Here is a 72,089-nt window from a genome sequence, read left to right on the forward strand (position 1 = left end):
AGGGAAAGGTGGAGGCAGGGCATGAGTAAACAAAGGTGCCGGCCTCCAGCCTCTGAGGTCTTAACCATTACACTAAATTTAAAAAGTATGCTATGTTCAAATTGATCTTTGAACTTGTTCTATTCAAAATCAGAACAAAACAGACAACAGGTCCGAAATGGAGTCACTTGTATAAGCCCCACATCCACAAACCGAGATTTAATACCCAACTTAATTACAGTTTCAGCCTCCCTCAGGAATGGAATCTTAAACCAGTCAATCTGGAATTACCTGGTCAGCACTAGTAAGGCTATCAGATTGATAGACTCCCTTGTGTCTTCTAAAGAAGGGTGATGACCCTCTCACAAACAATCAGTTCTTCACTAGTAACTTCTTTGTCCCACCTCCTTCTGCCTATAAAAATCTTTCATTTTGAAAAGAAAAATTAACATTTATTTATTTTTGAGAGACAGAGAGAGACAGAGCATGAATGAGGGAGGAGCAGAGAGAGAGCAAGGCACAGAATCCAAAGCAGGCTCCAGACTGAGCTGTCAGCACAGAGCCCAACGCAGGGCTCAAACCCATGAACCATGAGATCATTACCTGAGCTGAAGTCGGAACCTTAACCAACTGAACAACCCAGGCACCCCAAGAATCTTTCATTTTGTATAGCTCTTGGAGTTCCTTTCTTCCTGTAGATGGGATGCTATCCAATTCATGAATTGTTGAATAAAGCCAATAAGATCTTTCAAATTTACTCAGCTGAATTTTGTTTTTTAACAGTTCCAAGCTATAAATGTCTTAGAATTCAGAAAGACATTTCAAGAAAGAGGAGATACACTCTTTTCTGACTGCAAAAGACCACCCCAAGAAATTCAATGTAGACGTTTCTTTTTTAAACTTGAAAGAAAAATCCAGATTTATTTTAAACAGTGCATGGTAACCTCTGGAATTTACACAAATCTCTCTGTCTCTCTCTTTTAAAATGTGTTTCTGTGACTTCAAATCTCTTGCTTTGGTGTGAATTGAATCATTCTTTATATGAATAATTTGTAATTAGTAAATAGGAATTCTTTGATAATATTTACATATAATTATGATAGGGAAAAGATAAGATAAAATAGGCAGAGAGGGAAAGGTTAGGACCTGAGGATCCTGGGTGGGGAAAAACACCTATATTGGAACAATGCTGGGAGTGTCTGACCAGAGCAAACCCCTTCGGGGCGTAAGGTTTCTCTTAAGAATGTAATGGCCACCACCTACTTCCCCCTCAGATTCCCCTCAGGAATTTGACAATCAATAGACCTAGCTAAACCATAAAACTGTTGTTATATGAGGGACAGCATGACCAGAGTCTGATTCCTCATGAAATGGAGTCAGGTCAATCAGGAATGGACAACCTAGCACCTAGAGTTATCAAGCCAATAAGGGTAGGACCCGAGAAGGAATAAGGGAGAAGGGTTGGGGATGCTGATCAGAACCTTATAAAACAAGGACCCTTGTTTTGGGGGGCCGTTGTATTGTTGCAGGCATTCACTTTCCAATGTCCCCTCTCTGCAAAGAGAGCTTTCATACTATTCTTACTTTCTAATCTTATACTCTAATAATTTGCCTGCTACTCATTTTGTGTCCACCTCTTCAATCTTCCAAGCAGCGAGACAATGAATCCTGGGTATTGAGTTAAAAAAAAAATCCTGCAACAGAATTAGTTTTATTTAGAAAAAGTACAGGAGTCTGTAAAAAGTGTAGATTATACGTTTACTGAAGGCAGAAGAAAAGCCTTTTTATTTAAATTTACATCATTTAACACTTTGAAAACTTCAGGTATACTAGCAAGCTTCCGTTTCTTCTCTTTTTGCTGTCAGAAACTCAGTCCACCTTTTCCTATTGTGAAAGGGAAGGTGAGTTGATTCCCAGCTCCAGAGAGAGATCTTGCTTTGTCCACAAATGGCTCTTCCCTGGTGTTTTCTACTGACTTAGAGGCAGGCCCTTGACCTGAGTTGGCCTAATCATACTAACGGGAAAGACTTGCCTTCTGTGCTTGACGTAAAAGATTTGTCTTGCTGGCTCCTGCTGCTGGGAACAAAGCCTGTGGGGTCAGTTGACATAGGGAACCAACTTCCTCTTGCAACTACAAGAACCAAACTCAGGATGAGGCCAACACTTACGACAGCAGAGTAGAAGGTCAGAAAGAAGTAAGGTTGTTCATGAAATTATTGGATTAGAATCCACTGATCATCTTGGTTTTTAGTTTTGTGTGGTAATAAATCACCTTACTATTCAGCTTCATTACTTACAGTGAAAATCATTCTAAAGGATAAACTATAGTTTTCACATACTGTATAATTCATAAATATTCTAGAATTTTAAGTAATTCAATATATTTGTTCACTCTATTAACTCTACCTATGGGAAACCAAAGAACTCAGAGCTCATGGCTATGGCCCGGTTACCACCATCTTTCTTATGGTTAGATGTAGTCATCGTATGTAAAGGGAGACTAAACAGCCTCTGCAAAGTTAGGATACTAACTTTCAACCTTAGCCAGTGACATGAAGTTTCTCTTCGTTCAAACTGATATGCCCAGAATTGTAGCTAATATCGTTTTTCTTGGAGGCAAACATACGTATTTCAGTTAATTAGTAAGTCCCATGAAGTCAGAAATCACATTTGTAAATATTTGTCAAGTGCAGTTAATGTTTTCTCACTCCCATTCAGCTGAGATCAGAAACTAGATAAATTTTCTTAACCTTATGCAAAATAAAGGAAAAAGATATCAAACCAGAAATTATATTAATTATTATCTTTTAGTTTCATCAGTGGTTGTTACCTTTAGTAAGAACAACAGAATTATCTGAAGAGCTTTAAAAAAAAATCTATTCCTTCTCCCCATCCCCAGAAATTTATTTTCTGTTGGTCTGAGATTGGACGTAAATATAAGTAGAGGATTGAAGTTCCCAGGTCATTTTAATTGCAGCCCAGGTTATAGAGCAGCAGTATAATTATTTAAGTAGAAATCCCAAAGCTATATTGCTCTTTCTTCTTAAAATGGACCTTCAATAGAGTTTCCATGTACAGTAATACATTTCTATTCTCTATATGTATTTTTCAAAAGACTTAAATAGTTTTTGGTGTGACTGGCTCACATTCAAACAATTTGTTATAGAATCTGAGATATTGAATGTTTATTTAAACATCAAAGCTTTTTCCCCCCAATTTTGAAGGTGTAGAAGAAATTCAGAGAAGATTCCATGAAGACTTTTTTTTTTTGTCTACAACTGTGTAAATTATTAAAAGACATGCTTTGCTCATATTCCTGACAAAAATTCAGGAGAACACTATCAATGTAAATAAATGACTCAAGGAAACTGTAGTGGATCTCCTTGGCCTTTGAGATCATCTCCTTCAGTATTTCTCAAAGTGTGGTTTTCAGCCCACTTGTATCAGGTGCCCATGAACATGCAGTTTGGGGACCCCATTCCTGATCTACCGAATCAGAAACTCTGGGGCTTGAGCCCAAGAATGACAGTTCCACTCAGACCACAGGTGATTCTACTGTACACTGATGAACTCTGAACCTTGAGACTCATGAGTCCCTATTCAAGAAATTCTTAAAATCTTTCATCTTTTTTATATACTACTTTGGGGCCATTGAGACTCTTACAGTTGATTAGTTATAAAAAAAGAAGAAGAAGAAGAGATAGAAGAAGAAGAAGAAGGAGAAGAAGAAGAAGAAGAAGGAAAAGAAGCAGAAGAAAGAAGAAGGAGAAGGGACAGAGAAGAAGAAAGAAACGAATAGAAAAAAAGAAAAAAAATCCTTTAGTCTTTCATAGATTGGCAGGGATTTGGATGACCTACTCTTTGTGACATCCTCCTCTACATTTAACCACATATACTACATTATGAGAGTACTACACAAATATTTTTAGATAAGTTCCTCAGAAAACAGCCATTTCAGAAAAACACAAAAACACAAAAAAACCCCACAAATATTCAGATCATAAGGTTGACATTTGTTTCTTTGAAATGTATGATACACATACAGGCTCTCAAAAGCCTTAAAAACTTATCAAAGACCCTACCACGGTAAAATACACTCTTTCAAAATAATCATTAACATTATAACAACCCCACACTTTTCAACTTTGAAAGCACCATGTAAATCATTCCGCGACACCCAAGAAGTAAATGTTAGTTTTAGGTTGGTGACATGACTTTTCTCAAATCATGGAGCTGGTGCATAGCAGAGGTGGAGATCCGCATGTTTATGCTTCCTGATAGCTATTCTACTCAAAAGCAACTGTTTTCTCTGTAATCTATTGTCCAGCTGCCAACGGATTCATTCTGTTCCCACTATGATAGCTTGTTCCCCTCCTCAATACCATGTACGTAAACTTTCCTCCTTATGGTTTCTCAAAAGCAGGCATAATAATCACAACTCCCTGACGTTTGAACAAAAGGATTCTTACTACCTTTCTCAAAGGACACTTGTTGCAACAGGAATGCTTACTGTATAGAAAAGATAACAGTCCATCTCTGGATCCAGCACCTACTTTGCAACCCGCTAAACATTCACGGTTTTCTGTCACTGTTGCCCCATCACTAGAGACCAGCTTTTGACCCTTCTTGTCAGGAAATCCTTACCATACAATCGTGCAATTGAGTCATTGCACTCCACATAAGGCATCAGCCGAGAGGGCACCAGAGTCCCGGGAAAACTAACCCAGGGTCCTGTCAGCCAGCTTTGAGTCAACCTAAGATATAGACATCTTTATGTAATTGGTATGCCCAAATAGGGACACCTTTTCAGAATTTGTCCATATGCGGGAAGTACCTTTTCCTAAATTGCAGAAAGACATTGTATATGGCTGTGTTGTCCCTGCCTGTGTGGATACCAGAAAGGGGAGGGGCGGGGGGAGGTTAGTGCTTTATGAAATTAAGTTTTGTTTTGTTTACCAGAGATAGTTATACTATAGTTTGTGCAGAGCTGGAAGTCTACAATCAAAATCACATCCAGTTCCTTATTTGTTGCCCAGTCCAAGCTTGTGATGTAGTTGCTTCTTCATTCACTACATTTTACACTGGGGATAATGAAATCAGCCTTTACCCAACTTCAGGCAGCCATAAAACTGAGATTTGCAGATACCGCTGCAAAGTTACAAGAGCCATGGATGAGAACAGGAGTAAAGAATCTATGTAAGAATAGGAAGCTCTGGGGCTATGTGTTCCCAGATCTTAGTGCCACATGATCCACTTGGGCAGCTTATGAAAAATGCTGATTCCTGGACACCCCAGATATCCTGATTTGGATCTGGGGTAGGGCCAGCTCCATCTCCAGAATTCTGTGAAGGGTAGGGCTTAGGGGAGGCCATCTGGTTGGAAGAGGAAGCTGGGAGCTTTGCCATCAGGCTATGTTTGCAAAGCAAGCACACTCTTTTTAACTTGGTGTGTATGTTACAGAGCAATATCGATATTAAAGTTTCCTAAATACACTTTTATTCACACTTTATGTAAGGATGATTAAATTGGCCATATTAAACGTAATATTTTCACTTGAGAATGGAGGAAGCCAATGGAGCTGAGGGTGGCTACAGCCCTGGGCACTAACTCTGAACGGAGCCCAGCCATCAGCCTTTCATCCATCACCATAGAAAAGCCTTGTTTTTTGATTCATTCATTCAACAAAATATTGAGTTACCAGTATGCGCCAGGCATTGTTCAAGGTCGGTTCTTGGGACACGGTAATAATAATAATTAATAGTAATAATAATAAGGATGATTATCATAATAATAAACTGGCAAAAGTCCTTCCCTGTGGATTATATTTTAGTCAAGGAAAGCAGGCAATAAACAATAAACCCAAGATATCAAAGAGTTCACGGTGTGTTAAAAGATGTTTCTCATCTCTGAGAAACATGATCTTAGCTTCGAAGCTATACATTCCTCAGTGAGACACCCTCCTAATATATATTTAGATTGCTACTAGGGCATTCTCCCAGGAAGCCAAGTTACTAGAGTTAGAGGCAAACTAGATGTACTCCCCTAGGCTTCAAAATGAAAAAAAATGCTAAGCTTGTGTGAATTTGGAGGGGGACATGTGTGTGTACAAATATAGGTATCAGCTTAAACACCTTGTAGACAACTATTAAGTCTTACATACATCTCTTTCGAATCTAACTCATATATTTTTATACCATACAGCGCTGCCTTTCCAAGGAGTTAAGCAAGTCATGTGGAATCTACGAAGGGACCATTGTGAAATGAGATAGTTCCATGCTGAAGCATTTAGAAAGTTGCCAAACACACATATACAAATTGATATTAGGATAAAATCACTCAGTCATTCCTTTTCTTATGTAAGAAGATGTGCAATTCATTTAGAAAGCTAAGGAGAGATCAAATGACTTTATACTACTAATTCTATTAATTTAATCACACCAAATGTCAGGACAATGTCATTTAAAACCCTTTAATGATTTTAAAACAAATGGTCCCTGTAGCGGGAAAATAGTTGAACTAACATTGCTAAAATTAATTTAATTTCTTTGGAATTGAAATATTAAACGAGCCCATTCTATCCCATTTACTTTTCAAATAGTGTTAGAAAATACCTGAGGACCTCTGAGCAAAATCTAACAGGATCCTTCAGTCTGTTCATTAATTCAGTGAAACTATAATTGTATGTGAATTTAGTCTTCAGTCAGTTCTATTTGATACATAGAAAAGAGTCTATTATCACTATGTATGTCTCTCTACAACCTTCCTTTGTGAAGATTCCAGACTCGATTTATCAACACCAGAAACTTACTTAGCATGGTTGTGTATTCTATATATATTTTTTCCAACGTTAATGTGAGTCATCATAGCATATCTCCTTAACCATATGTGCTAGAGCTAAGGACAGACAGTTATTTTAATATTCCTGGCCTAGAATCCTTCCCACAACAAACACATTTGATGCTCATACATGGTCCCTTTCTTGCCGACACTCACGCCTGTCAAAATGGCATGGTGCCTACTCAACATATGGACTGCTAGCTTTTCTCACTGGGGCACGGTTGCCAAAGAAAGATGGGTTAAGCTGGGCACCCTGCGTAGCAAAGCAGGTGACAGCTCTCCCATCCTCCATCATGTGGCTACAGCCCCTCTAGCCACATGCCACTTTCTAACCTCTCTTTACAGGAAAAGGAGAGAGATCTTTAACAGTATACCTTTTACTTTCAGACAGTTTCTACTTACTGCCTTTGATCTCACTACCTTTTACTCGAAGTGAGGAAAGCTTTCCTCTGCCAAAAACACACTAAAATTTAAAAATCATTTGGAAGCACAAAGTTGCAAGAAAAGTTGATAGCCAGCAAAGGCACTAAGTATATGTGTGTGCATGCATGCAAGCACACATACGTACACACACATGAGCGAGTGCGCATGCACACACACACACACACACACACACGGAATTTTTGTGCTTTCCTCCCCCAGCTTCTCATTTGCCACCTACAATAGACCAGAGCAGGGCAGCAGCAGCAGCACTAAGTATTGCAGAAAGAACTTAGTGATTGTTTAAGTCTTGCACAAATAGAGCTATCTCATTACGTTAATCCAGTGAATCATTTCCTCCCTAACCAGGCTGCATCCTGTTTGGTTTGCAGTTTTTATTTTAAAATTTCCAAATCAATTTTTATTTGTCCAAATGAGTTTGTTTTGGCAATAACAGAAAGTATCAAGTTGCCCCAAACAAAGGCTTTCACTTCATGTCCTTGTGTCTTCGTCATTCTACAGGAAACCCAAATAAGGTGTTTGGGTTTGAATCTGACTTCTGAGTCCAGAGACCACAGGGACTTTGGCCAAACAATTTCACTAAACGAGTCCATGAACTCAAAGGTACCAGATTTAAACTGTAGCCTGGGGTTGTGGGCTATGGATTAGCCAGTTAATAATTGTTAATGCCTGCCCTGTGCCAGACACATTTTATAGAAATTATTTCATTTGAGGCCTCTGGGTGGCTCAGTCAGTTAAGCCTCCATGGCTCTTGATTTCAGCGCAGATCATGATCTCATGGGTTTATGAATTTGAGCCCTGCGTCAGGTTCTGAGCTGACGGTGTGGAGCCTGCTTGGGATTCTCTCCCTCCCTCTCTCTCTGTCCCTTCTCTGCTCTCTCTCTCTCTCTCTCTCACACACACACAGAATAAATAAATAAACTTTAGAAAACAAAACAAACAACTGAACATACAAAAATTATTTCATTTGATCATGGCTACACCTCTGCAATATCCGAGACATCATGTTTCCATTTTAGAGCTGTATAGACACCTGAACAATAATCTCTGCATGGCAGCTATTTGGCACTGTTCTCTGATAATAAAAATAGTTAGCAGTCCTGAAACTCTTACAGTGCACCGTTCTAAACACCTCACGTGTCTTAGTTCATCTACAAAATCACGAGGTAATTCCTGTCAATATCCATAATGTATGGATGAGGAAAAAGCAACATTAAAAAGTTAACTGGTTTATCTAAGGTCCAGGTAGTTTAAGAGGTGATGTCAGAATTGAAACCCAGCTAGTATTACTACAGAACTATAATTCTTGACCACTGCTCTGATTCCTATTAGATGATCTTAATATACATTCTGATGAATTCCTTAGCATTGTGCCTTGTTAATACCTTAAGGAGTAAGACCCGTGTTTCCTTTCTTTAAAGCACTGATTTCATCTTGCTTCTCCTCTGATGAGATTCCCCTACAGCTCTGCCTTTCCAAAAGAATAAAACACAGATTGACACTTTGGCATTCAATAGACTCCAAACCCTCCAATAGCCGCTATCAAACCCTCCAAACCGTATCTTCCAATTTGACCATTTTACACAATTTGCTCGTGTGTTCTGTTTCGTTTCCTAATCCAAGATATCTTTGCTCTTTCCCTCTATACATGCAAAGCCTACCATTCAAACACTTCTCGGGTTCTTCTTCTTTTTTTTTTTTAATTTTTTTTTTAACGTTTATTTATTTTTGAGACAGAGAGAGACAGAGCATGAATGGGGGAGGGGCAGAGAGAGGGAGACACAGAATCTGAAACAGGCTCCAGGCTCTGAGCCATCAGCCCAGAGCCCGACGCGGGGCTTGAACTCACGGACCGCGAGATCGTGACCTGAGCTGAAGTCGGACGCTTAACCGACTGAGCCACCCAGGCGCCCCTCGGGTTCTTCTTCTACCCTGCGTATCTCCTCTGTCTAGTTCAACCCGTGGCAGTTTCTTTAACTACTAAATATCTGGAGTACTTGTCAATATACCCCTTGTTCATAATGCTCAGCAACACTGTCATCACAGGCTTGCTCAGAATATTCAGAAGCTGCTATGTACTATTTTCAGGTGTGTATGTGCAATCTCCCCAGTTGGCATAGGAATTCTTTGAGGAGAGGATTGTGTCTTGTATTTTCATGGTATACTATAATAATAATATTTGCCTGCCACATTTGTTGAGTGATATTTGTCTTGATCAGTCTCCAATGATTCTTTTTTTTTTTTTGACAATACTATACTCTGTACTCCTTGTGAGGGACTCTTCTTAAGAGTGTAGACTGTGTAAAGCCCCAATTACAGAGTTGGATGTGATTACTTCATAAAATTTACTTTCTTTTTTTTTTTTAATATTTATTTATTTTTGAGAGAGAGAGAGAGATAGAGTATGAGTGGGGGAGGGACAGAGAGAGAGGGAGACACAGAATCAGAAGCACGCTCCAGCCTCTGAGCTGTCAGCACAGAACACGACACAAGGTTCAAACTCATCAACTGTGAGATCATGACCTGAGAGCCAAGTCGGACGCTCAACTAACTGAGCTACCCAGGTACCTCTAAAAGGTGACTTTCTAACCAGTACCAACTATTTGTGTCACTCTGAAAGGTCAGTATCAATGTGAAGGTAAAATTATTCCATCTCAATAATAGACCTCTCAAAGATGAATTCCTCCCAAACATGTTTTACAAAAGAGCAAAAGTTGTTTTCATTTCTTAATAGTTTGGTTAGCTATGCCAGGAAATGGAAGACCGTTATTAAACATTTCATTTTTTTAACATCATAGTACCTGTCATTGGCATGAATAAATACATTACCAAAACTGGAAACTTGCATTATCCTAAGCACTCAGATTTTTGCCATCAATTTCCAATTTTTAATAGTCAGTTGTTACTTAGAATTACAAATACAAAGTTCATTTAGTCAAATGTGAACAAAATGTTAACTGGTACTCCTGGACTGGGTTTTCTGCAATTCTGCCAAGAGTCCAGAAAATTGACTAGTTGACTTCTCAAGTCTATTTCAACTCATTGTTTCTGAGAATCTAAGATTCTTTGCCTGTCTACCCGCTTCTGGTTAAAGGCAACCACTTTGGTCTCATTCTCTCTCACACATTTTGGAAGGTCTCCAAGTGTAAAACGGTACAACATATGTAGCCCGCAAGCAGGGCGGGCATAAGAAACACCATAAGGAAACACTAAAGCAAACTTCAAGCTGTGGAATGCTGGGAAACAATCACAGGCACCACACCAAGTTGGCATAAAACAATCAGAGAATGAGGTGGCTCTTTTTGAGCAAAAGCATAATACTGGCTAGGAGGCAAAGAAGGCCATAAGATAGAAATCGTGTACTCAGCAGTTCATGCCGCTAGCCGAGGTGATCTTCAGAGGTACTCAGTGTGAAAGAACTGAGGGTCATTCTTTCTTTCCATTTGCATTCACATGCCTGAAAACGCTACCCCAACCACACCCCTTTGACTCTAATGACCTATCCACGCACAGTAAATAAAACTTGTTCTCCCTTTCTAGCCCTTCTCTCCAAGGTGAATTCCTACTCATTCGAAGGTCACCTTTTCAGCAACCCCTGACTATTCCAGAAAGAGTTAACAGCTCTTCCTTCTGGAATCGCTCAGCATTTTATGGCATTTATATCATTATGCTATATTTATTTACTTATGGGGCTGTCTTCCTGGATATACGATAAACTTCTTCGGAGCAGAGACCCTGAAAATTTTCACTATCAGATCCCAAGGGACCACTACAGTGACCCACACATAGAAAGCACTGCATAAATATTTGTTGGAAGGATAAATAAAATTACTTGTTTTTCCATCATTCATTTATTAATTTAATAAATGTTCATCAATGCTTCACTTATTCATTTAATAAATATCTATCAGTGCCTCTTATGTGCATTTTTCCAGTCACTCAAGGCAGAGCAGTGAACAAGAAACACACACTCTTCCATCATGGAGGTCATATTATATTGAAAGGAGACAGAAAATGGACATAAAACAGAAAAAAGATCAGATGGTAACTACACTCATTGCAGTAAGCATTTCATGATGTATAGAATTACCGAATCACTCTCTTGTACACCTGAAACATATATTATTGTGTGTCAACTGTACTTCAATAAAAAAATAAGAAAGACACTGCCAATGTTACATCATGATAAATAATGAGAAAAATAACATAAAGCAAGGCAAAGGATATGGAATCTTAGACTCAATAAAGACGCCAGGAATTCTGAGATTGTCACTGAGTTTTTAAGATAATGTCATTCTCAAGCATTTTCTATTTATCAACTCAAGGAAATCTAAATTCTGTATTGCCCTGGTAAGTGCTACAACCTTTGTCAGGGCTGGTATATTTATTCATAAATAGGGAGGAACCCTATAGACTCAGTCACACCAAGAGGGACATCTTAGTTTTTCTTCCCAAACAGACCCACTTCAGGACAAGACTTCAGCACAGTTTGGCAAGTAGGACTTTTTCCAGTTCGCAGGTTTTTCCTAGTTCCTGATTCACACAGGATTCCCTTCCCCTTTCTAAATGTACTAATTCTTTGACCTCCAATCTCATATTTCCTGTTTCTGACCTCAGCTCCCAAATCTTGTGGCCCACCTATCTCTTTACCATCACGGCAAATGCTCTGGACAGACCACCCAAGATTCCTGAGACTTACCGCCCAGACTCTGTCCATCAATTCTGAAATCAACCCCATGATTTTGATAATTCTCTTGCCACTCTCACTGACTCAGCCGACCTCAAAGGCTGAAACAGTCAATCATAGTAGGGGAAAGTTGTCCCTTATTTTGCCTCCCTCCTTACTGTTTCCTTGTCCGGATCTGTGAAACTGCTATCTCTGAGGCACATCTATAATTTCATATACAGAGTTCAGAGGAAAATAATACATTTTACTTTGTATATAACTTTATTTATTTAAAAACATTTTGCGGGGCGCCTGGGTGGCTTGGTCGGTTAAGTGTCCGACTTCAGCTCTGGTCATGATCTCAAGGTCTGTGAGTTCAAGCCCCGCGTTGGGCTCTGTGCTGACAGCTCAGAGCCTGGAGCCTGTTTCAGATTCTGTGTCTCCCTCTCTCTCTGCCCCTCCCCTGTTCATGCTCTGTCTCTCTCTGTCTCAAAAATAAATAAAAATTTTTAAAACAAAATTTTAAAAATAAAAAAAATATTTTGCTCTGATCTTATGGGTATGAAATAATTTTTTTTGTACTATTATAACAAAGGTCTTAAGCTTGCATCATTTGGTAAATATGTACATTTTCCAGGGGGAAAGAGCCTATAGTCTTCATCAAATTCCCAATGTGTTAATTACACATTCTTTTAAATATAAAAAAAACAGTAAATGTTTTTTTTAAATATCAGTTTCCACAAAGAAAAAAAGACTTTTGAAATGAAATTTAAGCATGGAGGGCAACATATATGTGTCCAAGGTATAGGTAATGTTAAAAGAGGTCATGAATCAACATTAACTTACACGTTGGTCAATGATCTATGTCAATTAAAATATCTAAAAATGCCATCTGGAGAAGCAAATATACATTCCCATTCTTAACTATGTATTTCTTTGTGAAAGTTGACATAAAGGAGAAGAATCTTGGATATATGTTATTTATGTGGAAGGCTACAACTAATAACTTTGATTGATAGCAAACTTATCATATTAAAAATATGTTTACATACACACATAGGGATGTAGTGTATCCTTTAATTGTAGAAAATGTAAATATTAAAAACACCAACATAATTGTTTTAGAACCCTGGGCTTGTGGGCTTACTTTCTGTTCTAACTTTTGCCTGAGGCTTACCCCATGAATCTTAGGAAAATGACTCAGTCCTTATATCTCCATTTTTTCCCCATACAGTCACAATCAGCCACTTGTAAATTATTTACTTTTAAATCTATTCAGAACAAATTTTTAATCTCAGGCCATTTTTCCATTACTACTCAAGATATTCCATTCATTACCTCACAAGAACCCCATCAGGAGATGCAGATTACTTTCAATATTATCTTAAGAACTGCTAAGTGAAGTCAAAGAATCAATCAGTAAGACACATAACATACGTCCTATAGACAGATATAAAATAATTTTAAATTATGTTTTTGTTGTAGTCACAGTTCCATTAATGTTCTCTGCCAGGATAAGGCAGCATTCAGCGAAGGATGTGTGAACCCCAGGGTGTTGTACAAGACAGTCAATTAAGTTTGAGAGGAAAACAATCAGCCTTGTATTTATATTTATATTTGCTCTCTTATATTATGCTCTTTGTTTTCTATATAGTGTATATATGGTACAATGTCAAGTAAAGTATGCTATTCTATAATATACTAGATACTAGTTTGCACTAGTTTATATGTGTGTGTATGTGTGTGTGTATATATATATATATATATATATACTTGTGTTTAATATACTATGTTAACAATACTATTGTATTATTACTGAATTGTTAATATAGTATGAAATATATAGTATAGGGCTGTAAGGTGATGATTAAGGATTCACTCAGCACACAAGTAAAAATCTTAATGTAGAGAAGCACCTTGGATACGGCTAATGTTTGTTGCAACCATTGTTAATACCCATGAAGTGGAATTCTAACATAGCACATTGTAGGGTGGTTAAAAGAGAGGATTATGCTGGTTAGCAGATGGGTGGAGGATGTTTATTTTTTTATTTTTATTTTTAATTCTTATTTATTCATTTTGAGAGAGAGAGAGAGAGAGAGCAGTGGAGGGGCAGAGAGAGAGGGAGAGAGAGAATCCCATGCAGGCTCTGGGCTGTCAAGATGGAGCTTGATGCTGGGGCTCCCAAGACCCACAAGATCATGACCTGAACTGAGATTAAGAGTGAGATGCTTAACAGACTGAGCCGACCTGGCACCATGAGGATGTTTCTTTAAAAAGAGCATGGAACACTTGAAAGTGTCCAGTTGAGAAAAGAGAAATAGTAGGTGTCTGTTCCCCTCTCTTAAGTAGCTTGCTGACTTGCTTCTCTTGGACAGTCTGTAATTAAGAGCCACAAATTTCCACTGAACAAGGTACACTGGATTTTGGCTGTGACTGGGATAAAGAGATTATACGTATTAAATAAAGTTCATTGGGGCACCTGGGTGGCTCAGTCAGTTGAGTGTCTGACTTCAGCTCAGATCATGATCTCACGGTTCATGAGTTCGAGCCCCACATTGGGCTCTGTGTGGACAGTTCAGAGCCTGGAGCCTGCTTTAGGTTCTGTGTCTCCCTCTCTCTCTGCTCTCCCCTGCTTGCACTCTGTCTGTCTCTCTCAAAAATAAAGATTAAAAAGATAATAATAAAGTTCATAGGTTGCAGTGCCTATAGTTCCTAGGAATGAGGAGCAACAAAAACCTACTTTGGCACACCAAGACCCTGACCATTAAAATTGAGAATTGAGAGGCATTGTACCTTGCTCCCATTTTAATAGTTTTTAGAAAATAAATTAGAGCAATTATTTTTTTTAAATGTTGATTCAGTTATTCTTGAAATTATGAAATTCAGTTATTCTTGAGCTGAAATAGAATGAAAATACCAGGTTCTGCCTTGAGAGGGCTAGGAAGTAAGGTTAGGTTAGACAAGTTTCAGTTGCAGACGGTAAACCATATTGTTCACATCTGAGGAAACAACCCAATGACTAATACTTTCACAGTCACCCTAGACTCCAACAGAACACAACAGAGGAAAAAAGGATCTGGAAAGGACTAGGTGTTCATGACTGATAGGTACTGCTTGAATCTTAGTACTTCCTACAGGACCCATGTTCGTGTTACTGTAGTAAAATTCTTAATATTTATTTATTTTTGAGACAGAGACAGAGCATGAGCAGGGGAGGTGCAGAGAGAGACGGAGACAGAGAATCTAAATCAGGCTCCAGGCTCTGAGCTGTCAGCACAGAGCTTGATGCGGGGCTCGAGCTCATGAACCATGAGATCATGACCCAAGCCGAAGTCAGACGCTTAATGTAACCAGCTGAGCCACCCAGGCACCCCTCGTGTTACTATAGTAATATTAAAAAAATTATGGCATTCCAAAAGGGGACAGGAACAGTAATGCCCAAGAACTACCTGAAATATAAATATGGCTCAGATTTTAGAACATAAGTCTGGAAATTAAGAGTGTATTAGCTTTCCCCAACTTCATGGAATTTTTAAAACTCAGTGGTTGTTGGTGAGTCAGTCCACACACCTGTTCTCATCTCCCCACCCCCACATTTCCAGGAATGTGTTGGGACACTCTCTGATGCACGCTGACACCCCAGTAGATGGTTCGTGCTCGCCCCCGTGTTTTTCCTCTCTCCTTCAGCTGTCATTCCTTCTCAGTTTATCATCATCATCGATAAAGCCTAGAGGTAGCTTGTCTGCCATAAATACTTATCTGATAAAGAAGGGAAAAAGCCTTTTGGAACATGACTAGGTGGCCTGTCTTGTCCTTTATTTGCCTGGGGAAATGTGAGAATTTGTAATCCCTGTTGCTGGAGATTTCTGGTCATTTTGAAGCACCATTAAAATGATTATCAAAGCTTTAAATTCAGCAATGAAACACATGATTCTCTTAATGACAAGGTCAACTGAATTGGGTGTCTGTCCTAAGTGAAATATTGCTCATAGCTTGCATCCCCCAATGCAGTTTAACATAAAAAAATATGTATAAGTTGGAAGTTTTAAAATGGCAGTGTATAGAAAATGAAACTGAAAAATATATCTCCTGGTTTGAGTTTTCTAGCAGAAAGCACAAGAAAACATAACTCAACAACGTGTATCAATTAAACATATTTTAATTCATTTGTGCTAGTAGGCAAATCTTATTTATATCATTTCCAGCCCCATCTTTTAAGAAAACCTTGTTTAAAATATGTTAACTTGATTTCTCATTTATTTTCATTACTCGCAAGGTGCTATGACCTTGCACTTCTTAAGTCTCGTGATTGTGTTTACTGATAGAAATGTTACTATGCTACCAAATTCTCAGTCCAATCGATGCACTTAACCTCAATTTACAGATTTGTCATACATTTGTACCTAGCCCTAATTATTTTCCAATATTCACTGGGCCAGGAATTTTTAAAACTGCCTAATGTGAAACCACATTTTCGCCTACTCTTTTTCTAAAAATTGTAAATACCCGGCACAGCAGAAGCCCTCCCTCCCTGACCTCAGGGAGACTGAATTAAATAGCACTTGGCACCAAGTGTTCAACGTGTATAATCATTATGGTAGGCCCCGTGCCAATCCCAGTTATGCACAACCCTCGGTATGCAGTATTAAGTAACAACAAGGATGGCAAGCATCCCGTTGAAGAATTAATTAGCGGACCGCCTGGACTCATCAGAATGGTAAATAATTATCCTCTGACAAACTTAGTCAGATGTTAGAAGAAATTGCAGTTTGAATTGCTGTCAGTGGTCACAATTCATTATATAAAAGCTACCAAGGGCTGCATTTTTACATAGGACTTGAAAGGTGCTCCAGTCAGATGGTGAGCCATCCATGTTATGCTCTCCTGCCAGCAGACATCCCCAACTATCCTGCCTTCCCCCTCTCTCCCCCAGATTCCTGAGCCAGTTTTTCCTTTTCTTTGACCTGAATCCTGGGACCACACTTAGATATGCCTAAACATTGGATTCATTCAAGATACTGACCTACTTTGCTCAGCATGGTTTTAGTCCTGTCTGTGGTTTTGAAACCCAAGGACACCTTCTTTTTTTTTTTTTTTTCAACGTTTATTTATTTTTGGGACAGAGAGAGACAGAGCATGAACAGGGGAGGGGCAGAGAGAGAGGGAGACACAGAATCGGAAACAGGCTCCAGGCTCTGAGCCATCAGCCCAGAGCCTGACGCGGGGCTCGAACTCACGGACCGCGAGATCGTGACCTGGCTGAAGTCGGACGCTTAACCGACTACGCCACCCAGGCGCCCCCCAAGGACACCTTCTTATCTATTCCCATCCTGGGCAAGAGAAGAGATTTCACAGGTGTCAGTTATCCTGTTCCTTTGGTACTATTATTAATTTTGATCAGGTGATAATACTTGAGAACTACATGACTGATCACTGGGTGATCTACTGAAGTTAGAGATGCATGGGAACGACTCCTGGAAATGTTACCTCTTTCATGCTCTAAGTTGGACAAATGTATGTCTTCCCAGATAGTAGGCATCCTTAAATTATGCCAACTGTGAACTGGGCCACCTGAAGTAACTTGAGGGTCAAAAGAAAAACACAACTATAGTTACGATACAGACTTTGTGCACACGGACTACCATACTCAGAATCACTCTCTCACCCTCATATCAAAACACCTCATATGCGTCTAATAAGACTGTAGGATACTTTCCCACGGAAAATAATGTGACATCCACAAAAATATATTTTATAGCATGGCAGATATCCCATCACAATTTTAACAGGACAATAGACTTGGAAGACCTGGAAAAGAAAAGTCATCTGAATTATTTTTACGTCAGCAGTGTGTGCCAAATAGTCCTTTGTCCCCTCAAGCAACTAGACACGGAAGCTGACATGTTGCTCTCAGTAGTTCATGAGCTTTAACATTACTAACCCAAGATGGATGCAGATGATGTCAAGTTTCCTTTCCCAACTTTCCCCCGAAAGATCCCTTTTGCCCAAACTGACTGTTCAATCTTCTCTTAGGAGTGAAGAATTCAAGAAATAATGTCACTCAAGATAGTGGTAATAACAGAGGAGCCTGGGTGGCTCAATCGGCCAAGCATTCGACCCTTCATTTCAGCTCAGGTCATGATCTCACAGCCATGTCGGACTCTGTGCTGGCAACACGGAACCTGCTTGGGATTCTCTTTCTCCCTCTCTCTCTGACCCTCCCCTTCTCTCTCCCTCTGTCTCTCTCTCTCTCTCTCAAAATTAATAAACATTTAAAAAAAGTTTTTTTAAAGATAGTGGTATTCACAGCAAGGTAACACAATTCTTGAGTCAGGAATTGTAACTGTGACTTCTCCTCCATGTTTAGATCACTAAGAATTTTTTTGGCACTACATAGGAATGAGGTGGTTTGATAGAAGTTCAACACACAGCAACAGAAAAACGTGTCTCAATTCTTCACCCTTGGGAACAGGAAAATCAGTTGCTTGGTAGAGGCCATCTTTAACAAAAGGTCAGAGCAAATTGTTTTGGAGACTTTGGGAGACTTTAGCTGCTTAAGACAGGGAACCTCTTACAGAGGTGAGTCTTTTATACAGGTGTCTCCTTGTTAATTCCATGTAAATTAGGTAAGCCCACATCCTCTCCCTTCCCCTTCCCTCTGCTTTCCTCCCCTTCAAACTACAACCACATCCACACACAAAGGCTCAAAAGAAGTCGAGATATGCAAGAATTTGCCAATTTGGTGAATACTTTTATTTAAAAATATTAAATAATGATTACTGAGTGGGAAAAAAAAAGGCTGTGCTTCACAGAGACAACCTTCATTCTTGTGCACTGCTCTTGGGATCAGGCAAAAGTCCAGCAGGTAGAAAAAGAAAAATCTCATCAGTTTGAGATTGAAATTTGAAGTTAGATGAAAGCATGGTCCTAGGTGAAAACTCTGAATTTATTTTATAATTTTTCCTTAAAGCTTCGTGAAAAAAGTTGGGATGCAATATCTCCAAAAACTCTACCAGGCAGGTAAATGATTTGCTTTAGTGGTTTACATTTTAAAGGGTAAGATATAACAAAACCATGAGATATTTGAATCTTCAAGAAACTCTCTTAAGGCAGGAAAATCTAAACAAGGTTAGCAGAATTAAAAAAGAAAAAAATGAACAGAGCATTTGACAAAAAGGGGAGAAAGAGCCATCACAGAAAGGTTCTTATTGATGGGACAACAATGGGACAATCAAGAGATGATACACAAACAATGCCTTCTTTGGCTAAGAAGTTGTTGAATGAAAGGTATTTACAGGCTCTTCAACTCTCAGATTAAAAAAGCCCATGACTGTCTTGTGGGAGGAATAAACTCAGGCTGGTATGGGCCAAGAAGTCCTGCTAGGGAAAAAAATAATAATAAAATAAGAAGAATGAAACAATGGCATATATGAAAAAGAAAGCAAGGTTTTTGGACAGAAAGCACAAGATGTCCATTTTTTAGAGGATTCTTTCTACCTTCTCACTTTTGGACTTGACTACCTTGACAGAACCACATACTGTGACTAGTATTTCACAAGCTCTAGTTTTGACATCTTAATAAATGGGTCTATGGTATGTTAGGGATTATACAGTAATATACTTGGAGGGACTTTCCTCGGTTATGAACAGAAATAACAAACACACTCTGAGAGTCACAACCCTGCTTAAAAAGAGAGCAAATGAATTGTCCCAAAGGATTAAAAAAATGCTTTTCATTTTCACCTTCATATTAACATTTCTTACCCAAGGGTGTAGTGAGGACTACACCCTTGTTATTTGGAAATAACAAGCGCTTTGAACTCTAATGATTCTTATAAAATTAAAGTCTTTTGTCAACCATTTTAAAGATCTTTTTACTTTCTCAAAGGAAATACAGAGTGCAAAAGCACCATCTTGTGGCTAAAAAGAAAAAAAAATATTTCAACATAAGCCAATCTGAGTCACAAATAACTTTTTCACACATATTTTTTATGAAATATTTGTCAAGTTTAATTTTAAGCACTTGGTAACTTTCTCTGTAACAGATGGCTAACTGACTTAATACAATTTAGAAATGAGTATACCTTTAATACATTTGTATACAGATAGGGTTCACGATTACAAATCTCACTACATAATGACCATATGAGACTTAAATCCCATGGGCAAATTTGAAACAAAAATAGAGTTTAATAATAATAAACAAAATTTTAGTCTTTGTACTTCATTAATAAACAGTTTACAATTGATCATTTTAAATTAGAAATATAATCAGTAATTTGTCCAGTAGGAAGCAACAATTTTTCTCACAGAATTAATGCAAATAAAATAAATTTTTAAAAATATTAGCATCACTATGTGGCAAATTTCATTCACAGGGAAAAGAGAAGGATTGAGATAAGAATGATTCAACAGCAAAAGATCTGCTGACAGAATTTGGTAGACTATGGGCACATAACCACAGGGTATTTTTCTCTTTTACCAATACTGAATATCATCTGTCTTCTTATACATTGCAACTTTACTACTATTTTATATCCTTGCTTCCACTTTATAGTTGGAAAAAACAAAGTATGGAGAGATCAAGTAACTTGCCCAAGTTCACAACACTGGGAGAAAGCAGAAGCAAAATTTGAATCCAGAACTCAGGGTCTCCTTCCTTATTTTCTAGTGGTTTCCAGACCCTGTCCTCCTGTGTAGCTGGACTGGCTCTCTCAGGATTACCAGGGATGTGTACCCAATCCCTGGAGATTCCGATTAGTAGGTTGGCTCTGAAGTCCAAGAATCTATGTTTAAAAAACTCCCCTGTGGTTCTAGTAAAATGAACCAGCCTATTTAAGCTGAAAATTATAGGCAAGCTATTTAAACAAAGAATGATGAAATTGAACATCAGTGAATTCACTTCATTTTAGCTATCAGTCCTAGGCTATCTCAATTCATAATTCTTGTTCTTCAAACTCTACCACAAAGCATTCTTACTCTAAGAACTTTCCCTGATGAAACCATTTTCTCAATTTCTCCTTCACTACATTAAAAGTAACGACTTAAAGGTAACATCAATGACCATTATCTACATAGCAGATACCATGAGACAGGTTGTAGGTATTTCATCGTGCTTAAGTAATAACAACATATAAAATAATTTTTATCGTAAGTTCTTTATAACCGTCTGATTCTCACAGATGCTTTCATTGATTTTTATCCATCTCTTTATCTGTATGTATATGGTTGTGACCGAGAAACCAGTGTAGTTTTGACACGCATGTAATTGATATTTTATTTAGGTTAATGTGTAAGATAAAAATGAAAAAAGGCACATGTCAGATTTCATTCATTCACCAATCACAAGCAACTATTTTGCTGAAGTGGATAATTGTTTTCAAAGACTAGAAGAATATTCCTCAGTTTTTTGGGGCTATTCACCATGTAGCAGGTACAAGTACAATACACTTCTAGATATAATCCACAATATTAACACTCACCATCGCTTTCTTAATTCTAGAAATCAAAAGGAATGATAAATTAAAACCTGATTTATATGATTGTCAATTTTTATACAGTATATACTATTATGTATTACCTATCCTATAGGTATCATTGACATAAATAATTTCAAAAGCATATGTAATACTAAAATGTAGCAAAATTAGGAAGTCTCGAGCTTTGAACATCTGTTAGAGTTTAATATAATGTACTTAATTAAAATTTATCTAATTGAATTTTAATAATGACAATTTTAAAAACTATATTTCCAAATTCCTAAAAATTTAACAATTGGCTTTTTCAAGCCAATGTGAGTAGACTTCAACACACCTGATTATTAATGTATACTGAGTGATCCAGGTTGATTTATCCTGTCTCAAAGAAAATAAAATGCTGTCATAATTCAAACCCAATTTCAGTTGTTACCCTTGCCCAACCTCTGTACTTCCTACCTACCCCTCTCATCTGTAGTAACGATATCTTAACTTTATATATTGCTTTAACTATTTTTCAACCATATTCATATATGAAGTTTCATTCTTGTACTTTGAATTTCATGTCCTTTTTCTTCTAGAATCTCCTTTAACATCTGTGTTCTTTGTTTTTTAGGGTGTTTTTAACATAAGTAAATTGTCAAAAAAATTACCTGACAAAAAGAAATTAAATTAACTTAAAACCAGCTTGTATCTAACTTCAAGCTAGCCTTTTGAAATTAACTTAAAGTTAGCTTTTGGTCTACCACAGAAATAATGTTTTCTTTTGAGATGCATTCTAATTCTCTTTTGGAGTTACATATTACCTATTTTACGAAAGGAGCAGAAAGCTTATGTAATCTAGAACAAAAGTCATTTAACAAAACAACATGTCCTGTCATCACAAAATTCATCCAAGCAATAGAAGAGGAAAATAAATACTGAGAAAGAGAAATGAAAACAAAAACAAACAAAAAAACAAGTGATGTGAAAGAGAATTCAATTTTTTTCTCAATTGAAGATAATTTAATTCATATTTTTCTAAAGTTCTTGTAAATTTAAAAAGTAACCAAAAAGCATTTAAGCATTTATATAACTTTGCTTCTTCCTTTCTCACTTATGTGAAATGAAAAATAAAAACTTTATGAATGGTAACGTTAAATGGAAAAATTTATTTTCACTTTCACTGGTTGTGGAAAGTTATTTTGGTAAATATATTATACACTTGAATTAAAAAATGAATGGGAGATATTTTGGCAGCTACTTTGAAGGAAACTAACCAAGAGTTGTTCTTACCAGTGTTTGATGGATAGCAAAAGGAACTAAATTACAGCATACCAATATAATCATGATGCATTTGAACCATAATTTGATTATTTATGCCCCTTAAAGTTAGAAAAATGATAGACAATATGGATGGACCTAGAAGGTATCATAAGCCAGACTGAAAAAGACAAATACCACATAATTCTATTCATAAATGGAATCTTAAAAAAAGTGAATAAGCAAACAAATAGCAGACTCAGAATTATAAATACGAAGAACAAACTAATGGTCGCCAGAGGGAAGAGGGATGGGAGGGTTAGACAAAAATGGGTAAAAGAGAGAAGGAGATACAGGCTTCCAGTGATGGAATGAGTAAGACAAGAATAAAAAGCAGAGCATAAGAAACATTGTTAATGGTATCATGATGATGTAATGAGACAAATGATAGCTATACTTGTGGTGAACATAGTATAATGCGTAAAGTTGTCAAATCATTAAGTTGTACACTTGAAACTAACATAACATTGTATGTCAACTATAGTCAAATAAAATTAATAAATATATTTTTAAAAAATACTGAACAATAGCTAAATATTGAAATGAATGAGATTAAGAATGACCGTAAATATTAGAAGGTTACATGCTGTATGTAATATTATGTAAGAAACACTAAAAGTTTCCCATCCATCATTTAAAAATCTTCCTAGTTAGGGCACCTGAGTGGCTCAGTTGGTTAAGCGTCCAACTGTTGATTTTGGCTCAGGTCATGATCTCACAGTTTGTAAGATCGAACCCCACATCAGGCTTTGTGCTTCTAGCGCAGAGCCTGCTTGGGATTCTCTGTCTCCTTCTCTCCCTGGCCCATCCCCAACCCCCAATAAATAAACCTTTAGAAAAATAAAAACATTAAAATATCCCTGGTTATCACCAGTCTACCACAGTTGCCTAAATTCCTGTCTTACTCTTTCAGATATTTCAAAATGATGGCACACCCACATCCAATAAATTATCCATTAACATCTCAACAGAAATTACTTTATCATATTAGCTAGTCACTTTCAAGAAACTGTTTAGAAAACTCAAATTATGAAGAAATTGGAATAAAGTTAGATGTGTGAAAAATTGCCAGCATTAATAAGAAACCACAGTGAGGGGATATGGGAACCTACCAACATGATAAATGGCCCAAATATAATCAGAGCAACACTGGAATGGTACTAACATGTTAAGATACATACTTTTTGTAGAAATTTTGTTTCCCTGGAAAGAAAAAGCTAATAAAAGGAAAGAAAGTTTACCTCTTTTATAGTTTGCATTTCATTCAATTTAAGTAAAATGCCATTAGTTCATAACCCAATTGATTCAAAGTTTGTCATTATTCAGTTAGAGATTTTTATTTTTCCAAATTTTTGTTTTGTTAAGCAAATCAATGCAGTTAAGATTATGAATATTTAAACTGTTCTATTTTTTAAGTACTGGAATAAAAATCAGCAATTAATTTTAGTTTCAGTTTGGCTATTACTTGTACTTGATATCAATGAATAAGAGCCTCTCTGAATTTGTCCCTTTACCAACAAAATGAAGATTTTCTTTACTAAATAAACTCTATGACACTTTCCTATTCTTCTTTCCTACCTTTATGGATTATGACCAGCAAATGAGGTATAATTTCACTGTAGTAATAAACACTTCAACATATGCCTCTAAAAAACAAAGTTGTTTTTTTTTCACAGCTAATTGCAGTACAATATCACAATAAAGTCTCAACACTGTCTAATATTCAGTTAACATCCAAATTTCCCTTATTGTCTCATGATTTATTGTTTACAGTTGATTTTTTTTTCAAATTGACATCCAATCAAAACCATAGATTGCAAAAGCTATTAGGTCTTTTCTGAATCTATATATCCCCCCCCACCCCCCGCCACACACACACACTTTATTTTCTTTCTTTTTTCCCCCGATGCACTTGCTTAAGAAGCAGAGTATTTTTCCATAGAATTTTTCATACTCTGGTTTTAGCTGATGGTGTCCCCTTTGGTGTCACCTAGCAAGTCTTTCTATCTCCTCTCCTATGAGCTAATAATAAGACCTTGAAGCTTGATAACAATAATCAATATTTTGGCAAGATTACCTCACAAGTAATAATGTTTACTTTCTATTGTGCATACTGTTTTGGTTGTTATGATTGATCAGGGTGTTATCCTGAACTATCCATTTAAAAACTCCTATCAGCTTTTCACCTGTTTTTACAATTATTGATGATCATTCCCTAGATACATTATTTTATTAGGGATAGTAAAATGATCATATCCTGATTTTATCATTTTCCCACACTTAATAGTTGAAATCCTTCCTTAAAGAAAAACCTCCCAACTTCCAATTTCTGGTCCAACATGTAGGGAGCTTAGAAGTCAGCACTCCGACCTATCAACAAGTAAAAAACTAAACAGACCAAAAATCAACAACCTCTCTTGAATCTAGTGGAGAAGTGAGGTGGCAGGACAAACTTCTGTCATTAAAATTGGAGAGGTAGACAGATGGATTCAGAGAACCACTACTTATGAAAGCAGAAACCCACAAGCAGAAAACTGTGAGATCCTGTGTCAGGGTAGGCAAATATTGGATGCTAAGCAAGGACAACACTGAGAGTTAAAAACTCCGAAAGATTCCACTTTTGGGGGAGGGAGGGGACCATAGTTTTGCGAGTTTTACTCCAGGAGCTGTAGCAGAGAAAAATCCCCTCATGTTCTGGCAAGAAGAGAACAACCATTTTGAAATACATCAGAGTATCCCCTTTTTGTTAAAACGTCTGCCCACAGGAGACACTATTTTATGAGAGCTGAACTGCTAGGATTTTACCACAACCTAACCAACCTGGGAGAATAGAAATCCCCAACTCCAGCCCATTCTAGGCCGTTAGTTCTAAGGGGAGCTGGTGGTGAGATGCACTGGTGATGTTCACAGTCCAAGGGCACAGGCTCACTAAAAGGCTGAGACTTAATCATAGGACTACAAAACACTTCTCTGTGCTCATACCTTACCGTTACATTAGGCCTATTTACCAGTTTCTTTTACCCAGTACATTATGTCCACTTTTCTATCAGAACAACAAATCACAAGGCAAACTTAAAGGCAAAAAACCAACAAATAAGCCAAAACAAAAAGCAATTTAAAGAGATTGCATCAGAAGCATCAGAACAGAGTCAGATATAGCAGAAATGCTGGAATTATTAAACCAGGAATTTTTTTTAATTTAATTTTTTATTTTTTAAAATTTACATACAAATTAGTTGGCATATAGTGCAACAATGATTTCAGGAGTAGATTCCTTAGTGCCCCTTACCCATTTAGCCCATCTCTCCCTCCCACAACCCCTTCAGTAACCCTCAGTTTGTTCTCCATATTTATGAGTCTCTTTTGTTTTGTCCCCCTCCCTGTTTTTATATTATTTTTGTTTCCCTTCCCTTATGTTCATCTGTTTTGTCTCTTAAAGTCCTCATATGAGTGAAATCATATGATTTTTGTCTTTCCCTGACTAATTTCACTTAGCATAATACCCTCCAGTTCCATCCATGTAGTTGTAAATGGCAAGATTTCATTCTTTTTGATTGCTGAGTAATACTGCATGGTATATATATACCACATCTTCTTTATCCACTCATCCATCAATGGACATTTGGGCTCTTTCCATACTTTGGCTATTGTTGATAGTGCTCTTAAAAAACATGGGGGTGCATGTGTCCCTTTGAAACAGCACACCTGTATCCCATGGATAAATGCCTGGTAGTGCAATTGCTGGGTCATACGGCAGTTCTATTTTTAGTTTTTTGAGGAACCTCCATACTGTTTTCCAGAGTGGCTGCACCAGCTTGCGTTCCCAAGGCAGGAATTTTTTAAAACTGTAATTAGTATGCTATGGGCTTTAATAATAATTAAAAAAAAATAGACGACCTGCAAAAGCAAATGGATAATGTAAACAGAGAAATGGAATTTCTAAGAAAGAATCAAAAAAATTTTCTGGGGAAAAAACCCACTGTTAGAGAAATGGAGAATGCCTTTGATGGGCTCATTAGTAGACTGGACACATAAGAAAAGAATCTGAGTTTCGGGATATGACAACAGAAAATTCAGAAAGTGAAAAAAAAAAAAGAACTAAAGGCTAAAAATAAATAGAACATAATATTGAGAACTGTTGGACAATTAATCAATCTAATAGATAAAAGTTTGTTCAAAATAATAACAACAACCTATTTGAATATGCATGCACACACACACACACACATATATATATGCACATATAAGCATGTACTTTTACACATATACTCATAAATGCTTACATATTCCTGTGTATAAGTGAAATAAATGACAGCAATGATGCTGTCATGAGGCAGTACAGGCATTATTTGAAAGTGCACTTGGATTAGTGGTAAATATATATTGTAAACTATAGTCCAGCCACCAACAATGTGGAAGGAAAAAGACGTATAACTGATATGCTTAAGAAGGGAGAGAAAATGGAATTGTGTAAAATGTTCAATTAAAACCACAAAAGGCAGGAGAAAAAAAGTAGAAGGCAAAAATAGGACCAAAGAATCAGCAACAAATAGAATAACAAATAGAAAACAGTAACAAATATGGTAGATATGGTAGTTAATCCAACTATATCAATAATCTAACCTAACATCACAGGATTAAAATATGTGAGACAAAATGGATAGAGAGGAGAGGAGAAATAGATGACTCTATTATCATATTTGGAAACTTTTACACCCCTGAATCAGAAATGAGCAGAGCTCACAGGCAGAAAATCAGTAAGATATGGTTTAATCCAACAATATCATCAACTGAATATAATTGATATATATAGACTACTTCATCCAGCATCAACAAATTGTTCTTCTCAAGGTCACATAGAATATACACCAAGATAGAACACATTCTGGGTCATAAAACACATCTTAACAAATTTTAAAAATAGAAATCATACCACGTCTGTTCTCAGAACTAAACTGGAAATCAATAACAGAAATACAGCTGGCAATTCCCCCAAATATTTGCAGATTAAACAAAATACATCTAAATAATACATAAGTAAAAGAAGAAATTTCAAGATAAGTTGTAAAATACTTGGAACTAAATGAAAATGAAAATATAATATCAAAATTTGTAGGATGCAGAAAAAAGAGTACTTAGAGGGGAATTTTTTTAGGATTGAATGCATTTATGAGAAAAGAATAAAGATCTAAAATCTGTAATCTATGATTCCACCTGAGGAAACTAGAAAAATAAGGGCAGATTAAGTTCAAAATAAGCAGGGGAAAGAAAAGAAATAATATTAGAGCAGAATTCAATAAAATTGAAAGCAGAAATCAATAGAGAAAAATTAACAAAGCCAAAATCTGGTGCTTTCAAAAGATTGATAAAATTGATAAACTTTTAGCCAGGCTAAGAAAAAAGAGAGATGAAACAAATTACTAATATCAGAAATTAAAGAGGGAACATCAGTAAAAATAATATGGTCACTAAAAGGATAGTAAGAGAATACTATAAACATCTTTCTGCCCAGAAATTTGTAAACTAATTTAAATGAATTAGCTCCTTGAAAGACAAAATCTGCCAAAAGTCACACAGGAAGGAATAGACAGTCTGGCAATCTACATCTATTAAAGAAATTGAATCAATCATTAATAGCCTTCTAAAACAGAAATCAACCAGGGAAGCCAGCATTACCCTAATTCCAAAATTGGACAAAGACATTACAAAAAAACTATAGGCCAAATATCTCTTATAAACATTGATGCAAAGTCCTCAACAAAATATTAGCAAATAAATCCAACAATGTCTAAAAAGAATATACCACAACCAAATGGAATTTATTCCAGGTATGAAAGTCCGGCTCAACATTTTAAAAACAATTAATATAATCACATCTATAGGCTCAAGAAGAAAAAACTACATGATCATATCAGTAAAGGTAGAAAATGCATTTGACAAAATCCAACATTCATGATTAAAAAACAAAACAAAACAAACAAAAAACAAAAAACAAAAAAAACTCTCACCAAACCAGGAATAGAAGGGAAATTCCTCAACTTGATAAAGAACATCTATAAAAAAAAAAATCTACAGTTAATAACATCATATCAGTGGTGAGAAACTTGAAACTTTTTAACTGTTTTTCAACATTGTACTGGAAGTCCTAGCTAATGCAATAAGACAAGAAAATCAAGTAAAAAGTTTAGAGATTGGGAAGGAAGAAATCAAACTCTTTTTGTTTACAGATTACAAAACTGTCTTTTTAGGAACTCTGAAAGAATTGATGAAAACAGAACTAATAAGCAATAATAGCAAGATTGCAAGATACAAGTTAACATACCAAAATCTATCACTTTCCTATATACCAGCAGTAAACAATTGGAATTTGAAATTCAAAACACTTTGCTACTTACATTAGCAGTCTTCCCCACCTCAAAAAAAAAAAAGAATATATATATATATATATATATACACATATACACACACTTAAGTATATGTACATAAGTATATAAGTATATATAAATATATATATATACATATATATGATCAATGTGAGGAAAATTTTAAAACTGTGATGCAAGTTTTCAAATAATCACTAAAAAAATGAAGCAATATTCCATGTTCATGAGTAGACGGGCTGAATAATGTCATGTCAGTTTCTCCAAACTAAACCATAGATTCAATGCAATCCTAATGAAAATATCTGCAAATTATTTTGTGGATATTAACAACCTTATCTAAAGTTTATATGGAGAGGCAAAAGGCCCAGAAGAGCCATCTCGATATTGAAGGAGAGGAATAAAGTCAGAGGACTGACAGTACCTAATTTTAAGACTTACTATGAAGCTATAATACCTAAGAATGCATGATTCTGATTAAAGAACAGATGAATAGATCAACGGAATAGAAACAAGAATCCAGAAATAGACCCACATAAATATAGTCAACATCACTTTGACAAACCAACAAAGGCAATACAATGAAGCAAAGATAGTCCTTTCAACAAATGGTGATGGAACAACTAGACAGCTATATGCTAAAAGAAAAAAAAAAAGAATCTAAACACAAACCTTACACCCTTAACAAAAATTCACTCAAAGTAGATCACAGATCTAAATATAAAATGCAAACCTATGAAAATCTTAGAAGATAACATAGAAGAAAGCCTAACTGGTTGGGTATGGCAGTGAGGTTTTGGATATAACACCAAAGCACAATCCATGAAAGAAATAGTTGATAAGCTGGACTCTATTAAAATTAAGAACTTCTGCTCCGTAAGAGACAATGTCAAGAGAATGAGGAAACAACCCGCAGATTGGGAGAAAATATTTGCAAAATACACAGCTGATAAAGAACTGTTATCCAAAATATACAAATAACTTTTTTTTTTTTAACGTTTATTTATTTTTGGGACAGAGAGAGACAGAGCATGAACGGGGGAGGGGCAGAGAGAGAGGGAGACACAGAATCAGAAGCAGGCTCCAGGCTCTGAGCCATCAGCCTAAAGCCTGACGCGGGGCTCGAACTCACAGACCGCGAGATCGTGACCTGAGCTGAAGTCGGACGCTTTACCGAATGAGCCACCCAGGCGCCCCTACAAAGAACTTTTAAAACTCAAGAACAAAAAAATGAAATGAATGACCCAATTTAAAAATGGGCAAGAGACCTGAACAGATACCTCACCAAAGATGCCAAGAAAGTATGTGGAAAGATACTCAACATCAGGGGCTCCTGGGTGGCTCAGTCAGTTCAGTGTCTGACTTCAGCTCAGGTCACGATCTCGCAGTTCACGAGTTCAAGCCCCACATCAGGCTCTGTGCTGACCGCTCAGAGCCTGGAGCCTGCTTCAGATCCTGTGTCACCCTCTCTCTCTGCCCCTCCCACACTCTCACTCTGTCTCTCTCTCTCTCTCTCTCAAAAATAAAATAAAAAAAATGTTAGATACTCAACATCATATATCATTACCGAAATGCAAATTAAAATGACAGTGAGATAACACAACACACCTACTAGACTGGCCAAAACCAGAACAGTGACAACACCAGAGGCTGAGGAGGGTGTGGGGCAACATGAGCTCCCGTTTACCACTGCTTGGAATGCAAAAGGGTACAGTCACTTCGGAAGACAGGTTGGTAGTTTCTTACAAAACTCAACATACTCCTCCCATATGATCCCACAATTGTGCTTCTTGATATTTATCCAAAATAACTGAAAACTTGTGTCCACATGAAAACCTGCACACAGATGTTTATAGCAGCTTTAACATAATTGCCAAAACTTGGAAGCAGCCAGGATATCCTTCAGTAGGTAAATGGATAAATGCAGTACATCCAGACAATGGAATCTTATTCGGCACTAAAAGGAAATGACCTCTTAAGCCATGAAAAGATATGGAAGAATCTTAAATTCATATTATTAAATGAAAGAAGCCAATATGAAAAGACTATATACTGTATGACTCCAACTATATGGTATTCTGGAAAAGGCAAAACTACAGAAACAATAAAAAAAAAAAAAGTAGTTGCCAGGGGTTACAGGAGAGAGAGGGAGACTAAAGCAGAGAACAGGATTTTTAGGGCACTGAAACTATTCTGTATGATACAGCAATGTTGGCTATATATCATAATCATACTTGTCAAAACCCATAGATAATAAGTACCATACGAAGAGGGAACCTTGATGTAAACTGAGAACTTCCCATGACAATGCATCAATGTAGGTCCATCGATTGAAGTAAATGTACCACTGTGGTGTGGAATGCTGAGAGTGGGGCAAATTTAACAGGGTGGCAAGGGTGAGGGTGGTGATGGAAACTACTTTCTGCTCAATTTTGCTGTGAACCTAAAACCTCCCTAAAAAATGAAGTTTATTAATTTAAAAAAGTTACATACCAAAAAAAAAAAAAGAAAAAAAGAAAACTTCTCTTCATGAACCATTCAGTTCCCCTGAAATAGGATTCATACAAATAGTCAAGGTAAACAAAAAATGTGTTCTTTTCCATTATTTTGCTAGTTAGAATAATGAAATATTCTCTTGCGTTTTCCAGAGATTCACTAATCTTGAAATAGTAACTTGAGGGGCACCTGGGTGGCTGAGTCAGTTAAGCATCTGACTTCTGCTCAGGTTCGTGGGTTCAAGCCCAACATCAGGCGCTGTGATGACAGCTCAGATCCTGGAGCCTGCTTGGAATTCTGTGTGTTTCTCTCTCTCTTCCCAATCCCCTGCTCACTCTCTGTCTCTCTCTGTCTCTCAAAAATAAATAAACATTAAAAAAAATTAAAAGATAAAATAAATAGTAACTTGAAAAATGGGAGCAAGAATATATAATAGATACGGTCCATGTCCTTACTTTGCAACCAGGCACATAAAACTTTTTACAACTCATAATTGTCTTTTACAATTATAGTTTTAGAAAAATTTGTCATATGTATGCAAAGCAGTTGATAGAAGGATGCAGTGAGATAGAATATGTTAGGAGTCAAAACACTTGCATTCAAAATGCTAGTGGCACTACCTGGCCCGGTAACCTTGAGATTTTTGTCTTAAGCTCTCTTGCTTCACTTCCCTTCAGTTTCTCCACATGTAAATGCACACAATAATACCTATTTTATTATGATAAAGACCAGACACAATGTATCTAAAATGCTGGTGCTTGACAAAAAACTATGTATTATCAAATAAGACTTCCATATCATAATACAAAATCATGGGACATTCTACTTCATTTTCTCTGCCTCTGGAGAAACAACTTTGGAACAACCTAAAGGGAGGTTATCTAGCTCATGTTTATAGATGGTCCAGATGCCAGCAGCAAACCTCCCTACACAGTTGTGACAACCAAAAACATCCTCTGAACACTGCCAAATACCCTGAGGTGAGGGGAGGAGGGCAAAATCACTCCTGCCACAAAAGAGTAGTGAGGGTGACCTTCAAAAGGTAAAAAACTGAAATCTCTTGACCTTTTTTCCAGAAAAACTGCCCTCATATTTTTCACTTTTCCTAAGAGCCTTTTTTGAACAGAACTGTCTTTGGGGTCCAATGAAACTTCCCCCTTGTTTCCATTTATCTGAAAATGCAAGTGATAAAAGCCTAAGTATTAAGTTCTTTTGAACCTTTATAATCACATTTACATATCCCATTGTTCTATTACCAATTTGTTACAGTTGTAAGGATACTTACTAACTATGCAGGCTAATTATATTCAAATTTCATTCTTTCTCTAAACATTGAATACAATCATTAAAATAAGATAATGATGTAAAATCTTTCAAACAATCCCTTTAAATAGCAAATCATAAAATTTTCATGTTCTATTTTGACAGATTTTCAAGGGATAGACTGAAGATCACAAAAATCAGTTCCCCCTAAGACCTCAGTAAACATGCAGTCTTCAATCAAGGACCTTCTAGGAGCAATAGAAATAATACTATTTTTACTTTTATAAAATTTATATTTGTAAACATGACACTATTCATTCCCATTAGCTTCCCTTGGCATGTTTATCAAAATCCAATTGATCATGTATGTATTGATCTATGTATAGACTCAGTTCTGTTGCATTACTTAATTTATCAATCTTTCCGTCAATACTACACTGTTTCATTTAGTATAACTTTCTGGTAAGTTTTGAAATCAAGTAATCTGAAGCCTCCAAAGTTTGGGGTATTTTAGTCTAGACTCACCTCCAAGACCCCATGAAGGCCTCTACCTATTGTCCACTTTAGGTACCGGGAACGACAAGGTAGGTCTGAATAAAAACTTATTTTGACTAAACTTGCAGCAAGCTGTTCACCAGAATTTCTAACAAATAAGCCCTTCTGTTCACTTATTGGAGTCATAATCAACAAGGAACCAAAACAAAAATACTGTTAATCTATTAGGTTCTTTAATCATTGAAGAAAAAAACAAAAGATTGGGTCACTGATCTGGCAAAGTTCACCGATGGCTTAAAAATGGGGAGTATAGGGGTGCCTGGGTGGCTCAGTTGGTTAAGCCTCTGACTTCAGCTCAGGTCATGATCTCATGGTTTGTGAGTTCCAGCCCCATATTGGGCTCTGCGCTGACAGCTCAGAACCTGGAACCTGCCTCAGATTCTGTGTCTCTTCCTCTGACCCTCCCCCACTCGCGTGCTGTTTCTCTCTCTTTCAAAAATAAATAAAACATTGAAAAATAACAATAAAAAATCAAATGGGGTGTATAAAAAAAGCAAAAATTTGTTTTTGTCTGAAAGTCAATTTCTAATATCATTCTATGTAGTTATACATTTTACTTTTCATGTCAAAGATAAGCCTATATCCTGTTTTCCATCGGTTTGCCATAACAAGAAAATGACTTCTAGTAGGAAAAATTTAAATTAGTATTTCACATAAATTTGTCTGTTAGACTTATTAACTATTAGTATTTATTCAATATAAATCTATCCTCATAGATCAACTACAAGGAGGCATCAAAGTAATGTAAATCCATCCATTTGATAGATTTGAGAAAGTCAAGGAGAGGGAAGAAAAGAGATTGGAAGAAATGGATTTAAAATTCACTGTAATTCATTTTCTAGTGACTCTGCCCCACAAAATGATTATACATAAGAAGGAAGAAAAAATTTAATTTCTAGGATAAATTTTCTTTCTGATCTTTGCAAGAACTGTTTAGATACCTGTAAACATTTCCTATTGAAAAGATAAGCCTTTGCAAGCAAGAAAGTTCTTGAATTTTTTTTTTTTTAACGTTTATCCAGTTTTGAGAGACAGAGAGAAAGCGTGACTGAAGGAGGGGCAGAGAGTGAGGGGAGACACAGAATCTGAATCAGGCTCTGCAGGGCTCCAACTCACAAACTGTGAGATCATGACCTGAGCCAAAGTCAGCCACTCAACCAACTGAGCCACCCAGACACCCTGAGAACCATCTGTTTTAGATGTCACTGTTAATATTACTGCTAACAAAAATAGTAATTACAAATAGATACCACTAATTTGAGCAGCTACTATATGCTTTACATACTTAGTCTTCACTATATACGAATGAAAGTAGGATTGTTATCTCTGTCTATGGATAAGAAAAATGAGAGCCATATTAAGCAAATAACATTTTCAAAGTCATATAGCCAGTATGCTAAATTTGTTTTGCATTCATGATTCATGTTTTGCCTAGGAAATCCCTTCCAAACATGAGGTAGATTTTTCTCTATGTTTTCTTATGGTAATTATTTTAGTTTTAGATCTTACAGTTTAGATCTATAATCCATTTTCAGCCAATTTTTTATATATTCTGAGACAGGTGTTGAATTCCATTATTTTGCATCTATATCCAAATTTTTTTCAATCTCACATGTTGAAAAGACTATTCATTCCCGTTAGCTTACCTTGGAGCTTTTGTCAAAATCCAATTGATCATGTATGTATTGATCTATTTATAGACTCAGTTCTATCCCATTAATTTATCTATCTTGGAGTCAATACTACACTGTTTCATTTACTATAGGTTTATGGTAAATTCTGAAATCATGTAGTGTGAATCCTCCAAATTTTTGGATACTTCAAATTGTTTTGGGGAATCTAAGTCTCCTTTGATTTCCACATAAATTTTGGAATCAGTTTGTCAATTTCTACAGCAATAACAACAAAAAAGCCTTCTTGGATGTCAATGAGAATTGACGTTTTATCAATATTGAGTCTTCTAATCTAAAAATACAGTATTGCTCTCCAGTTATTTATGTCTTCATTAATTTCTCTCAATAATGTTTTGTGTTTTTTTTTACTGTAATGGCCTTGCATATATTTTTTAAGAGTTTATTCCTAAGGATTTGATGTATTTTATGCTATATAAATGGTATTTTTTTACTTCAATTTCCAGTTGTTTGCTGCTTATATATAGAAATACAATTAATTCTTATATGTTGACTTTGTATCTTTTTCCATATTCATTAACATAATGTTATGACTATTTTTAATCCTTTAACACAGTAAAGTACATTAACTGCTGTTTAAATTGTTCAAGCAACCTTGCAGTCCCAGGATAAATCCAGGTTTGTAATTATATTCTATTATTTTTCTATATTGCTAGATTTGATTTGCTAATATTTGTTGATCACTTTTCTGTCTATAATTAGGAGAAATATTGGTCTGTATTTTCTTATCTTGTAGTCTCTTTCTATAATTTTGTATCAAGATATCAAGGTAATATTGACTTGATAAAATGAGTTTAGAAGTCTATCTTCTTATTTTTCTGGAAGAATTTATAAAATTTTGCTGTGATTACTTCATTAAATATTTAATAGAATTTACCAGTGAAGTCAAGTAATCTTAGAACTTTCTTCGTTGAAATATTTTTAACTACAAATACTACAAATTCAATGTCTTTAATAAAGAACGCTTTTCGGATTACATATTTCTTCTTGCATGCCATTTGCCAGTTTCTATCTTCTAAGAATTTTTTCCCTTTACCTAAGTTGTCAAATTTAAAACCATAAAATTCCTCATAATATTTCCTTATTATATTTTTAAATGTCTTTTTAGGGTCTGTAGTAATGTAAATTTTCATTCCTGGTATTTTTAACTTCTACATCCTCTTCTTTTCCTTTGTCTGGCTAACTATTATTCATTTCATCAATCTTTTCAAAGAGCCAGCTTTTGGTTTCCCTTTCATTATTAGCTTTATTTTTTCTATTTTATCGATTTTTCTCTTAAATGTGTTATTTCCTTTCTTCTTTACTTTATGTTTAATTTTCTTTTGTTTTTAGGGAGTCTTAAGTGGACGCTTAGATTATTTGGTTTAGCCCGTTGCTTTTCTTCCCTTTTTTTTTAAATCCAGCTTTATTGAGATATAATTGAATATTTCATGATATAATTCTAAGGTATACAATGTGATGACTTGATACACATATATATTATGAAATATTTACCACAATAAAGCTCATTAACACATCTTGTACATTTCACATCTCATGTGAGAATATGAAATGAAAGCTCTACTTTTAACAACTTTCAAATATACGACACAGTATTGTTAACTATAGTCACCATACTGTATATCATATCCCCAGAAATTATTCATCTTTTAACTGAAAGTTTATATCTTTTGATCACCAGTTTTCTATTTCTCCCACCCCTCAGTCCCTGGCAACCACCATTCTACTGTTTCTATAAATTTGAAATTTCTAGGTTCTTCATATGAGATCATATAGTATTTGTCTTTGCCTGTCTGTCTTATTTCACTTAGCACGATGCTCATTCAAGGTCCATCCATGTTGTTGCAAATGGCAAGATTTCTTTCTTTTATATTGCTGAAAAATATTCCATTGTGTGTGTATATATACATATACATATACGTATGTATACTATATGTACACATATGTATATGTATACATATACATATACATATACATATGTATACTATACATATATATACATATACATATACATATGCATATGCATATACAGTTTCTTTATTAATTCATTCATCAATAGATACTTAGGTTATTTCCATGTCTTGGCTGTTATAAATAATGCCACAATTAACATAGTTATTGAGATGTCTCTTGACAATAGTGATTTCATCTTCTTTAGATATCTACTCAGAAATGTGAGTGCTAGATCATATGACAGTTCAATTTTTAAGTTTTTGAGGAAACTCTATACTGTTTTCCACACTGGCTATACCAATTTACATTTCTAAGGATTCTTTTTTTTTTTCTGGGTTTTTTTGTTTGTTTGTTTGTTTGTTTGTTTGTTTGTTTTTTGAGAGAGAGAGAGAGACAGAGCACAAGCAGAGTAGGGGCACAGAGAGAGAGAGAGAATCCAAAGCAGTCTCCAGCCTCTGAGCCAGTCAGCTCAGACCCTGATGTGGGGCTCAAACCCACAAACTGTGAGATCATGACCGGAGCCAAAGTCGGACACTTAACTGGCTGAGCCACCCAGGCATCCCTACCAGTTTACGTTTCTACCTACAGTGCACAAGGGTTCTCTTTTTTCCACATCGCTGCCAGCATGTGTTAGTTCTTGTCTTTTTGATAATATCCATTGTAGCAGATGTGCAACGATATCTTATTGTGGTTTTGATTGGTGTTTTTTTGGATGGTTAGTGATATTGAGCACCCTTTCATGTACCAACTGGCCATTTTGATGTCTTCTTTGGAAAAAAAAATGTCCATTTAGTTCTGTCCATTTTTTGAAGGCCTATTTATTTATTTATTTGAGAAAGAGAGAGAGAGAAAGAGAGAGAGTAGGGGTGAGGGGTAGAGGGGGAGAGAGAGAGAGAGAGAGAGAGAGAGAGAGAGAGAGAGAGAGAGAGAGACTCCTAAGCAGGCTCCACGTTCAGCACAGAGTCTGATGCAAAGCTCGATCCCGTAACACTGGGATCATGACCTGAGCTGAAATCAAGAGTGGGTCACCTAAGTGACTGAGCCATCCAGGCGCCCCAGTTGTGTCCATTTTTTAGTTTGTTTGGGTTTTCTGCTATTGAGCTGTATGGATTCTTTATACATTTTTTTTATTTTTTAATATATTTTGGACATTAGCCCCTTGTCAAATACATGGTTTGTAAATATTTCATGTAGTTTGACTTTTCATTTTGTTGATTTTTCCTTTTGCTGTGCAGAAGATTTTTAGTTTGACGTAGTCCCACTTGTTAATTTTTGCTTTTGTTGCTTGTGATTTTGTTGTTTCATTGCCTTTTTTTTCTTTACTAATATAACCATTTGATGCTATACATTTGCAATTTAGCAGCTCTTTGGCTGCATCCCTTCAAATTTAATTTGTCATATTTTTATTATCATTCAGCTCAAGGTATTTTCTAATATACTTGTGATTTATTTTTTGGCCTATGGGATATTTGGAAGTTTAATTTCCAAATACTTAGAGATTTTTCCAAGTATCTTTCTGATATTAAATTCTGATTTGATTTTATTTTGGTCTAAACATAAATTGTATAGTTTCATTTCTTTAGCATTTGGGGCATTTTGAGTGGCCGATAGAATGTTATTCATTAATGTTCTATATCTATTTAAAAAGGATATGCATTTTGCTAGTATTTGTTGAAATAATCTATAAACGTCAGCGTCATAAAGATGGTTAATAGTATTGTGCGAATCTTCTTACTGACTTTGTTTTGTCTACATGAACCATTTAAAAAGAGAAAAATATTGAAGTCTCCGATTACAATTGTGGATGTCTCTTTATTCTTTCAATTCTATCAGTTTTTTTTTCTCATACATTATGAAGCTCTAATTTTGAAGAATGCATATTTAAGAGTGTTAAAGTTCCTGGATTAAAGGACCTCTTCATCATTATGTAATGTCCCTTTATATCTCTTGTAACGTCTCTTGTTTTAATGTCTACTTTGTCTAACGCTAATATATATGCTTCAATTTCATTTGATTAGTGTTTATATACTTTTTCCATCATTTGACTTTGAATCTATCTATATCTTTATATTTAAAGTGAGTTTTTTTGTAGACAGACTATAGATGGATCTTGCTGTTGTTAATCCAATTTAATAATATTTAGCTTTTATTTTTTTTAATTTTTTTTTCAATGTTTATTTATTTTTGGGACAGAGAGAGACAGAGCATGAACGGGGGAGGGGCAGAGAGAGAGGGAGACACAGAATCGGAAACAGGCTCCAGGCTCTGAGCCATCAGCCCAGAGCCCGACGCGGGGCTCGAACTCACGGACCGCGAGATCGTGACCTGGCTGAAGTTGGACGCTTAACCGACTGCGCCACCCAGGCGCCCCAATATTTAGCTTTTAAATGACATGTTTACACCATTTATATTTGATATAGTCATCAATAGGGTTGTATTTAAATCTATCATTTTACTATTTGCCTTCTAAGTATGCCATATATTCTTTGTTCTTTTTCTTTTTTCCTGCCGTCTTTTGGTAAATGAGTGTTTTTCTGACTCAGTTTTGTCTCCAACATTGGCATATTAGTTACAGCTTTTTGTTTTGCTTTTTAGTGTTTTCTAGAGGGTTTACAATATGCATGTTTAACTTCTCACCACGTATTTTCCAAAAATGTATTACTTCAATATAAGAGCCACACAATATTATTTCCTTCCACTAATTCCTCACTATTATTTTTGTATGTTTTACTCCTATGTCATAAATCCCACAATACATTGTTACTATTTTTGCTTAGACACTCAATTATCTTCTTAAAGTGATTTAAAAACAGAAAAAAAATGTTTTGTATTCTCACATTTTTATCATTCACAGCATTCAGTCTCATAGATCCAAAGATTCATCTTGTATCATATTTCTTCTACCAAAATACTTCCTTTAACATTTCTTACAGTGCAAATTTACCATTGATGAATTTTCTCATTATTGTGCTTACTGAACGAGTCCTCTATTTTACTTTCATCTTTCGAAACCATTTTGCATGGTATAAAATTACCGATTAACGCTTCCTTTTTTTTTTTCCTTTCAGCACCTTAAAGATACATGTCCATTACCATCTGCCTTGTTTAGTCTCTAATAAGAAGCCTATTGCCATTCTTATCTTTTGTCTTCTGTGTATGAGGTTTGTTTTTCCTCCTCTGGATGCTTTCCAGATTTTTTTTTCATATTTTGTTTGAAGAAATTTGGCTATGATGTGTCTAAGTGTATTTTTTTCTTTTAATTTATTGTGCTTGAGAGTCTCTAGCTTCTTTGTTCTTCGTTGTTGTTGTTTATTTTATTTATTTTGAGAGAGAGAGGTGGGGGTGCATGTGCAAGTTGGGGAGGAACAGAGAGAGAGGGAGAGAATCCCAAGCAGGCTCCATGCTGTAAGCACAAAGCCCGACCCCTAGAACTGTGCGATCATGACCTGAGCCAAAGTCAAGAGGCCAATGCTTAACCGGCTGCGCCACCCAGGCACCCCATCTTTAGCTCCTTTGGTCTGCCGTTTGCGGTCTTTTATTTATGTGGGGAAAAAATTGGCCATAATCTCTTTGAATATTAATTCTATGGTATAGTCTCTATCTTCTCATGAAACTATAATCACATACATGTTAAATATGTTATATTACCCTGTAGCTACTGGATACCCTATTCTGTTGTTTCTTATTTTTAGTTTGTTATTTTTTGTTTTAGTTTCGATAATTTCTACTGGTTTAATTTTAAGTTCACCAGTTTTTTCCACTGCTATATCCAGACTGCTAAGCCCAACAGTTGAAATTTTCTTCTCTGTTAGCATGTTTTTCACTGCCACCATTTTCATTATATTTTTTTAATCTCCATATGCCTGTTGAAATTTCCCACCTGTTCATTCATGTATTGTTCCTTTCTTCTACATGATTTCAGATGTTTAATATAGTCATCTCAAAGGACTTCATCTAATATTTCATAATCAGGGTCATATCTTGCTTTGAGTCTGTTGACAGTTTATCTCCTGCTAATTGGTTATTGTTGTTGCCGCTGCTTTTTTTGTGTATTGTATGAGAAACAGTCAAATGCAGATCAAATGCTGCTTTTTTGTGTGTTTTGTATAATAAATGAGCAAATGCAGCTTATAAAAGAATGACAGCAAAGTAAATTTAAAACAGGAAATGGGTACATTTCTTCTTCTGTCAGTCCATTAATGTGAAGGTTCGGTAAATCTAAGCAGTAGTTGAACTCAGGTGCATTTGGTTATTGCTTTAATTACCTTTCGTTCACAGCAGACTTCAAGCTCCTCCAATGGTTGACTGCTACCATCTTGTATGCAGTGTGAGACGTAGAGTGCTGGAGGAGTTTTATCAGTATTTCTGCTCCATCGTCACCTTTTAGCACACTCTGCGTGCCTGTGCCACAGAGAGGATCTCTCTCCAGAATCTCTCTCCTCCCGCTGAGACAGACTATCTGCTTTAGCTTCTTACTAAGTGCAAGGCTTATGTGGGTGCCTGAGAATTTTCAGTCTCTTGTTTTAGCTTTCTTAGCATTACTTCGCCTTTCATGATGGTAGTGAAAGTCTGCCTTGTAGTGGTTGAGTGGCTTGTGAAAAATTGAGTCATGTGGTCCTATCCTGTAACAGAACCCTGATATTATCAGTACAAGATCTTGTAAATTTCCTCTTGTAAATTACAAGATCTTGTAAATTTCCAAGCTCAAGTAAATTTCTTATTCCATTCCTTAGTGGCAAAGTTTTTTTTCTGCTACTCCTACCCCAATAATAACCAAGTTTTGTCTGATATCAGGGGTGAGAGGCTATAGATTTACCTACCCCTTGCCCAGTGGCAGATACCTTTTTTTTTTTAATTTATGTAATAAAATTATTCAGAACAGGACCAGACATTTACACCTTTTCCTCAGTAGCAGCCTGTCACCAGCCACATGCCTGCACCATTAAAGAGTTTCTCAGGTCTCCTACCATGACTCTCATTCAGAAGCATCCAGCTAGGGCCCATGAGCAAGCATTGGTGAGTGCCTGCAGATTCTTCTTTGTCTTGGGCTTTCAAGTTTTCTAAACTGTCATACAGGTGCATATTTAATTTTTAAGAATTTATTAAATATTTAGTTTCTATTGGTCAGAGTTCTCCAAAGAAATAGGGCCAATAGGATGTGTGTGTGTTTGTATGTGTGTATAAAGAAATTTATTATAAGGAAATAGCTCATGTAATTTTAAAGGCTGAGAAGTCCAGACCCAGGAAAGTTGATGGCATACTTTTAGTTTGAGTCTGAAGGTCTGAGAAGCAGGAGAGCCAATAGTATACATTTCAGTCCAAGTTCAAGTCTAAAGGCAGAAAGAAGACCAATGTCCCAGCTCAAAGACAGGCAAAGAGAAAGAATACTTTCTTACTCAACCTTTTATTCTATTCAGGCCATTAGGGATCAGATGAGACCCACCCACAATGGGAAGGTCAATTTGCTTTACTCAGTCTATTTATTCGAATATTAATCTCATTTAGAAACCATCCTCACGGACACATGGAATAATAATTTTAATAATAAGAAAACTCATTTAACCAACTCTCTGGGCATCTCATGGCCCAGTTAAGTTGACACACAAAATAAAGACTGCACAATTGTTCTCTTATCTGCTTTTATGGCTGCCTCCTTATTTTGCTGTGCTCTACCAAAGGTAACTGTTTGGTGGCCCTCATCTCTTTAGAGGGACTTGTCGTCCTTTGGAATTCAGTGATCCTAGTTGCTCTGCAACCTCGGTTCTTTGATGACAACAAATAAATCATGATTTTATAGATTATCCCATATTTTTGTTGTTAGATTAGGAATGATCTATATCCAAAGAATAGGCAGTTTTCCCAAGTACTCCCAACATTCAGAGTAAAAAACTTGAATCAAGACATGTTTATTAAACGCCTGTCAGCTTTGTTTTTATTTTTTTCACAGTAACTAGAAAGACAAGTAATGATGCGATGTCTCTACTCTTAAGGCATTATAAATGTAGTGCATGAGAATGCTGGGTGTGCAACAATAATTCTAATAGTCCAGTGGGAATAATGAAAATGATATTGTTTAAGCTAGGACCCAGGATCAGACACTGTCTAAACTACAAAAATAGCTTTGTCACTCAAATTTTGCATAAGGCCAGTCCTGTGTTGCTCAATATTAAAATAATACTATCATTGGCCCGAAAAGATAATTTATGGTATGCTTCTATCTCTAAATATTTCACATGCAGAATATTTGTAATAGCTTTGTCTTATATTTGTCATCCTTTGTAAGGATAAAATTAAGGTTCTTTATTTTTTGATAATCATTCTAGGCTCCCTACATTAAAAAAATTTTTTTTTTTAATCTTTATTTATTTTTGAGAGAGAGACAGAGTGCGAGTGGAGGAGGAACAGAGAGAGAGGGAGACACAGAATCCGAAACAGGCTCCAGGCTCTGAGCTAATAGCTCAGAGCCTGACACAGGGCTCGAACTCACAAACTGTGAGATCTTGACATGAGCTGAAGTTGGCCGCTTAACCAACTGAGCCACTCAGGCGTCCCTAGGCTCCCTATATTTTATTCTTAAATTCCAACAAGCATCATGCTTAGCATCTTCTTGTCTTTTATGAAGAGTATTAGATTTAGCAGCTAAAATGTGATGGCCTTCATCAAGAGGCAAAGATGCACCTTGTTTTCTTTGCTGAATAAAAGCATGGAAAGAGGAAGGTAGCTTGATAGAGATTGGCTTCATTTTATATTAAAGTTTTTCTCATAACCAACATAAAAAAATGCACCCCGCAATAAAGATTATTTACATACTACTGCTGAAGAATTTAGTAAAATAGCAATTGATTATGTTTTTGAATTACATGTTGTAAATAAGTAAAAAAAATAAAACTTGTCAGTTCCAACTTCGGTATCAAATTATAAGAATCAGGTTTTAAAAGTTTAGGAGGCAAACATTCTCTGGAACCTTAACAAATTCAAAGGTTCTTGGCACAATGCCTCTAAGCGTATCATAAATAAAATAATCTCACCCTTACCTTCTTTCCCAAGTCCAAGGGTGGTAATAAAGGCAGGGAAGATGTCAAAGGCCAAACCACCAGTAGCAGCAGCTCTATAGTCCCCAAAGCAAACGATTTATAAACTAACACTAGCAGAAAGAAACATACTTTAAATCTTAAAAGGGGAAAGGGGAGATGTGTCCTTAATGAGTGATACACTTTTATGGTTATTCAGATTCATACCCCTGAACACATGAAAAAAGAGAAGTTTCTATTTTCTTTTCTTTTCTTTTCTTTTCTTTTCTTTTCTTTTAATGTTAATTCATTTTTGAGACAGAGGCCGAGCATGACTGAAGGAGGGGCAGAGAGAGAGGGCTAGACACAGAAACTGAAGCCGGCTCCAAGCTCCAAGCCTAGCTGTCAGCAGAGAGTACAATGCGGGATTCAAACTCACAAAACCATGAGATCATGACCTGAGCCTAAGTCAGATGCTTAACTAAGACACCCCGGTGCCCCGCAAGTGTTTCTTTAGAAGAAAATATAGACCAACATTCCCTTGGGAAGAGATAATAAATTGTTTCAAAATTACATAAATCTCAGCAGGTATAAACCATGTAATATTCTCCCCAAATTCGGAGAATTCCATGAAACTCGGATCATATTTTCTCCAATATATGAATCATGTTTCCAGCAAAATCTCCACCGTCTTCAACTAATTGTTGCTCACGCTACGCGTGCCGGTGCCAAATTCAAACCTACAAGAATTAACCAAAGATTTAAGTACCTGGAAAAATTATGCTTCCCTCTCATCCCCAGTAATATAGCCAAGAATGGGCTGAGCATGAAAATTCTTACAATTTTGACGCCTTAGGATTTTCTGGAGTCTAACTGACAATGAAAACGTTCTCTAAAATTTTTATTTCAAAAATCTATTTCAGCCTCTCTAGGAATTGTTCAAGAATTGTTCATTAAGAAGTAACAGCATCAAGGACATTTTGTGGGCAGTGGCCAACTTCCACTTGCTCTTCTCCCTCTGTTTTCCCTGTTAACAGGCAGTGAAGAGATGGCAATGCAATTGGTCTTCCCCCATGGGAAAATTTCTCACTCTTTCTAACCTGTTCAGCGGACTCACTACAGAGCAAAGTAACGGTCATGGGTCAGCGCCCACCGCTCTTTGCCGTCTGTCTGGTTATCTTTACAGCTATGCTATATGATGATGGTCCTCTGATTTTCAATGTTCTGACGACAAGATCACAAATCTATTTCAACTATTCTGATGTAGAAAGCTAATTAAGTAAACTAGCTCAGCAACTGATCGCGTTTCACTAATTTCAACCATCTGCCTCGACATTTGTTCCTATGTGCACCAGCTTTCGTAGCTTCGTTCCTCTAATAGCAATTAATGAAACTGTTAATAAGCTACATATATCATACAGTGTTGTAACAATTTACCAAAGGATAACATTATGAGATAAATTATATTTAACAATTGTAGAAAAATGACTCTGATTATCAAATGTACAGCGTCTACTGGTTTTCGCTTTAACTCATGCTTCCCAATTAATTCTCTAATTAATTTAACACATATTTTATGTATAATTTGTAATTTTAAACTCTTGGTCAGCTATGCCATCTATTTTTACATGCTGTCTGCTTATATGAGACACATATTAATGAAACACAACCACTGCACAAATTACTAAGGCTTAATTTTATTTTCATTTACAATCTGAAGTTCACTGTGTGTTTTCATAAGAATTACTTTCAAAATTGTGGAATGCATAAAGAGGCAAACTATACTATTACCCACTTTTTTTGCTACATTCCAAAAAATAGTACGCGCACAAGCACACATTTATATCATGATTCTCATTTTTAAAATGAGATTAATTTGTAAATACTCTGAATCAAACAGTACACTGAAAAACAAAACATAAGTGGCCCTGAAAAAATAGTCTTATCAAACTAAATTAATATTTTATAATAGTGTGATGGCTCTGGTAACACTTATACAACTAAAACACTTAAAATCTCATTTGACTTTGCCAAAGATTTGGAGTTTATTTTCATGGTGATTCAGAAAAAAAAATCAAGCAAAACATATTAACCTGTCTTTAATATGTTTTCATGAAATATACAGTAAATACTAAAGTTTACTTCATCAATACTAAGCAGCTCTCTGTTTAACCACTACTCTTCATTCAAATATACACCCATACGCATGTATTCACCCATACTCACGACTGTACTCTTCTCGATGGTGACCACCACCTTCTGTTTCCATATGCACAATTAAAATGTTGTTATAGAGGAAAAAATCCTCGATGTATGTCATAACCTATCCAAGACATTTTCACAAAGCTGCAAAATATAGAAGGCCTTACACATTTCTCCTCCAATAAGTTGTTTGGATAACATAGACCAAAGCCAAGAATTTTCAAGCTTACTGATTTATAGTGGATGATATGAAGAAGTAAATATATCTGAAATCATAATGGTAAAAATATATAGCAAGTTTCCAAGTGAATTGAGTAGATAGACAATTTGGAATCTTAATGAATCATAAAATAATTACAATTATAGAATTATTCCCATCCTACACTAAGCTGTGCTCACCCTATGACTCAGGTACATCAAGACTGGACACGACCGAAGGACCAATTAAGTGCACTTACCAAAAGTCTGTTTACAAGATGGATGTAAAAGCCTTTGATAAGTAACTCATTCTACCACCACTCAGATTATCTCTAGCTATATACCATTTAGGCAATCTTTAGCTCAGTTCCATGAATGTGTGTTTTATCTTATTTAACCCATGAGGAGATTGAAATTTAAAGAATGTTTGGTTCACGTGATAAAAGTCAAAGTATGACCATTAGCCACTTGACTAAACACATAACTAGTATTGTCTGAACACAGCTCATCAGCCGTTCATTAGTCCTTCCCTGCTCTTCACTTAACTTGCAGATTATGTTTGTCCTTCCCTGCCCCACACTTAAATCTACTGAGAACACCTTTACATACATCTCGTGAAAAGTTATTCTTAGATTTTGTTTGATGTTATCATTTATAGAGATAAACGAGTACATATTGATATAATTGAGTTTGGAGTAAAGGACTATAGGTTGAAGGACTGTAATGTGATGCTAAGCAGTCTTGGTTCTCCTGCAATTTGCATATTTTGATATAATTTAGCAATTCTTATGGTAACTATTGCTATTTTACTGTTGGTATAGAGAGAGAATTTAAATAACCCAGAGAAGAGTAATAAAGAGAACTCAAAAATGGGAACTAGATTCTTGAAAAGAATGATGAAACAGAATTGGGAACCATACTAGAAAGATTAAGCTCAAAATGATAGTATAAACTAGTCTGGCCTCCCTTAAACCTGAGCATTTTTATTATATAAATATCTTTCATTGTACAATGGATATTCAATGGCTTGCGTAATTAAACGATTGGGCTAAAAATCTCCTAAAAGAGGCAGTGGAACTGAAAAGCACTAGCCTTTCAATTCAAAGGAGAATAATTCCACCCTAGTCTAGCATTCACTTAAATCACTTCATCAGTAAATTATTTCATTAGTTGTGTTCAAATTAATTTCAGTCTTTAAAATAAAAAGGCACATCATCCATATCTTGTATTTCATCCTAAGCAACACTCACTCTTAAATTTTACATCTACAACTCCAAAAGCAAGGCATACAAATCACAACCCTGCCATTTCTCAATAACTCAATAACAGAGTTATTGTATGGCCCATTCACAGAAAGAACCTGTGAATGGGCCATACATAGGGAAAGACAAATTCTCTCACTTATGTCAGAAGAAAGAAAAGGAAGGAATGAGGGAGGAAAAGAGGGAGGAAAAAAATCATGATTATGTATTATGTAAATCTCACACCTAAACTCATAAAATCCAATCAATCTGCACTGCACTAGGGACCATGTCAATGATGGACGGATGAATGAATGAATGAATGAATGAGAGAAAAAAGTGTGCCCAGTTCAAGGCAATATCACCACATACAAACCACAATGCCTCTAATAGATTGAATATTATGACCCAGGGCAACTTGTGCTTCAAAAGGTATAGTTCAAGTGCCTTTGATATTTATTAAACATGTATAAGAGCTTCCAAGCTTTATTTGCCATTTTCTAACGTTGTTCATAATCACAGTCCCTCCATTGTTTGAAATATTCCAACCTTTTTTCTTTCCTTTCTCTTTTGGAATTTTTCTCCCTTATTTCTTTCTATTCAAAGAAGCCTATGGAGTGCTTCAAGTTAATTTCCCATCAAAACTTACTATAAAAGACATACATTAGAAGACAAAGAACCAACCCATTAACACCACAATAAAGGGAAAAAACAAGCACTTTAGCATAACCTGAAATAGTTGTAATTTATTTATTTATTTATTTTTTTTTTTTTACGTAGCAAAAGGTGGCTGCCATATTTAAACACTGATTTTAGCTGTGAGCTCTCTTTCAGCCAGGGCAAAAAGAAGATACTGGTTTCTATGGTTCTCACTATTCAGAGTCTTATGAGGGCACCTCTCATGATGAGGAGAATACAAGGAGTCTTGACAATCATAATAGAGGGTCCCTAAATTAGCTGGTTCTCTAGGTATAACTGAGTCCTAAGATGATTCTGGCTCTATTCCTCTTTCCTAAACTAATCCCTTACTCTTGAACTCCATAACCTGGGAAGGGGATAAAAATGGAGACACATACCACAAAATCCAGCGAATACCACTCATGGACTGGCAATGAGAAATCTGGTTCTAAAGATTTCATAGATTGAGATCTAACTCTGCAGGTACTGCAGCAGTAAGTGAAAACCTTGGACCCTGCCCCTTCCCTTAACTGCCATTTCAAACACAGCTACTCAGCAGTATTATTCCTTTATGTTGGTGAGACAGTAGAATTCCTAATTAATGGCTTTCCTTAATAGTAATATGCCAGTCAGTTTCCAACCAAGCCTTCAAAGATTCAAATGCATCATCCCTAATACAAGCAGCAAAATCTAATATGCCTAGCATTATCAGGAAGACCAATTATTAAAAAAAAATTAATGTTTATTTTTTGAGAGAGAGAAAGAGAATGAGCAGGAGAGGGGCAGAGAGAGAGAGGGAGACACAGAATCCGAAGCAGGCTTCAGGCTCTGAGCTATCAGCACAGAGCCAGTGCAGGGCTCGAACTCTTGAACCCTTGAACCACAAGATCTGACCTGAGCCGAAGTCGGATGCTTAACTAACAGGGCCACCCAGGCTCCCCCAAACCCACTTTTTAAAGAAAATTATTTAAACGTCTGTAATGATAACCTTAGGGTTATCCTTCTGATTATTAATTATTGAACGTAGGAACTCATGAGACAGGTTGGGTGCCTTATCTGTGTAAACTGTCCCTAATATGTTTCTCTTTTGCACAAGGAGCTCTCTATCCTTCTTTGAAATCAGCTCTTATTTCTCACGGCTGTCATTGTGTTACTGCTTTTCATCTGCTCCCCGTCTATAACAATTGTGTAGGTAAGATTTTCAAAGTGTGCCAGCCTCTTTTCTGGAATAAGCTCTGGACTGTCACCTATCACTTAGAGGGGATATTCATTTACTCCCTGTTTCATAATTTGATTTCACATTGTGGACTAAAATCTACCTTCTGGACCCACCAAGGTTCACTGCATTGTATATGTTATTGTTGCTTTCCCAGAGCGCATATGTTTAAAATAGATTGGCTTGTGTTACCATAAATAAGAAATAAGAACTTGCCAGGAACTTAGCGTGGCAAGGCTATAGCCTATTAGCCTTAGAGATATTTAAGGAACTTTTAAGTGTCATTCTCATAGGCATCTTGGGTGTTCACCCAAAAAATCCACTTAAAGAAGAAAAACGTATTTATTTCCATCATGGTTAGCTCTGGCTTTTTAAACCAGGCCAACTCAAATATGTGCGTATTACGCAAACCCTTAAGGCAAACCTTAAATATCTACAAAGGTTTACAGCTTTTCTCATTAGCGTCCTCTTAATTATTCCTAATCAATTCCCTCATTTTATCTTTATTAACCCCCAGTCTTCTGGATCTGTGACTCTTGACTTTACTACTACTTCTGATATTTGAGCTTCAGCTTTTCCAGTGAACTTGGATGTTCTTCTGGCTTTTGACTCGATGGGTTACCTCTGACAGAAAGCCCTTGCTATCATTCCAGCAAAGAAAAGGAAGAAGAAACTAGTGCAAACCTAGTCACAGGAGCCCAGCCAGTCACCTTTACACTCTACATAGAGAGGTTTAGACTCCCAGTTTCAAGGCCATTGTGCATTAGACCAAATTCATCTCCAATTGATATGTTGTATCAGTAGGAGGCAAGCCATGTTATATATTCTGGCAAAGTGAAAGACTTATGGAATGGATAAATGGAAAAAAATATTTCATGATTTCTTTTAATATGTATTCAATCACATCACAAGATTAAGTTTGCAGAAATTTAGTCAGAAACATGTGAATAGAAAGTTAGTAATGGCTAACTAGGAATACTTAACTCTTCTCAAAACCAAGAAAATTGCCAACCTGCTGACTACTCCATAAGGTAATGCAGCAGGATGTTGAGGGAACTTTTCCTATTGTGGAAATTCTGCCTACGCCCCAATAATGAAAGTCCTAAGCAAGAAGCATATTCACCTTCTGAAGAAACAATGTTTAAATACACCTATGCTAGACTTAAGATGGCAGAAATGATGTAACAATTTTATCAATCACAACAACCCACCTCCTGCCTATAGAGAGTAGAAAGTAAATTGGAAAAGCGATTTGTGATGGATCATCAAATGGAGAATGCTGTGTCATTCATTTCCTTTCTCTAACAAGTAAAGAAAGGAACTGCTCCCCACCCTTGAGCAAAGAAAGGTTGAGGTGCCTGAAATTCAGACAGGCATTTAACTTCCCAGCTAAATATTTGCTAAATTAAGGAGATTTTAGGGGACCAGAAGTTAGTGACATGATGAGGTAATTGGAGAGTTTGTAAAGTGTCCCATGGAGACCAGGAACATGGATGAACAAAAAGATGGGCATCTGCTTCTTGCTTGGAAAATTTTGAAGGCAAGGATCTGGGGGATTGTAAGAGGAGACAGTTCAGCTGTGAGATCAATCTGTCCTTTCAGCATCTGGTACGCTTAGAAAGCCTAACTCTCCGTAGGCCAAATGATCACTACTTAAAGTAGATGGGTTCAAATCAAGTCCATGAGATTTTGTCCGAGATGTTACCCTCTGGACTGAGGAGCCCCAGTAGAAGTGGCTAAGTGAAGTGTTCCCCTGGGGTCAGGAAGTAAAGCAGGTCAGGCGGAGTCATTGCTGAGTCAGCGAAAGGGAGCAGGCTCTGAACAAAGTGAGAGCCTGCTGTACTATGACCCTAATCCGGTGAAATCATCATGAGTTGTGGACAAGCGGGCAGATGACCATTTGCCAAAGGAGATGAAGAATTTAGTATATTTAAGTGTGGATTTCAGGTGGTAGATCATAATCAACTCTAAAATACAAGTCTTTTTATTTTAATTTTTTTTTAATGTTTTTATTTATTTTTGAGACAGAGAGAGACGGAGCATGAACGGGGGAGGGTCAGAGAGAGAGGGAGACACAGAATCTGAAACAGGCTCCAGGCTCTGAGCAGTCAGCACAGAGCCCGACGCTGGGCTCGAACTCACAGACAGGGAGATCATGACCTGGGCCGAAGTCAGACGCTTAACCGACTGAGCCACCCAGGTGCCCCCTAAAATACAAGTCTTAAGAAATCCACGATGGACTGTGCTGCAGAAACAGGTTTATGCTTAAAATAACACCAAAAATCATGTGTTGGAGCATTCTGGCACATTTTGCACTATCGATATTCTATGCCTGATACGGCTCTGAAGTCTGTGCAGTGAAAAGAAAGAGGGAAATGTGAGTAAGAAAGCCCTAAGCCATTGGAAACACAATGAAATAGGGCCTTGATTTCATGTCAACAAATAGAGATATTTCAAGTAATGACTTGGCCTTTTGGAAACAGATATTGAGGAGGACTCCAAGGAAACAGTATGGTAGTCTCGGCAATACTCCCAAATTGGTAGACTGTCACAAGTAAAAGGCAAGGACACAGCAGAAGTGGCCGTCCTCCCTCGTTCGGTGACAGACCGAAAGCTTGGGAGTGAAAAGTTTGGGATTTATTCCGCGATCAAAGTACTAAACGTGAACCTTTCTCTTCTTTCTAAAAATACCCCTTTGCTTTAATACAGCAAACCCACTGACGACATGAGAAGATAATCCAACTCCGACAGTTGTCAGCAAAACTTGAAAACAGTACTTCGGTTGCTAAAGTGGTATTCAGTTCCGAATCAGAAACCGGGATGATAGGCATCAACACGCACCTTCTTTGGAAGAAAGGGAAAGAATTTAAATTTGAACAAGTGATCTGATCTGTGGTGCACTCTTGCATTACAAACCACATGCCTTCCAATACTTTCAAAACCTACTATTTCTTTTCTAGACATTATTCTGCCAACCTTAGACCTTCGTCAAATGTCACCACTCTGATTTCTAAAATGATCTTGTTCAGATATAACAAGCCACATCTTCTTGTTTTCAGGCGTCCAAGATTATTTAAACTGTATGAATGGTTGTTTGCAGTAGTACCTGGAAAATCTGAAAAAAAGTGTTCACATCATTTAGAAATTCACCTTGGATTCAACGTTTTGGAAAAAAAGAAGAGGTAATGACATAGGTTCCATATTTGGAGGGTTTTTTTGGTTTACCTCGGGGTTTAATTGAACAGAGGATCTTTCTAAATCCTAATATTGGGAGTTTCCTATTCTTCTTCTGGTACTAGAAAAGCGTTTTTTTTTTTTAAAAACAGAATTTTTTTTATTAAAATCATATTCTCATTTTCTTCTCACACATTTCTCATTTTTCTGCCAAACTGATTGGAGGTTGCTGGGTTTGAAAAACATGTTTATATTTTCTGACTCCTGGAAGCCACTTTAAAAATGTGTCGATGTTAGAGGCAAATAATATCAACCACCCTTTTTTTTTTAATGTTTATTTATTTTTGAGAGAGAGAGAGAGAGAGAGAGAGAGAGAGAGAGACAGAGGGCGAATGGGGGGGAGGAACAGAGAGAGAGGGAGACACAGAATCTGAAGCAGGCTCCAGGTTCTGAGCTGCCAGCAAAGAGCCCGACACAGGGCTTGAACTCCCGTTGGTGAGATCATGACCTGAGCCGAAGTCAGACGCTTAACCGACTGAGCCACCCAGGTGCCCCAATATCAACCACATTTTTAAAATTAATGTGGGGCACCTGGGTGGCTCAGTCGGTTAAGCGTCCGACTTCGGCTCAGGTCACGATCTCTCAGTCCGTGAGTTCGAGCCCTGCGTCGCGCTCTGGCTGATGGCTCAAAGCCTGGAGCCTGCTTCCGATTCTGTCTCCCTCTCTCTGCCCCTCCCCCGTTCATGCTCTGTCTCTCTCTGTCTCAAAATAAATAAACGTTAAAAAAAAATTTTTTTAATTAATTTAAGAGTGGAGGTAAATGCTGTGTTTATAGGCCCAGATTCTGTTCGGACACATCTTGCCTTCCTGCCCTGCTTACCAGTTAGATGTGCGGTAGATTAGTGTAGTCCAGCTGTAGAAATACAGTCACGCATGAGAGGGATGAAAATGAACTGCAGAATGTGAGACTGATACGGTGTTTTACCTCTCCAAAGATCAAGTAGGGTACATCAGGCAGGTGAGGGTTGGGAGGTGACCCCAATAGCCAGCTCTCTCCCCGAATCCTTTATAACTAAGGAATGATTGTTTTCTCCTGCATTACGCGCAAATGATAAAAGAAAAATTCAAAAATATAAAAAAAATTTTCCATGTGTCAGGTGCCACCTACCTCTGCCTACGGATCTTCATGACGCACATTGAGAACAGCCCGCATATGTCACTAGACAGAGGGGGTTGGAGTTCATAGCACGAATCCCATTGGCAAGGATGTGCTTTAGTGGGTGGAATTCTACCCATCTGATAAACAACATTTGGGTTCACCACAGGGAAGGCTTGGAAAGAGAGAGCCTGTTCAAGAAGAGATGCTGACACCTGAGAAGAAGCAGTGAGGAAGCGTGGCAGAACAAAACCCCATTTAACGCTCCGTGATGGCTTCTCCAGCATGAGACCTGGCTGTCCGTTGCCATCTTGGAAGAAGTTGTGCGCAGATACTGATATGCCCGGATAAAAGAAAAATAGGCTCATTCTTCAAATAGCTTACTTCACTTAAAGTTATCCTTCAAATAACTTACCATACCCATAGGATTCTGCTGCGGAAAGCCTATAAAAAAAACAAAACAAAACAAAACAAAACAAAAAACTTCAGAGAATGTTAACGTCATTTGGGATAGACTCTTTCCACAGATGCAACTGGATTAAAATTAATTCCACTTCTGAGTCTGCCTAAAATTTCGCATTCGGCTCAGTGGCGTAGCTAACACTTTGAAGTTCATTTCAGCTCCTACAAGTGTATCAGATATATATGAAAGCAAGCAATATTTTTCTCAATTGACCTCTTATACAGCAATCTTGCTAAATTAACTTATAAAGGCTAATAATTTAGCTATAGATGCTTCTAAATATTTTAGTTTAGGCAGTCATATCACCTAAAATATGATGACCATTGCATTTCTTCCTTCCAATTGTCATACCTCTTTTTTCTTGACTGACTACATTGGTTAGGCTCTGCAGGGCAGCACCGAAAAGAAGCAAATATTCAGCTAACTTTTCCATTCCTTCAAATCAAAAGGAGAGCTTCAGGGGCGACTAGGTGGCTCAGTCAGTTAAGTGCCTGACTTCAGCTCGGCTCATGATCTCACGGCTCTTGAGTTTGAGCCCCAGGTCAGGGTCTGTGCTGACAGCTCTGAGCCTGGAGACTGCTTCGGATTCTGAGTCTCTCTCTGTGTCTCTTTCTTTCTCTGCCCCTCCCCCACTTGCACTCTCTTTCCAAATAAATCAATCACTTAAAAAAAAAAAAAGGAAAGCCTCAGCATTTCCCATTAAAGGTGATATTTCTAGATTTATTTTGTAGATACCATTTATTAAATTAAGAATCTTCTATTACTAGCTTATGAAAACTTTTGATCATAATAAGAACTGAATTCTATCATAAGTTTCCTCCATTTATTGATGTGGGCACATGATTATTCTCCTTTATTTATGAAATGTACTCTTTGTTTTTTAATGATAAATCAACTTTGCATTCCTAGAATAAATTGAACTTAATCATGGTGAACCTTTTTTTGGGTATTACTATATTGGGTTTGCTAATATTTTGTTTAGGGCTTTTAATATCTATGCTCATGAGTAAGCTTGGCCTATAAATTTCCTTACTTATAATGCCCTTATGAGTTTTCAGTGTCAGGATTATACACTGGCCACATAAAACAAGTTGGGGGGGTTGTCCCTTTATTCTCTGGTAGAATTTATCTAAATTGATGTATTTCTTTTTAATTTATGTGATAGGATTCATCAAAGATGACAAATGAATTGGGAGTAGTCTTTGTGGCAAATTGAATTTTGTTTGTTGATTTGTTTATTTTTTTAATTTCGAACTCAATACCTTTGGGGCACCTGGGTGGCTCAGTTGGTTAAGCGTCCGATTTCAGCTCAGGTCATGATCTCACAATCCGTGAGTTCGAGCCCCACATTTTCCTCTGTGCTGACAGCTTAGAGCTTGGAGCCTGCTTCAGATTCTATGCCTCCCTCTCTCTCTTCCCTCCCCTGTTTGCTCTCTCTCTTAAAAATAAATAAACATTTTAAAAGTTAAAAAAAAAAAAGCTCAATATCTTTAACAGTCAAAGAACCATTCCTGGTTTTTTTCTTGTATCAGTTTTGGTAAGTTTTGTATTTTTCGGAATTTATCAATATTCAAATTTATTATTATAGAGTTGTTCATAATATCCTCTTTTGGTTTTTTTAATTTCTGAAGGATCTATTACAATGTCATTTGTTTTTCCATTTTTTATGTTGGCTATTTGTGCCTTCTTACTGTTTTTCTTGATCATTCTTACTATTTATCTATGTTTTAATCTTTTCAAAAAACTAATTTTTGGCTTTGTTGATTTGTATTTTATGATTGCTTTTAGTTACATTGTTATCTGCTTTTTAAAAATTATTTACTGCGTTTCTACTTTTATGGGGTTTAACTTACTGTTTTTAATTTTTTGAGATTGAAGTCTGCCTCACTGATTTTCAACCATTCTTCGTTTCTAATACATGTATCATAAGATTTGATGTATAGTGTTTTTACCATCTTAATTTATACATTTTCCATTTTTTATTGTAATTTTTTTTCTTAGAACCATAGTTTACCTAGAAATATGCATTTTGATTTCCAAATACATAAAGATTTTGTAGTTATCTTCCTGACTGATTTCTATTAGCCCAACTGCATTGTAGTTCAATAACGTACTCTGTTTTCATTCCTTTGAAATATTTGAGAGTTGATTTGCAGTCTAATATAATGTGCCTCTTGAATTATCATATTGTTGAAACGTTTGTCATCTGAAAATATTTTTAATGAAAACATTAATCCCTTTACATTGAACACAGCTACTGATACTCATGGTTTAAATATATTATTTTGCCTTTTTCTTTTCTATTTTTTTACCTGTTCTTTCTTTTTTCTTTCACATTTTATCTTCATTTCTCACACTTTACCTTCATTTAGATTGATTTTAAATTCTTCCATTTTCCCCCCTATATTAGTTTGCAAGTTTTACTTATTTCTACCATTCTTTGTGCACTTAGCCTAGAAATTACAGTGTGCATTCTTTTTTTTAAAAAAAATTTTTTTCTTCAACGTTTATTTTTGGGACACAGAGACACAGAGCATGAATGGGGGAGGGGCAGAGAGAGAGGGAGACACAGAATCGGAAACAGGCTCCAGGCTCTGAGCCATCAGCCCAGAGCCCGACGCGGGGCTCGAACTCCCGGACCGCGAGATCGTGACCTGGCTGAAGTCGGACGCTTAACCGACTGCGCCACCCAGGCGCCCCACACTGTGCATTCTTAACATATCAAAGTCTAACATGGTACTTTTACCACTTTCTGAACAATATAAGCACCTTGGATTATTTTAAGTCACTACCCCCATATTATATGCCATTGTTTTATATTTTAATTCTCTGTGTATTTTAAGTTTTATATCATTATGATTACTATTGGATTATACAGTCAATTTCCACTTAGATTTATATATATTTTATAATTTTATTATTCTCATTGCTCCTTGTTCTTTTCTGAATCTCCAAGAATTTCTCTGAATTCTATGTAGAATTATTTTTTTTTCCCTTTCCTCTGAAAAATATCGCTTAGTATGTCCTTTGGTATGTGAGTCTGCTGGTCATACATCTCTTGGGTTGTTTCTTTGGTTTTTTTCCTAAAGATTTTTATCAGCTATGGATAAATCATCTGTCAGCAATTATTTTGCTAATAATACTTTAAAGAAATTATTGTGTTGGTTTTGGTTTCTTTTTTTTTCTTGGTTTTGGTTGTATTTATCTGTTTTGGTTTGTTTACTTTTTGAGAAATCACTTATCAGCTAATTGTTACTCCTTTGACGGTAACCAGTGTCTTTTCTTTAGTGACATTTAAGTTTTTCTTCTCAGCTTTAGTGTTCTGATTTTTAACCATGATTTTCTTAGGTTTCCTCTTCATCATAGCTTGGGGTTTTAGTATCTTACATATTTGGCTTAATGTCTTTTAGCAGTTTTGGATAATTATCATCAATTAACTCTGCAATTATTGCTTCTGCCTCATACTTTTTCTTCTTTCGTATTAGACTTTGGTTAAACATATGTTAACTCTTCTCACTGTATCCCCCCATCTCTTACCCTCTCTTCTATATATTCCATTCTTTCCTCTCTCTGAGCATCACTATCTAAAGTGGTGCTCAGCCTCTAATCCTCTCTGTGTCCTCCCTCTGCAATTACCTAATCCCACCCCCCCGCCCGGGGAAAATCATCCCTAAACCCTGTCTCTCTGCCCTCCCCACCTCCAGCCCCACTTTTATTTGTCTCTCATACTGTCCATATTTCTCTCTATTTTGTTAAAGTTCTAAAGAGTTCAAGTGAATGTTTAATTTTTATATTTTGTTTAAATTTTCTAGTTTTTCTCAGCAGGAGGATAGGTCTCATATACCTCATCCACCGACACCTCTGCCTAAATATATATGTATATATTTTAAAAAACTGATGCACTTACATTCCCATTGGCTGAATCATCCTCAAAATTTGAGAAGACATCCATATTATGGAACTAGAAAGGTATCTAAACAGTATTTTGGGGGGTTGATACCCTTGGTTTCTTGGGTTATATCTGATACCTACAATGTGAAGAAGCAGAGACAAAGATATCCATATTTCCATAACACTGAAATAAGTGAAATTTGCCTTTAGTGAGTGTCTTTTTGGATTCTCTTTGCCAAGGCCCGTAACTTTTCTCAATGATGTCAGAATAGGGTGGAAAGGATGTCTTGGGGCCTCAAATCAATCATCTTTCTCTGTGCATATAAGGATGTTAATGGTTTAGAGTACGAAATGTGGAAAAAGCTTTAGAGTTCAAAAGTACTCGGAGCACAGTTAACAGAGCTTCAAGATATTACAGACTTGTAGGATAATATTTTGACACATTTTTTAAAATTGTCCCTCAAATTAAAACACACAAATAACCCCCTAAGTCCATCCCTGAGCAGAAGGGTTGTCCATCAGCCGCAGGAGCAGGTTTGTGATAATGCTAATCAGGAAATTACAGCAGCCCCCACTTACTGAACACTTACTATAGAAGTAGGAATGTGCTGTATTCTCTACCTACATTATCTTACTTTTTCTTCACTAACACCCAATGACAACTTGCCCAAAACTATTCAATTGCAAAGTGTCACAGCCAGGATTCAAACCAAAACCACATCATCTCACCTCAGGGTTCATGCTCTACGAATGGGAATGGGACGTAAGGAGTGAAAATGACTATTTCTCCCAACATACATTTTTTTTTCCAGAACTTTGACTCTTTATTAGTATTCTTTCTTTTTGTTTATAATTTAACTCATAAATTCAGTAGGCTCAATATTTGTTTAATTGGGTCTTGGTTAAGCAAATAATAACTAGGCCACTACATTCCATGGGCTAATGACTGGCTAATCTTTGGGCAATAAATGATAAGAATGATGTATTGGAAATCAGGATTTATAATGCTAAGGCAGAACTCTTGGGAAAAGAGTGCAGATAAGTCTGTGGAGAATTCACAATCAGACAATAAAGAAGCCCTTGGTCAAAGAGTAAGCAGGAAAGTAAAGTCAAATATTCACAGTCCACGTCTCCTTTCTCAGTGGTTCCACTGACTCATTGATGCCCCATTTCCTTGGTATTTATTTAGGTATTTTTTGATGTCTGCATCCCCCCATTATTAGGGAACTTCTGGGTAGCTGGAATAAAAATGTATCCCACATTCCCTCTTCACACCATGTCAGGCACATGGATACAGTGAATAAGTGAGAAAAGAAAATAAGGAGGGTTCTCCAGATACTTGAGGATCATGAAATGGTTCCTATAATAAAATTCTTCTCCTCTCGAGTGGGAGGGGGACTACAGGTTTAAAGCTGGGTTCAATACAGTACCTGGTGGAATACCCTGACATTAAATAAGGTAGCTATTTCTATATTAAAATTAAATAAGAAGCTGTCTTTAATAAGAAAGGAAAGAATAAAATGCACATTTCTGCCAATTATAAAGTTCTCTAAATTAAATTTCCAGTAGCAATTTGTTACTCTACCACTGTATTTTCATTTAAAAAATTATTGTGTTCGAAAAGATGGAGGAAGTTTCTAGAGAAAATGAAGTCTATTATTTGACACAGCTCAGATGGATAGCTGATCATCCACCAAAGTATAGATAACCTTCTATACTTTTTAAAACTTATTTTTATTTTTTAGAGACAGGGGAGAAGAGGGGCAGAGGGAGAGAGAGAGAGAGAGAGAGAGAGAGAATCTTAAGCAGTCTCCATGTTCAGCACAAAGTCTGACTCAGGGCTCCATTCCTCGGGATGGACCCTGGGATCATGACCCGAGCCAAAATCAAGAGTTGGATGCTCAACTGATTGAGCCACCCAGGTGCCCCAACCCTCTATACTTTTCAACTTTGTGCTCTTGACCTGAACTCTGAAAAATATTTCTATTAGCCTGGCCAAACATTCCCACTGCAAGTATTATAGACAGAGTTTCTCCACAAATACAACACATATTCCTGTCTATTTGAACAGCACTTCCTCCCTTGAGAAAACAGTCATCTTTGTATGGATAAATTGATTAGTTAAGCCCATACTGGTCCAATTTTAAAATAGCATGAAGAGCTATGTTTCAACACTCAAAGATGAGGAGTTTCTTACTTAAGTAATGAGATACTCTTCAAAGTAGTGACAATAGCAGAACAAGATAAATATTCTGTGTGAAGTAGAAAGCTACTTCAGCTAATGATTAAAAGGAAATAAAAAATGAGGACCCAATATTATATAAGGTAAAGGAAACAACAAAAAGGGAAACCAAGTGTCTGGATTTGAGGGGTTTATGATCTTTGGTGGTTATGCTGATAAATAATCCATATAAATGTCTATATATAAACTCCCTGACTGCAAAGTAGGCCACTGTGTTCAAAATATTTAAAAAGTATTGTGGGTAATTTTTAATCTACATGTAAAATTTACATTTGAATTTAATTTCAATTTAATTTAATTTAATCTACATGTGAATTTCCATTCACGTGGAAGCATGTAATAAGGACAAAATTATCAGAGAACAAATAATCATGGCACTTTCCACCCACTCCACCGGACCCCCTAAGACTCAGTGCTGAGACTAGTCGTAAGTCAAGAACAAGAAGATCCCATTTTATTTTAATTAATATGGGCAATGTTATTGTAGTTTGTCAGATAGAACACTGTGCTGAATCAGGTGTATGAAAAGATAGTGAAAAGCACAGGTTAAGGAAGAATTGACTAACAGTCAAGCCGAAAGCAGATAAATATTGTGTAATTACAGACCACACAAAGCTACAGTATCGCACAACTCCAAGGGCACCACTTTCGAAGAACAAAGTGGTGGTGCTTGCCAGAATCATGCAATGGCATTTCCTCTAAGAACTTTCCTGGTGAGTATATATGATATGATCAAGGCTGTAAGTGTTGCATCTGATAAGAGAAAGGATTTGATTAGTGAAAAAGTCAAGAGTTTAATAATTATACGTTCTGTTCAAGACAGACTGGAATATTGTCAGACTGCAATAAAGATTGCTGGTTTGTCCAGTGCAATTGTGGGTCTTGTAATTCTTTTAAGTAGACCACTAAAATTTGTAGCAAACTCTGAAATCGAAAAGAATGAGAACCACTGAATTTAGCAAGGAAATTCCTCAGTGCAGCAAAATCAGTGACCTCTTTGGGTTGAGTGACTTAAGGAAAAGCCAAAGACCCCTCTTCTCAGAATGTCCCCCAGGTCAGTCTACTATGATGCCAGTCCACTCATGGAGGCCTATTTTCAGTTTCAACATTAAAGGATTTGGGGGTAGTACAGGTATTTCTTTCTCTCCATTCTTTATTTATCTCAGTGGTCTTTTTTCAAAAAGAAGGAAAGAAAGAAAGAAAGAAAGAAAGAAAGAAAGAAAGAAAGAAAGAAGTTTGAGAATGACTTACATTTACACAAGAACCTGCACATAGATGTTTACAGCAGCTTTATTCATAATTGCCAAAACTTGGAAACAGCCAAGATGTCATTCAGTAGGTGAGTAGATAATAAACTGTGACAGATCCAGACAGTGGAATATTATTCAGCACTAAAAACATGAGCTATCAAACCATAAGGCGACATGAAAGAGGTTTAACTGGCATTACTACTAAGTGAAAGAAGCCAATCTGAAAGGGCTACATGCTCTCTTATCCAAACCATTTGACATTCCGGAAAAGGCAAAACTGTGGAGACCGTAAAAAGATCAGTGATTGCCAGGAGGTAGATAGGAGGAAGGATGAATAGGTAGAGCACAGACGACTTTTAGGACAGTGAAAATATGGTACTGTGGTACCGTAAGTCTGTATTCTATAACGATGGATGCATGTCATTATCCATCTGTCCAAATCCTCAGAATAAATAACCCCAAGAATGAACTGTAATGTGAACTATGGACTTGGAGCGATGACAATGTGTCGATGTAGGTTCATCATATACACATTTCAGGCACCTAGGGTAGTATTTATATACCTTGTCCCTAAGGTCTATGGCCAATGTGGTCTGGGAACCGTGGGCTTCTGCTTTCTTACGATATAGCGAGTTCTTGGGTTTAGTTTCCAACCTTTTTGTTGTTGTTATTACTGCTGAAGGCACTACTCTATAGTGTCATAACTGAAAAAAAAATGACAATATTTAACAAAACCATTTATCAAAAAAATGTACATGCAGAGAATCATGGCAACTGCCATTAATTGCCACCTTAGCATTTGACAAGCATCTACCAAGTGCATCTACCAAAACCAGACACAGAGCTAGGTGTTTTGCAGTTCTCACAAATATGCATCAAAATATGCATCAAATATGCATCAAAATCCACAGCTTGTACCTGAGGACACCGGGGTACCTAAGCCCCAACACACACAGAAAAAAACAGCACAGCTAAGATACAACTTTGAGACTCAGTGACCTCAAACTCTGTCTGCTCTTCACTATACTCGGCTGTCTCCCTAAGAGAATTTTGTACATGTGGTTCTCTACTCAATGTTTTGGTTTTTTACAAAAAATAAATTATGGGTAAATACTCATTTGTCAATGCAACTAGACTTTAATGCACAAAAACACCAACAAACAGAACAGTAAAGACAAAAGAAAACAATGCAAATTATAGCCAGCTCATAGCCATGTACACTAATGAACCCAGAGCACTTTAGACAGACCAGCTGTACCAATCATACATCTATGAAGACCGGTGTTGTGTGCTTTCCTTCCTAGGCCAGGCTTCCTCACCGGCAGACAAACAGAAATCAGTAAATAAAAATTCCTTATAGAGTCAAATTCTGGTGACACCCCCAAGGGAGTTACTGGTGAAGGTATACATGAGAGAAAAGAAATAAGTTAAATAAAGTATTGGTTTTATAAACCCTCAACTATTCATTATTATTATTTTACAATCTGAATCTTAGTCCCGGTAGTATGTTTGAGCATTTAGTAGACTTTTTTAAAGTAAACTCTATGCCAAATCAACATGGCATGTTGGACTCACGACCCCAAGATCAACAGTTGCCTGCTCTATAGACTGAGCCAGCCAGGTGCCCCAAGAGACTTTATTTTTTAGAGTGGTTTTATTTTCCAGCAAAATTGAGCAGAAAGTACATAGAGTTTCCATACTCTTCCGGCCCGCCAACATTCATAGCCACCCCCACTATCAAGATCATGGGCCAGAGTGGTACATAGAGTACTCATATTTAATAAGTTATACAGTATTTCCATCCTTTCCATAGAATTTGTTGAGTGCTGGTTCATCATGTTCCAACTCCCTGAAAACCAGTTAAGGCTTACAGAAATTCTCATATAATCAACATGTAAGATGAATCCAAATAGCTCATCTCCAGCCATTTCAGAAATATCAGAATTGTAGCTGACAGTTGCTGAATGTTTCATTTGTCTGTGCTTTTCTAGCCCTTGAGTTCTAAGAAGTCATTTAATTCTCCTAACAGTGAAAAGTGGGTGAGTATACATATTTTAATCAACTATAAATGTCTCCATTCTCTCCATGGAATTTGTGGCATCCACATATGCAAGCTACATGTGCCAGAGGTAGATCAGCTAATGCATCCAGGAAAGGCAGGAAATCAATCTAGACTTATAGAAAAATACAATAGTCATATCTTGGGGGAACAATATGGTTCATACCACATATTGTCATGTGTACTTGTGTTTCCCTCCAAATGGCCACATAAAATGGAAAGAGAAATTATTTAAACAAATAGGACAAAATCCGTTGGAGATATTGTTCATCGTACTAAAATGTACATTATTATGAAGAATCTTGACTCTGCATAAAATAGATTAAAAATGAAAAGTAAACAAGCTAATTCCAGGGATTGTATTTTCCTAAAAGGAATTTCTATGTCAGTACAATATTTGAACAGATTTTCTTAATGAACTGTGTCTTCCAGAGCTGGCTTATGACAGAATTATCATTAAAGTCCATGATTATGACCTTGGGATATGACAAATCTTGAAATACCTTCTGAGTCATTCTTTAGAAAGAAAATAATCTGCAACGCCTGGCAGTTAAGTATCCAGCTCTTGATTTGGGCTTGGTCATGATTTCGAGATTCATGAGTTTGAGCCCTGAGTCAGGCTCCATGCTAAGTGTGGAGCCTGCTTGGGATTCTCTGTCTTTCCCTCTCTCTCTGCCCTTCCCCGACTCATGCTATCTCTCAAATAAATAAATTAATTAAAAAAAAAAAAGAATCTTCATTATCGGGGTATGGTTAAAAATGGTCTGTGGTATGAATTGTAACCTGTCTAAGCATAAGGAATTAAAGAAAAATCTTTTTCAAAATTCTGTAGTCCCTACATGTTGTTTTTGTATCCACTTATTGAGCAAATGCATAGTGACAAAACTCCTAGGACTTTTAGTGCATTCATATTTTATTAATTACAGCTGCGTGTGTGTGTGTGTGTGTGTGTGCGCGCGCGTGCTAGGGAAATGGTTAGGGATTTTTGCATATGTGAGAGAAGAAAAAGAAAGACTCATTTTATCTTGCCAATGCTCACTGCACAGAAGTGTCCGTGGTGGAATCATAGCTGCTTCACAACTTGAAATGGTCCGTGAGGCACACCTCTGCAAATACTGGTCCATCATGTCCTAGTGCCCTAAAAACTGGTTAAATCAAGGGGCTCCTGGGTGGCGCAGTCGGTTAAGCGTCCGACTTCAGCCGGGTCACGATCTCGCGGTCCGGGAGTTCGAGCCCCGCGTCGGGCTCTGGGCTGATGGCTCAGAGCCTGGAGCCTGTTTCCGATTCTGTGTCTCCCTCTCTCTCTGCCCCTCCCCTGTTCATGCTCTGTCTCTCTCTGTCCCAAAAATAAATAAACGTTGAAAAAAAAATGAAAAAAAAAACTGGTTAAATCATGTAAAAACTCACATAAACTCAATTTTACAATGAATCCAAGTAGCCTATTCCTGGCCATTTCAGAACCATGAAACTCAGAGCTGACACTTGTTGTGTGTGTTTTCTTTGTCTGTGCTCCTTTGATCACTTGGCTTGTTAGCTCATTTCTCCTTCGCAACAGCCTCGTGAGGTGGATGCTCTTATCACTCTCCATGTTACAGATGAGAAAAACAAAAGCCCAGGAAAGTTAAAGTACTCGGCCAGCATCACAAAGGGAAAAAAGTCAGAACCGAGGTTCAAACCCAAGTTGTCTATCACCAAAGCCTTCGCTTACAGGATGAATGGGGTTCTAGTTTCATTTGTGGAGGCATAATAGTTGATTAGATGAGACTGTCCCACACAGTTTAGGACATTAAACATTCCTTCGCTTCTCCCATTAAATGCAACTCATAGCCCTCATACGTTATGACGGTTAAAAGTGGTTCCCAATTCCCAGTTTTTCCAAACACGCACTTGGGAGAGGAATTGTCTAGGTTAAAAACACTACAAGCCTTATTTTCCAAGCAATAGCACAGCTCTCTGAGCATTTACACACGCACACACACGCACACACACGCACACACACTCACCACGTATACATATACATATTCACGTACTCATACACAGCCAGAATTTGAAGGGGAAATAAAAGTCAATTGAGTCAAACATTTTTCTTCCTCATTTTACTTTCTCAACAAACATTGCCTTTACTCCATCCCCCATGTCTCGATGGCACAGGCAGGACGAAGGAGAGGAAAGGTAAAAAAAAAAAAAATTTAAAGAACAGAAAATATAAAAAGTAAAGGTGAAGAAAAGAAGTGGGAAGAACAGAAATCAAATAGAAGACAAAAAAATGTTATCTCTACGACCTATTGAGATAGGAACTAACTGCTCACAAGTCACTGAACAAGATAAAAGCAGTCACAAAGCCAAATCCATCAGCTGATGTGACTTGTCTCAAAATATGTTTATATATTTTCGAGAACCATTGAATTTCAGAATGGTGGATTTCAGACCCAGCAAATGACTGCAGTCCAAACGCCCACCAAATGGAAGAAGGCCCCTGACAACTTTTGCGACAGATGGCCATGCAGCCTCTGCCGCGTGTCATTTCCAAGAGCAAGGCAGATCATTATCTACTTTTAGAAGGAATCCGTGTCTCTTTTGTGTGGTACTAATTGTTAGAAAGTCTTTCTCACTTAGAATAGATAACGGCTACGCCTCAGCCCCATTTCGACTCTCTGTAACCATATGGAATAAGTTCCATCCTTCTTCCACATGCTACTGCTCCAAAAATTTGAAGCAGTTGTTATGTTGCCCCGAGTCTTCTTTTACCCAAAATCAACATATGCAAAACATACGACATGTCCTCCCAAACCAGGATACCTGGTAGTAGGAGCGTGTCTTCAAAAGGCCTGTTTGATTTCTTTCTCAATAGTACTCTTTCTCTTCCAGAGCTCCAAATCAGCACATCTGGTGTGTGTTTGGGTGTGCTTTGTGCACTCCATACATGCATATGCATGTAACGACGGATATGTGCCCACAAACATAAACGGCACATGGAGTTTGTGTGTTTGCATGTAAATATATAGACATAGATGTGTGCACACGTGTCAAATCTACATGTTGCTCATCTCTTCTTCGCTCTCCAATGTTCCTTCTTTGCGTGGGTCCAGTTCAGCCCCAATATGTGTGTGGGGGGGAGTTCCCCTAATTCCAGAGTGATTTGATCCCTCTAGAAATATCAGGGGCAGGGGGGCTTTAGGGCTGTCTTCCCCTCTCTCAAGTCAACTGTGAATGGATGTGTGCACGCTTCTGTCTCCTGTGTTTCTAGCCTTGCGTAATTAGTTAATCCTCAGCTTCCAAAGGGAAAGAAAACAGACACTCCACGTCAGAAGAGCAGAGTAACTCTGAAGCTATGTGATAATGTAAACAAAATTCAGATTCTGTGATAAAATACAAGCCTGACATTAATCTAAGTCTATTCTTCTTTTCTACTCTGAGCTTCATTTCCAGTTAGGTATTGCTTCCACCGTACCTCAGTTCGTATATCACTTGTCCATTTCTTAGGCTGTTTTCAGATTTTAAAAATCTACTTTGATATTGCGGGAAATGTCCAAAGGGCCCTGAGTTCAAATCTCTTTTGTTTCTCACACTGTTTTTGAGTTTCACAGTTCAGTACTTTAACAAGCCTCAAATGAGAGGGTTGTTTCAAGGTTATGATAACGTAATTGGATCCAAAGTCATTGTCATCATTTCAGCCCACAGACAGTTATTTTGATCTTTCTCCTGGGGGCAGGAGTTGAGTTGGTGGGGGCGGGGGGGACAGCAACTTGCTGTATTTGAAAGGCTTTAATTTCATCCCACTTCTTCATAGCACATGAAAAGTGCCCTCAAATGCCCTCCATAGCTCTTGCTATCTGCCCCTCCCATGACACTTCTTTTTCTACTCCTCTTTGTTAAAATGGAGGTCATAAAGAGAACAGAAAGGTACCAGGGTAAGAAGGATGAGAAGAGAAGTGTCAGGACATGTTCTGAGAGTATTATTTGTATAGGCTCCTGGAGAACCCAGAGGTGGCCCAAACTGGGCATGTGGAGCTCCCTGGGGGTCAGGACAGAGGACTGGGCACCAAGAACTCTTTTCACTTCACCTGGCAATTTTGCTCTGGCCAAGCCCTAAAGAGACTTGGCCACGTCTTTGTTCTTTTAACCCAAACTCTGCATATAAGTCACTGAAACTTTTAAGGGAGTGATGTCAGAGAGCAGCTGAAGATTAATCCAGTTTCTCCCAAAAGAGACAGAGGCAGAATTTTTTTCTATCATTGGTAATAGATTTTCAAAGGTAAAGCCCCTACACACCTGTGGTCATTAAGTACGCCTCCTTCCACCAAAAAAAGCAAACAGCAACAACAGCAAAAAACCCTAGTACCTACCTCCTACTCTAATCTGTGTGAGTTCTATGAATGCTTCAAGATCCAACCATTCCACTTCCTCCAAGAGGTAAGAAGTGTTTCGTGACATCCTGCTTCCCACCAAGGTGGTCAGAAATCACACTCCATATCTGTTTCCCCCTCACCCTCTGTCACTCGGGCTCATGAATGTTATGCAACTCTCCAGATCCCCACTCTGTTCTGTTGTCACTCAGTGTGTTTTCCCCTGGATTAGAGACATTGGTTTAAATGTCATTGGCTCCCAACTTGTCATGTCTGCCCTGTACTTATTTAAAACAATCTGAAGGCTTCATGCACAAAGTCTCTCAACTTTCCTTGCTTCCTATCCACTCATCCTTATCTGCCCTGGAACAGGTACAATTTCAAAATGAGACTTGCCCCTAGTCCTTTCTAATGAATTAAAGAATCCACCTGGGTTTGTAAGCCTATTATCTGTCTCCTCTGGGACTTCACTTTTATCTGATAAGACCTTATCTACTCTCCATATTTAATCTTACCATCTTCCTGCCTTAGTCTGGAAAACACCCAGCTCTTCTCTAACCTCCAATAAAAGACAGTCTCATCAAGTTACTGACTTATCCCTATTGTTCCCTTATTTGTAAGAAAATGTTAAATAAAAGCATTTATTAAAAGATCTTACTTATTTATAAGAAAAAGCATTCACTTACTTATAAGATTTATTTACAAGAAATTTTACCATAAATTATGCTTATGAGAGGCATTACAATGTAGTGCATACATTTTTCTCAATGAAGAGATGTTGCCTTTAAGGGGGCAATAATTGGACCTTGGGGCAAAAAATTCTAAAATATTACAATTGTTTCTGGCCCTCCAAAGCTCAACTCTACTCAACAAAATAGTAATTCTGAGTAATTAATTTATCTCTCTTTAGGGAGTTTTAATTTAATTTTTTCTCCCAAGGAGTGGGGTCCAATAATGAAAAGGAGATTGAGAAATACGGGTGTGGATCCAGACTACCTGAGTTCACATCCTGGACCCACCAATACTCAACTGGTTGTGTGAGCTTTGGCAGGTTACTTAACCTCACTATGCCTCAGTTTTCTTATCTGTAAAATAGGAATATTAGCACACACAGTTGATTTTTTTCCCTTTTTTTATTTTTTACTTAAATCCAAGCTGGTTAGTATATAGTGTAATAATGGGTTCAGGAGTAGAATTTAGTGATTCATCATTTACGTATAACACCCAGTGCTCATCCCAACAAATGCCCTCCTTAATGCCCATCACTCATTTAGTCCTTCCCCCCACTGACCTCTCCTCGAGCAACCCGTAGTCTGTTCTTTGTACTTAAGAGTCTCTTATGGTTTGCCTCCCTCTCTGTTTTTATCTTATTTTTCCTTCCCTTCCCTTATGTTCATCTGTTTTGCCTCTTAAATTCCACCTATACCGTTGATTTTTTAAAAAGACTACCTGAGGTAATGTACGTAATGCCAGGAATGCAAGCCCGTTCTTTTAGCCAATTCAATCATGTATACAATAAATTAGCTATGATATCTGGCCCCTGCCTACTTCTCCAAATTCATCTCCTTCCACTCCAGGTCTCACCCCTTCTTTTCCAGCTACATGTGCATTTCCACAAATCCCCTGCACTCCAGGCTTGGGCCCAATTTCTGGTCTTGGCTCGTTCTGTTTTCTCCACCTGGAATCGCTTCCCCTGGATGTTCTCATGGGTCACTCCCTCGCTTGGTTCAGGTTTATGCTTAGATACTATCTCTTTAAAGAGGCATTCCTGATTTATATTCTTATTGATCCCTTTCTCTTCCCTTTTCTCTTTCTAGCATGCATCAGTACCTGACATTGTATTTTTCCTCAGGTTATTTAGTTGTGTACCCCCCACGAGAGTGGAACTATAGAAGCATGGACCCTTCTCTGGTTTAGTCATTCTTGTAGTCTCAGTGCCCAGAACGTTGTGAAAAGGTTGCATATTGCATGATTCCATTTACATGAAATATCCAGAATAGGTAAATCCATAGGCACAGAAAGCAGATCAGACTGCCAGGGACTGGGGGAGGGGAAGTGTGGGGAGTGAAGGCTTAATGAGTCGGGGTGTCATTTTGAGGTAATGAACATTTTTTGCTGCGTGTACAACATTGTGAATGTATTGGATGGCACTGAATTATTCACTTTAAAATAATTTTATGTTATATGAATTTCACCTCAGTAAAAACAGATTCACTTGAAAATGACCAAAGATCTCCTAACTGGCAAATCTAAAGGATTATTTTTAGAATACATTTGGCTTAATTTCTTAGAAGCCTCTGACCCTGTTGACTGTCTTCTGTTCCCTCCTCCCTGGGATTTCTTGACTACTTTTTTCCAGACTTCCTGTTCTCTATTCTTTCTCATTCTCTTTTTTACTATACACTTCTTCTACCTTCCTTGTATGATTTTCCCAGCTATTTCAGGTCTTGTTCTCTCTGCCATGTTAGAGTAATCTTATAGTAATCTTATGCATACAATACTAAATATATGCTTATGACTCTACAAAGGCCTTGAGCCTTGGCTTCTTTACAAAACTCCAAACCAATTTTTTTTTTTTTTTTTTTACAAAGCATCTCTAATCAAATATCCATTGGCATATGAAACTCAGCATGACCAATCAAAATTATCATCATCCTCCACAGACTTCTTTCTCCTCTATGCTCCTCATTCTTAGCAATTAGCCTCATTAGGGAATTTGTTATAAATTACTAGTAAGTTCCGGGATTCATTGCAGACTCACTCAATCGGAAACTTTGGCTTTAAGGCCACTAGAGCCCTGGGTGATTCTGGTTCAGGCTAAAGTTTGGAAACCACTGGATAAAAATATAATAGCTACCCAGTCACCCAAGTAAAAATCTTGAGTTTCTTCTATACTCCCTGGGGTTATTCCATATTTCTTGTCTCACTCACTGAGAAATTATAATTGATTACTAAACCCTCCTAACCATTGAGTTCTGTTCTCCCACCTCTTGCACCCCCACCCACTTTCACCCTCTTTCTATACTTCTAAAGCCCTCACCATCACTCTTGGAAAGGGGCCCTGGCACAATTTCCATCTTCAGTCTGGGTCCGGAATCCCTCCCTATCCATAAGGTGAATTCATACACAATCACCAGCAGAAGCCTTCTCAGCCACCCCCAATAAATCAGTGGCTTGTTTCACTTGCTTTAGTTTTAATATTAATATATTTGCTGCCTCTATTGAACCATGGAGCCTCAAAGTATGGTTCTTGGTTCACCTGTATGAGAATCATCCAATAATCTAATTAAAAATCTAGATTCCTAGATTCTGACTTCAAAATCTCTGAGGGTAAAACATGGCAATCTATAATTTAACAATCCCTCCCCATGAGCTTTTTGATATACAACAAAATTGGGAACAAATATACTAAACTATGAGCGTCAGTTTTTTTGTTTTCCCAAAGCCTAGTACATGATTGGTACTCAATAAATATTTGGTAACAATAATGTGATACACACACGCGCACGCACGCACACACACACACACACACACACACACTTATATAATCAGCATATATATTTTGTATTTTCAATTCAAGTATAATTAACATATAATGTTATATTGGTTTCGTGTGTACAATGTAGAATATAATCATTAACAATTTTATACATTTCTCAGTACTCATAAAGATAAGTGTGCTCTTAATCCCTTTATCTTTCACCCATCCCCCACCCTCTCTGTTTTGGCAACCATCAGTTTGTTCTCTGTTTTTAAAAGTCTTTTTTGTTTCTCTTTTTTTTTCTTTGTTCATTTTGTTTCTTGAATTCCACATATGAAGGAAATGATATAGTATTTGTCTTCCTCTGACAGACCTATTTCATTTAGCATTATACTTCCTAGGTCCATCAATGTTTTGCAAATGGCAAGATTTCATTTTTT

Source organism: Prionailurus bengalensis, chromosome C1, assembly GCF_016509475.1.
Source record: "Prionailurus bengalensis isolate Pbe53 chromosome C1, Fcat_Pben_1.1_paternal_pri, whole genome shotgun sequence".
NCBI classification, from domain to species: Eukaryota; Metazoa; Chordata; class Mammalia; order Carnivora; family Felidae; genus Prionailurus; species Prionailurus bengalensis.